The following is a 56,038-nucleotide window of genomic DNA, read 5'->3' as shown; positions in this document are numbered from 1 at the left end:
CCCCCGGGTGGAGTCGAAGGCAGAAGGTGCCATGGTGGAGGCTTCTCAGGCACACCGAAGAGCCCTCTAGTTGGCACTAGAGACCGAGGTGGAGCCGCAGCAACCTGCATCCAAGGTGAAACACGGGAACCTGAAGACTGAGGAGAAGCCAGTGAGAGTGAGGACGAAGGTGGAGCCAAGAGGAAGGCGGAGCCATTTAACTGAAGGTGCAGGCAGGATGATGTCTGGCCAAGACGGAGCCTGTGGGACGAGGGAGCTGTAAGTCATAAGGCTGAAGGTTGCCGGTGGAGCTGAGGGATGGAGGAGTCAATGCGGAGACAATGTGTCAAAAGGCCACAGTGGAGTGTTGGGTTCAGAGGCTAGAGGCTGGAGGCTGGAGGCTGGAGACAGAGCCAGGAGATCCTCTGGTCTAAGTTATGCTGGTGGCCTAAAACCACCAAATCCACACAGTTAGGTGCAGGAGATGAAGAGGTACTGAAGGGGGCCAGAGGAGGCAGGGCAGAGGATTTGTCTGTTAGCAGGAGAGGGAGAGGGAGGCTGGGAGGGACCACAGGAAATTAAGGAAATACAAGGGACTTATGTCTACAATAACATCCCATAATCCAAGAAATGTTTTAGAGGCCATAGCAATAACATCCCTCATACTCCACTACCTTTCCCTCGGCAGTACAAAATTTTGGAGGCTCACTCACTTGGTCAGACACACTTTGTAGCTCAAGCTTCTCTCTTCAAGCTCGTCTTGTCAGTCACAGCAGGCTGAAGTCCATGGTCTTGTGGGGGAAATTTTGAGTTTCTGTATAATTTCCATATGATTTTACTTATATGCTTATGGTTAAATGATTTAGTTTTTCTCAGAACTGCTTAAGTATGCCTGACAAATGGAAAAACACTGAAGTGGTAGGTAAGTTCCTGATATGGTAAAAGGACAGAGGCTTCAGCCTCGAAAGTTAGAGATATAATAGTAAGGGAAAGCTTTCGTTCTTTGTCTTACACTCTGTAGCTACTTGTTTCTGTTGACTGTTTGATCTTTCTTGCAAGAAAGGTCAAACTGGGGCTGGAGTCGTTGTTCACCAGCACTCCACAAATTTTCCCTGAAAAGGTCCACTGGAATGCATCCTGGGTAGTGCGTCTGGCACACAAGATGGAGGAAATCCTGTGTGTGTTCCAGGCAGAGAATTTGGAAGGCTGGTAGGTTCATATGGAAAACTAAGGGGAAAAACAGCACAAAAGATTCACTGTTTGGTCCGTTCTCCTGCTAAGGTTTGCGTGTATATAAAGTCAAGAAGATGAAGAAGAAACAAGATAAATGTCTTTATTGACAAACTCAGAGATCAGCGGGCTAAATCCAACATACACCATAAAACAACAGCGAGAACAGACAGGGAATGAGGGAGAACACAGTATAAATACACAGATAACTAACAAGATGATCAACAGACCAGATGAATGTGATGACTAATTAGGCTCTGAAACAACAGATCGAGCCACAAGATCTACAGTGCGAGGTGAATGCAGGATCCCTAAACGCAGGACATTATTTGGAAACTCTGCTTTTTCTTGTATGGCCACTCGTCAGTGGAATAATTATGTTGCCTGTAGAGCTAAAAAAAAAAAAAAAAACACAAATTCTTACACGTTCACACGCCAAGTAAAGAAATGGCTTTTATCAAATCAAATTTGTCTCCACATGTGACCAGATATATGTATGTGTGTGTGTAAGTGTGTGTTCTAAGGTCTAAGTATATGAAAGGTGTGAACATGAACTTTTGTACATTGTTTTTTTTGTAAATTTTATTACTCATGTATGCTTTATATATTGTAGCTTAACATCAGCCTGCCCAGGGACTACGGGTGAAAATTAGCTCTTGAGCTAAAACCCGGTACTATGCATCTCTCCCTTTGAGGTTAATGTTTATTGTACGCTGTCCCTGTTTCTTTAAATAAAGGAAGAAGAAGCAAAAAAAAAAAAAAAATTAGACAAACCTAAGTCAAATAACCAGCATAAGACAGAATCTATATACAATGAAAAAATGATCATAACAGAAAATAACTGTGACAATGTGCAAGAATGATGTTTTTATTAGACTGATCACAATTGAATCGTCTTTCTCTGGAGTGAATGCACAGATTGTTGAAATTGCTCCTTTTTCTAAACCTCTTGTCACACTGAGGAATGTGGCTATTTCTTTTCAGAATGAGTGTGCAAATGCCGTTTCAGGTCTGTGTAATATGTGAAACACTCTTTGCACTGAAGACACTCGTAAGGCTTCTCTCCAGTGTGAACTCTCATGTGAATCGTAAGGTTTCCTTTCGTCCTGCAGCTCTTTCCACACTGAGGGCAGGTGAAAGGCTTCTCTCCAGTGTGAACTCTTATGTGAATCTTAAGGTTTCCTTTAAGCGTGAAGCTCTTTCCACACTGAGGGCAGGTAAAAGGCTTCTCTCCAGTGTGGATTCTCATGTGATTGTCAAGGTGTGCTCTATGTCTGAAAATCTTTCCACACTGATGACATATTTGAGGCTTCTCATTAGTGTGAATTCTGTTGTGATTCTCAAGGTTTGCTCTATGTTTGAAACTATTTCCAGAGTGATGACGTATGTAATGCTTCTCTACAATTTGAATTTCTGCATTATTATTAAGATGATCTCTTAAATGAATCCTCATATGATCATTAAAGCTTTCTTTATATCTAAATCTCTTTCCACACTGATCACAAACTAACGGCTTCTCTCCAGTGTGAACTGTCATGTGAGTCTTAAAAGTCTCTTTTCGTGTGAAGCTCTTCCCACACAGTTTGCAGGTGTAAGGCTTCTCTCCAGAGTGAACTCTCAAGTGTACTGTAAGGGTATTTTTCTGTGTAAATCTCTTTCCACACTGAGAGCATATAAATGGCTTCTCTCCAGTGTGAACTCTCATGTGGACTTTAAGGCTTTCTTTTCGAGTGAAACTCTTTCCACACTGCTGACAGGTCAAAGGCTTCTCTTCAGTGTGAACTCTCAAGTGGCCATTAAGGTTTTTTCTCTGTCTAAATCTCTTTCCACACTGAGGGCATATAAATGGCTTCTCTCCACTGTGGATTGTCATGTGGACTTTAAGGCTTCCTTTTCGAGTGAAACTCTTTCCACACTGTTGGCAGGTGAATGGGCTCTCTCCAGTGTGAACTTGAGAACTTTCTGTTTTAAGAGTCTTAAGAGTTTTAGATTTCTCTCCAGTCATGAAATCATGGCATTTCTCATACTGATTTTTCTTTCTCATTCTGTTTTCATTCAGTTCTCGACTCTCCTGTTTCAGCTCCATCAGGTCTAGAATGATATATATATATGTATTTATATATTATATATATGCATACACACATACATAATTATAACAAATCATAATCAATTATATTTCTCTTTTGAGCTAATTTGCAACATTTGAACCAAATAGTATTGCTTCATTGTTATTATATATGTAAGTCGTTGATTATTTATGGATTATGTCATTAAGTAATTATGTATTATTATGTTTAAGATATTTAAAGGGTATTGTTTGCTTAGGTCAATTTTTATTACCAAAAAAATAAATTACAGAAGTTTCAGAAGTAGATATTGTTTTTTGGTTTGGCTATTTCTTGGCTATATATTTTTTTTTTTTTTGTAATTTAATTGGTGACGTCAATAATTGTGTCAAGAGCTGCTTGTAATAAATTCAATAGAGAGATCATGATGCAGAATTATTGAAGAAAGACTCTGAGAATGAAACCAACCTGTTTGTTCCTCAGTTTCTTCATGTTTGACTCTGAATGTTTCTTCAATCTTCACGTCTTCACTCTCCTCTTTAATAAACTCCATCTTTATAATAGTGTGTCACGTGGATCTCAGTCGCTTCACCAGGAGTTTCTCTGTGTGTTTGGACACTCTGTCATGATCAAGATGAGAATAATTAACAAAAAAGAAAAACACATCCAAACTAAATATCTGAGTGTGTCTCCATCAGATCTAGTTCAGTAGTTCAGTGCACTGGTGAGAGAGTCAGAGTGAGAGATAATGGACTTAAATGATTTGATTAGAATAAAACTCAGTATTCATCAGTGACCAAACAGAGTGTTTATGATGAACTGATTCAGAATATAGAGAATATGATTTAAACACTTTAAATGATTAAAAACACAAACCTTTCTTCAGCAGAATCACAGATGCAGGAGCATGGCGCAACCTTATGACATCATGTCGCCACACCAAAATAAAAGTCCCATCTGCACTCTAAAAAATTAAATTCACACACATAAAATACATTCAAATGATGATATAGGATTGATTCAAAGGATGATTGGCAGATTACCAAAACTATCAATACCACTGAGATTTTTTCACAAAAGTGTGAAGAGATGACAATTATAATATAAAGTCAAGTATCTTGAGATTCATATTACAAAGTATAGGAAAGAACATTTGAATATTTCAAACTCATTAAGAATTTGTAGTTAAAAATTAAGTTTCCAGTTGCAGAGAGATAGACTATTTAATTTATTAACTGAAACTGAATCCTTATCATGTTGAATACATTAATATTAATCCATCTCAGTTTCTCCACAGAATATCAGATCAATAAATACAATTAAATATCATCTTTGTTTTGTTAAAGTACATTATATAAAGTTCACTGATGATGGGATAATTTCATCAAAATGGTAATAAAATCTGGTTTACATTTCATTATCGTTAATAAAATTGGTGGTACATAATTTGTGCTGAAATGTGACTAAACATCTCTTAAGCTCTCAGATTCATAAGCAGGTACTTGTTTACTGGAAATTGATTTACAAACATAATTTACTATTCATAATAACCAATAAAAGAATAACAGATGCATAGTGAAAAATAACAAATCTGTCTTCTTTGATCTTACTAATTTCAGCTGTAGTGCTCTTTTATATGAGCTATTTTGCTTAAATTAAAAAGAAATATGCTGTTATGACCTAATCGTTCCAAGCCGTAACATAAAATAAGGATAAGACAACAAATTCAAATTCAAGTCAATTCAAATATTTGTTTATTAAATTAAACAAATTATACAAACAATAGTATTAAACAGAGGTCTAGGGATATAATGGAAACAAAGGAATAATAAACAAAACTAACTACAACAAAATATTAAAACTACATGTGTAAGGAAAAACACAAAAATAAGCCACCCCTGAGAAATAAAACATAACACTTTTCACATTCTAACTAATTACCAATTAGTATGTTGGAATCAGGAACTCCCACATTCTGTCCCAATAGAAGTAGGAGTAGACTCAGGGATGTCACACCTCCCACTCCAAATGGAGGTTCCCTATACAGCCGACTAAAGAGAAAAAAAACAACACGAAGCAAAATAATCTTATTTCAAACTGAATCAAAAGATCAATTTACTTACCCTATTGGCAGATTATTTTGCTTGTTTTTTTTCTTAAAACAAGACAATAATTTTTGTCTAGAAAATGTTTCTTGATTTAAGAATTTTTAGATATTTGGACTGAAAACAAGACAAAATTTTTTTTTTTTGTGGGGGAGCTGAGCACCATTTACTTGCATCAAACAACTGTTGGTATTATTATAATATGTAGGCTATTATTATAATTGTTACATTTAATTTATTGCTACACTTTAATATGTTAATTATATTATTGGAAAAATTAACATTTAGCTTTGCCAGGCTTTTAGATGTACTTAATGGATAACACAACAGAGCAGCGCTCATGTTTATGGCTGCTGTAAATTTGTCCTGCTACAAGATGGCACTGTTTTTGACAATCCTAATGCTTCGAACCCAGGTAAAAAAAAAAAAAAAAAAAGTACATTTCTATAATATACTTAAAGTGCTCTATTTTCGTGCACTAATTTTGTACTTAATATAATAAAAAATCCTCTTTAGTACTACTTAAGATCATCTTAAGAACATCTAAGTGTACTCAACTGTGCTATTTTGAGACAGCATGAAATATGAACTAAAATGTGCTTTTAATATACTATCTCTGTATTTAAAAATGTATTTAGATACTACTTATAGTACATTTGAACCCATAGTGTACTACAAGTGGTAAATAAATATATTTTTTAAATACAGAGATAGTATATTAAAAGCACATTTTAATTCATATTTCATGCTGTCTCAAAATAGCACAGTTGAGTACAGTTAGATGTTCTTAAGATGATCTTAAAGGTGCTCTAAGCGATGTCACGCGTTTTTAGGCCAAAACATTTTTTGTCACATACAGCAAACATCTCCTCACTATCCACTAGCTGCCTGTCCCCTGAACACACTGTAAAAAAAAAAGCGGTCTCTGTAGTCGCCACAAGCTGCGAAAACGGCAATAAAAACAAACTGGTGCAGCCTGGACCACAAAACATAATAAACACACTCCAGCCAACAACTGACAAGAATGATTTTAAATGCGCGTTCATGACTGTTTCAGGAAGCACGCAGGGGAGGGGGAGGAGGAGGTTCTGTTTTGTTTGACAACACTTTGAACATCAACAGGAAGTTACTCCACCCAGGATCGCTTAGAGCACCTTTAAGGAGTACTAAAGAGGATTTTTTAGTATATTAAGTACAAAATTAGTGCACAAAAATAGAGCACTTTAAGTATATTATAGAAATGTACTTCTTTTTTACCTAGGAACATTTTCCCTGAAACAATAAGAGAAATGCTTCAAAGATTCAAGAGGCTTCATTTCTCTATCCCTACTAACAACCAGCAGCAATGGCCTGCAGCATTACTCCCCATCAAGATGCCCCGCCACCTCCACTATGGTTACATCCTGGACCCATCTGTGTGTTTGTTTGTCCATTGAAAACACAGACTACAACTTATGAGGCAATAACTCTTTAACAAAGAACACAAACAAGGTCTCACATTTACATGATTTTTCATATTTAAGTGCAAGTGTGATGTTTTTATTGCATTAATCACAATTGAATTGAGTGAATGGGCAGATTATTGCTGAAATTGCTCCTTTATCCAAACATCATCATATGGAGGAAAACAGCGGTTTCTTTTCAGAATGAGTTTGCAAATGCCTTTTCAGGGTTGTGTGACATGTGAAACTCTTCTCACACTCTAGACACTTGTAAGGCTTCTCTCCAGTGTGAACTCTCACATGAATCTGAAGGTTTCCTTTATTATTGAAGCGCTTTCCACACTGAGGGCAGGTGAAAGGCTTCTCTCCAGTGTGAACTCTTGTGTGTTTCTCAAAGCTTGCTTTGTGTGTGAAACTCTTTCCACAGTGATGACATATAAAACAGTTCTCTCCCGAGTGAATCCTCATGTGAAGATTAAATTGTGCTTTATTTCTGAAGCTCTTTCCACACTGATCACAAACAAACTGCTTCTCTCCAGTGTGAATTGTCATGTGGACTTTAAGGTATCTTTTCAGTTTAAAACTGTTTCCACAGTGAGAGCATATGAATGGCTTCTCTCCAGTGTGAACTCTCATGTGAATTTTTAAATTTCCTTTTAGTGTGAAGCTCTTTCCACACTGTTGGCAGGAGAAAGGCTTCTCTCCAGTGTGAATTCTCAAGTGGCCATTAAGGTTTTTTTTCTGTGTAAATCTTTTTCCACACTGAGTGCATATGAACGGCTTCTCTCCAGTGTGAACTCTCATGTGAGTCTTCAGATTTCCTTTTACTGTAAAGTTCTTCTCACACAGTTTGCAGGTGTAAGGCTTCTCTCCAATGTGATGTCTCATGTGGGCATTAAGGTCTTTTTTCTGTTTAAAACTCTTTCCACACTGAGTGCATATAAACGGCTTCTCTCCTGTGTGAACTCTCATGTGATTCTTCAGATTTGCTTTTACTGTAAAGTTTTTCTCACACAGTTTGCAGGTGTAAGGCTTCTCTCCAGTGTGATTTCTCATGTGGGCATTAAGGTCTTTTTTCTGTCTAAAACTCTTTCCACACTGAGTGCATATGAACGGCTTCTCTCCTGTGTGAACTCTCATGTGGATATTAAGGTCCCTTTTCTGTCTAAACCTCTTTCCACACTGAGAGCATATGGACGTCTTCTCTCCAGTGTGAACTCTCGTGTGAACACTTAAATTTCCTTTTAGTGAGAAACTCTTTCCACACTGTTGGCAGGTGTGAGGCTTCTCTCCAGTGTGAACTCTCATCTGGAGGTTTGTAGTTTCTGTCTTATTAGTCTGTGAATAACTAGTAGATTTTTCCTCTGTCACTAAATTATGATAATTGTTATACTGATTTTTCTCTTCAATTTCATTCAGTTCTTGACTCTCCTCTTTCAGCACCATCAGGCCTAGGGTGAAAAGAAACAAAATTTAAGTTAACACAAGTTTAAAGGGTCAGTTCACCAAACAAAGACTTTTGTTCATCTTTGCAACACAAATGAGAGCTTGTTGTCCCTCCAATGACAGCTATGCAACTACCACTTTCAAGCCCCAGAAAGATAGTAAAGACATCATTAAATTAATCCATGTGACTCCAGTGGTTTAACTTCAATTTTATGAAGAAACATGAGTGCTTTGTTTGTGCACTTTCTTTACAACATATGAATTTTTTTTTTTTTTTTTTTTGGAAAATTCTATTTTGTAAGTGGTAAATCATGTTTTTTGCACAAACAAATCACTCACGTCAGTTTATAAATTTGAGGTTAAATCACTAGAGTCACATGGATTACTTTAATGATGTATTTACTACCTTTCTAGGGCTTGAAAGTGGTAGTTGTGTAAACTGTCAATGGAGGGACAGAAAGCTCTCAGATTTCATTAAAAGGATCTTCATTTGTGTTCTGAAGATGAACGAAAGCCTTACGGGTTTGGAATGATATGAGGGTAAGTAATAAATGGCAGATTTTTCATTTTTGGGTGAACTATCCCTTTAACGATACAAAGCAACAGACATAAAACATCAAATCCAAACAACATGTATGTTAGATCCTATACCCACTAAACAACTGAAAAAGGCAAAACCTGTAATCTCAGAACCTCATGTCAATATTGTTAATTCTTTGCTTTCTTTAGGACACGTCTCAAATACTTTTAAGCTGGCAGTTATCAAACCCCTTTAGAGTTATAAAACCCACATTAGAGCATTGGATTGGGATCTAGTGGGAACAGGTGGAAAAATATACCGCAGGTTCCTGGACTTGACAAGAAGAATGGATTCAATAAACATTCAGAAAAAAATAAAATGGGTTTTCCAATACAAAACCAAAACAAGGACAAATCAAAATTATTTATATACAATTGGGACAAATCTGGCACCTCTGGGTGTAGTTGCCTGGAGGGCATAGTTAATGTTAAAACAGATGCCTTCAGAAAGGGCTGGGGTGCTGTATGCAAGGGGCTCCTGGACAGGACCTTGACTGCAGAGGCATATTAACTGCCTCGAGTTGTTAGCAGTCCTATTTGCCCTGCACCAGTTTCGACCATTGATGCAGGAGAAGCACAAGACAATAGCTTATATCAAGTATCAAGGCAGTTTGCGCTCCAGTCGCATGTCGCAACTCACCCACCATCTCGTCCTCTGGAGTCAGTGGCGTTTCAGATTGGTGCGTGCCATTCACATTCCGGGTGAGCTCAATCATACTGCAGATTCGCTCTCATGACAGCGTGCGCTTCCGGGAAAATGGGATCTCCACCCTCAGGTGGGCAAGCTGATTTGGAGTCATTTTTGGGAAGCTCAGGTGGAGCTTACCAAGTGCATATCATCCCCAGTCACAAGGGGTTGTAGAATGATTTTAAACACTCAAAACAATGCTTTGAGCCTATTGTGTAGAACATGAGAATGACTTCCTCAGTACAGTGCAGGAGTCCATTGGTTTTAGCGCTTCTGAACTAGTCTTTGGACGTTCTGTTCATGGCCCACTGAAAGTTTTACAAGAACACCTTCTCTCCACAGGTCAGGCCCCAGTCCCTTGTAAGAATATGTTTGGAAAATGTGTGTACTTTGTCAACGTTTGCATGCTGTTTGGGAGTTTGCCAGATGGTTGCTAGTCTTATCTCAAGCCCAAATGAAAAATCAGTACGATCAGAAATCTGTAAGCCATTTCATGTGGGAGACCAGGTTTTTCTGTTGTAACCTTTACAACTTAATGAAATTAACTAAGGAAATGCAGAAGGTTGTTTAATGGCTAAATAATTCCTGTTTGACCTTAAAAGTTGAAAAGACTGTAACCATGTTCTTTACAAACAGGAGCAAACTCAGGGATTGTCCTGAAACCTTGGTAAATGGGCAAAAAAGTAAAAAAATGTGGATGAATTTAAATATTTAGGTGTTACCCTTGATAATACTCTTAGTTTTAAAAATCATGTTAAAAAGCTGAGTAACACACTGAAATTTAATCTTAAAACTGCAGACACATAAGGAACTCATTTACTGTTGAAGCATCATATACATATTTAAATGCAATGATTCTCCCACATTTTTTCTATTGCATGACAAGTTGGTCTCAGGCATGTAAAACAGCCCTAAAACCACTTGAATCATTATATAAAAATGCCCTTAAGATTCACGACAAAAAAACACGGCAGTATCATCACTGTCAGATACTCACCAAATATAGTATTTTAAATTTTGAAAATCTAATAATGCACACAAATGTATGCCTATTGCTTAAAATCATTCATAATGTTACTGCTCCTCCTTTGAAAAAAATGGTTACACTCTGCTCAGAAAAACAACAAGAGCTACCCGATCAGTTACCAGGGCAGAATGCTGTATTCCTAAACGCAGGACTTCTTTTGGTAAATCATCTTTTTCTTTTATTGCCATGAATCAATGGAACACACTTCCAACAGAGTTGATTACATGTACGGATTTTAAAACATTCTCATGTCGCACAAAATATTGGATGCTGTCACAGCAAACTTGTAGACATTTGCGAGTGTATGTGTAAGTGTGTGTAATGATGGGAGGCATACTTATTTATAAAAGGTGGTGGGAGGGGGGTAAATTGTTTTAATGATGTGGAAATGTGTGTATTCATAACTTTGTAATTGATATTTTGTATAACTGTGAATTTAGTAACTGTTCATTTAATTATGTTTCTACCTGCCCAGGGACTACGGGTGGAAAATAGCAAGTTGGTAAAACCTGGTGCAATGCATTTCTCCCTGTTTTATACAGGGTTAATGTTTTATTATGCATTGTCCCTGTTCAAATAAAAGAAATTAAAAAAACAAAACAAAAAAAACTTTGCCTGGTTTGGCACTTCATGCAAAGTTGTCAGGACCCTGTGTTACTGAGGAGAAATTGAGTGAGACGGACTATGTGATAAATACTCCTGAGAGGAAGAGAAAGTCTTGTGTCTGTAAACATAAATATGCTTAAACTATATGTATCTTGGTCTGAAATGACACATATAGTTGAAATGGATGGAGTCCACACAGGTAACACTTGGGTTCCATGTGCCCATTTGCCTAAGGGTAGGGACACACCAAACTGATGCCAAAGAACTAGTGCTGATGTAAGCATGCGCTGACAGAGCAGCCAATCAGACTTCTCTCTCTCCCCGGTGGCCCAAAGCTGATTCTACATGTTGAATCGGCCAAAAACATGAAAACAAAAACTATGGCATCCGACTAGAGCCAGTGAAACACTCCAAAAAAAATGTTGGCCGGTGCCACTCACAGAGCCTCACTGCAAACTAAGCCTATGTCTAAGACTCTTTTCTGTTGTGGCCTGGCCCTATATGGGCTGTAACAACTGGTTAAGGAGCACTTGATAATTACAGGCAGGTGTGTTGGAGCAGGATTGGCACTGAACTCTGCAGGAAGGTAAATCTCCAGGGACAGGATTGGAGGCTCCTGGTTTAACCCTAACATTTGTGAAAATTCTTCATTACCTCTACAAGCTGTAACAATGTTACTGGTGCAGACGGGAGTGCAAACACACACGGGCCATTCCTGGTATTCACTGCCTTTTGTGATGATTTACATCTCCCTATCAGATACACAAATGTATCTAATATGATAAGCAGCGCTGCTTTACCCCACGTGCACATGACCGGAAGAAGCGGAAGCAGCGACTGCGGCATAATAAAAGATCCGTAATAAATGTACATATTTTGGCTTTAACAGATCAAATATTCATATATCCCTGTGATCTCCCAGATGAAGGTTAGTTTTAAAGTAACCAACAGTATAATGTTTGCAAATGACTCATAATTGTATCCTAATTTAGTTACTTGGTGTTTGGTAATGAAGGGCCCACCAATCAGAGGCCACAATCTTTATGTCATCATGTAGACTTCTTACAAAGTATTTTACAGTATTTTAAAAATACAAAACACTAAAGTATTTTGATACAAAATACAAAGCCATTTTCATCAACCCTATCAAATACAAATTACAAAATACTATTTTGTATTTGAAATACGTATTTGAAATACATGTATCATAAATACTGCCCATCCCTGCATCATAAATACTGCCCATCCCTGCATGTAGTAAATAGTAATAAATGACGGAAGAAAGACTTAAATTAAATTAAACCAACCTGTTTGTTCCTCAGTTTCTTCATGTTTGACTCTGAATGTTTCTTCAATCTTCACGTCTTCACTTTCCTCTTTAATAGACTCCATCTTTATAATAGTGTGTCACGTGGATCTCAGTCGCTTCACCAGGAGTTTCTCTGTGTGTTTGGACACTGTCATGATTAAGATAAGATGAATTAACAGAAAGAAAATCACATCCAAACTAAATCTCTGAGTGTGTCTCAATCAGATCTAGTTCAGTAGTTCAGTGCGCTGGTGAGAGAGTCAGAGTGAGAGTTATTGGAACTGATTAGACAAGACAAAAAAGAAAAAAAAAACACTCAAAACTAGCACTACAAATTAATAAAAGAACACAGATTATACATACAATTAATATTTAGGCATGTGGTATGTATTGATTTGTAGATTATATTTATTGGATTACACTGTGATGAGAACAGTTGATTTGTAGAAGTAATCATTACACGTGTTTGTGTTGTTGTTCTTGTTGTATTTACACTGGTGAACTGCAGGAGTCATCAGCATGATTCAGTGATTCAAATGATTACAAACTCTGAATCAATTGATTCAACTGAATCTGGTTTAAAAAAAACTCTGTTTCTTATAACTTGTCAGAGACCAAACAGTGTTTATGATGAACTGATTCACAATATAGGGAGTGAAATGAGATGCACCTTTTCTCTTACTTGTGTGGATTTGCTTTACTTATAAAAAAAACTGTTAATTTATGTTATTAAATACATTATAAAGTTACATTTTAAAAAAAATTAAGTCATTTCAAAGTCCTCTAAAAAATGTCCAAAAGGATTGTATTGTATGAAATACTTTAAATGATTAAAAACACAAACCTTTCTTCAGCAGAATCACAGATGCAGGAGCAGGCGCAGCCTTATGACATCATGTCACAACACCAAAATAAAAGTCCCGTGTAATGCTCTAAAAAAACTAAAAACAACTACAGAGCATTTGTGATATTCTCAAAAAATGAACTATCATGTTACAAAGAATTGTAAAGAACTTTTGAGTATTTCAAACTCTTTAAGAATTTGTAGTTAAAAAATTAGGTTTATGGTTGCATCTACTATTCAATGTATTAACTAAAACTTATAATGAAATGTCTCAGTTTCCATCTCAAATAATTTCTTCTAAATGGAAATCTAAATCTGGTGTACTTTTCATAATCTTTCAAAAACTCAGTGGCATGGAATTTGTGCTGAAATGTGACTAAACATCTCTTAAGCTCTCAGATTCAAAACAGATACTTGTTTATTGGAAATTGATTTACAAACATATTTTTATTCCTTATAATAGCCCTCTGTGGAATAACAGATACATACTGAAAAATAATGAATCCATCTTATATAAGGAACATTTGGTCTGTCTTTGATCTTATTGATTTCAGAAGTAATGCTCTTTAATATGAGGAATTTTGTTAATAATAAAAATACAGGTAATTAATGAAAACCTTACATGTTCAGTTTCTTTAATTGGCATATGAGAACATATTCAATTGTTACTCCTCATCTAGCCTTATTAAGAGTGAAAGGTGTTCACTTTCTAGATACAAGATGCAATAACCAGTTTATTAGAAACACTGTAATTATCTTTTATGGTAACCAGGAGGATACATGTTTTTTCAAGTAATTATTCAAAAACGACAGATCATCTTTTCTTTTCCTATACAATCAAACCGTTTGTAAAGGTTTTAGAGTGGATTGAATTAAATCATGTGCCTTTGTTAGGAAATAAACATATATTATTTGGAATGATTAAGGAGAATACAAATAGTCATAGCAAACTTTTTGCAGAATACTTAATACATAAAGAAAAATTAATCAAGACTCAACCTCTTTTCAAAAACAACATTTCAGTAATGTACAATTCTAGGATAATACAAATCATTCAGTTAGCTAACATTGTGTATTTATTTAGGCTGAAAAATGAGCTTGTTGAAGGAAGGTTGTAATCATAATGATCAAAATATATAGGAAATTTGGCAGTTGTCTGTGTTGATTCAGAGTTTGGGTCATCTGAAATCCTTGAGAGTTTGGCATCATCTCTTCACAGGTGTTGGGTCATCTGAAATCTTAGTAAGAGGCTGGATACAAAAACTGTGGGATGTGCTGAACAAACAAGTCTGATCCATGGAGGATCCACCTCAAAACTTACAGGACTTGAAGGATCTGCTGCTAACAGCTTGGTGCCAGATACCACAGCACACCTTCAGGGTTTGGGTGGTTTGGTGCTCATGCCTAGAAGGAACAGTCTGTCTGATAAGAGATTTGAGAAGATTCTGTTAGTGCAAAACAACCACTGTTTCATTGGCAACATTTTATGTTTTGTAAAATATAACAATTTTTGCTGATCTAGTGCTGTTAAAGTCAGAAGACAACATTGCTTTACTTTTTTTTATATATATATATGATGGAGGAATATGCAGAAGCATTATATTAAAAGATTTACAAATTACAAAAAAATGTTTTTTACTTACAGGGCAAAAAAGTCAGGAGAGACTGGCTTTGTTTATTTTCTAAGTGGAATATTCAGAAAAGCAAGTACAATATTTGAAAGTTGGAGTTAAACATGAGAAGAGACTGGCTTAATTTTGTTCATGAGTAGGCTAAAGAGGTTATTTTGGTTTTTGTTTTTTCATGAGGGGTGGGATGGGGGGGGGGGCTAGTAACGTAACTAGTAATGTAACAAATTACTTTTGAAATGAAGTAATCAGAACAGTAACTTGATTACTTTTAAAAGGAGTAATCAGTAATCTAATTACATTTCGAGAGTACTTCCACTTGCACAACACCGTAAACTATATATCAATTCTTAAGGAATTGGAAATTCTTTAAACATAAAGCAAAGTGAATCCTGACCCAACTTTTTTTTTCAAAATATCATAACTGGAGGTAAATATTACTTTCTTACTAATGTTTTCAAATATGTATTTAATAATGTAGCAAATGAGCCAATAGGGGAAATATCAATATTAGGAATCGTTAAAGTGACTTTGATTTGCAAACAGTATATCAGAATCAAATACTTGTGTATTGTGCATAAGTTTTATTAACTAAATTACAAACACATAACTAGTCTAAACAAACACATACACACAAATCACACATACACATGTGGGTAAAATGGAAAGTAAAACTGAATGACGCTATGGAAAGAGTCAAGTTAACCATCTGAAAGAACCATCAGTTTTGTAATTCACCTTGTTAAAAGGGGTATGCAGCTTACATAAACCTTTGATTAGTTCACAAGTTCATGTGCCCATATAATCTTAGCGTAAGTGGTAAATAGATTTGGCTTGCTGTCTGCTATAGAGGGGCTCAGAGAGGATATTCTACTCGAGCTCCGACTGCCCCCCTGTATCAGGCAAAGTTGTACAAAAAGGAGGAGAAGCGAAGGGATGCCGAAAGAACTAACAAGAGGAAGAGGTATGGTGCTGGTTTTATGCCTTGGTATTAATTGGAAGATTAGATGGGCGTACTCCTCCCGAAATTACGTTTATTAACTTCACTTAGTTAAATGTACAATACTTGCAATGCTTTAACATTCAACGAGCGTCCAGAGATGCAGTCTCAGAAGAAAGTCTTGATAGTTCTGTTCAATGGTACCGAAGATGCAATAAATTTCTTCCACTTTGAATGAAGAAAAGTGTCTTTTGTATGGTCTGTTTCTTATGGCCATTGTTTTTGCATGTGGCCAACTTCCCCTGACTGGAATTATACAATCCTTTTGCAGTGTAAACTGTCTTATCTCTGTGATTTGACTAAAGTACACTTCAGCTGGCCATGTCTGTGCACCATCCGCATTACGTAATTTCATCATCAGGAGAGTTCATGGACGTCCGATGCATGTACAACAACGAATGCACAAGTAAATTGAGTGCTTGAAAACACAAGTCAAAGAAGGGACTCATGAACAAGAATCTCAGATATCAGTTGTGGGTCATCCAGGTAACCACAAGGTAGTAAATTTTCTATAGTATTGTGAATGTAACACCTTTATTGTACACATGCCATTATACCAATTCAAAAGGGTTTACAAACTTTGTCTTTCCACTGTATGTGTTGACACAAACAATACGAACATCCTCTCAGTCTGGTTTGATGTGGAAAGTACTCCTTTTATGGGGACAGTCCAGTTTTTTGGGCGTTTTGTCCCTGATTGGAGCCATCTCTGGAAATGTCCCTCTTTTACAGTACATTCAAAACACCCCACAAACACATTACAAAAAAAGCGGACCAACATGACATAGAGAAACACCTCTACAAACTCTGTGTCCAGCACCGGAAAGCTTTTCTAATATTAACAAGGGTCTTAAAGTTCTTGCCTGATCATAACCCTTCATTTTTCAGTGATATTCCTCTGAGCTTTTCTCTTTTTGTATTGTCTCTCCTCTCTCTTAATAGTTGTTCTTTAAATCTCCTCTTGTTCACCCTCTCTACTCCACTCAAGCCAATTGGGAACATGTTTGTTGTGGTGCTTTTAACAGCACTTCTAAAAAAAAATCGCTTACTGCACCTTTAATGTTTGAAACTATAGCAAGGAAGATGGTCAGGTGTGGCCACTGGAGTAAATATTCACCAGAAAAAAGCCTCAAGGTAAAGGATATGACTAAAAGATAACAGTAAAAGAAGTGGTCATGAAGGTGGACAATCAGATGAAGCCCACATTCAGCTGCGGTGAGAAAGTAGCCTTGATTTCACAGATACACATTTTCTATTAATACACTCTTTAACAAAGAACAGAAACAGGGTCTCACATTTACATGACGTTTCATGTATAGTTGTAAGTGTTCTGTTTTTATTGCATTGATCACAATTGAATTGTATTTCTCTAGAGTGAATGCGAAGATGATTGCTGGACTTGCTCCTTTTTCTAAACCTCTTGTCACACTGAGGAAAATGGCTATTTCTTCTCAGAATGAGATTTCAAATGTTGTTTCAGGCTTATGTGATATGTGAAACACTCTTCACACTGAGGACACTTGTAAGGCTTCTCTCCAGTGTGAACTCTCATGTGAATATTAAGGTTTCCTTTAATTGTAAAACTCTTTTCACACTGAAGACACTTGTAAGGCTTCTCTCCAGTGTGAACTCTCATATGCAGATTAAGGTTTCCTTTAACCGTGAAGCTCCTTCCACACTGAGGGCAGGTGAAAGGCTTCTCTCCAGTGTGAATTCTCATGTGATACTCAAGGTTTGCTCTGTATGTGAAACCTTTTCCACAGTGTTGGCACAAGAAAGGCTTCTCTCCAATGTGAATTTTTACATGATTCTCAAGTTGATTCCTGTCTGTGAAACTCTTTTCGCACTGATGACACTTGTAAGGCTTCTCTCCAGTGTGAACTCTCATGTGAATATTAAGGTCTCCTTTAAGCGTGAAGCTCTTTCCACACTGAGGGCAGGTGAAACGGGTTTCTCCAGTGTGAACTCTCATGTGATCTTCAAGGTTTGCTCTGTTTGTGAAACTCTTTCCACAGTGATGACACATGAAAGGCTTCTCTCCGATATGAATTTTTACATGATTCTCAAGGTGATTCCTATCTGAGAAACTCCTTTCGCACTGATGACACATAAAACATTTCTCTCCAGAATGAATCTTAATGTGATGATTAAGGTATTCTTTACATCTGAAACTCTTTCCACACTGATCACAAACAAACGGCTTCTCTCCCGTGTGAATTGTCATGTGAGTCTTAAAAGTTTCTTTTACTGAGAAGCTCTTCCCACAAAGTTTGCAGGTGTAAGGCTTCTCTCCAGTGTGAATTGTCATGTGGGCATTAAGGTCTCTTTTCTGTTTAAAACTATTTCCACACTGAGAGCATATGAATGGCCTCTCACCGGTGTGAACTCTCATGTGAACTTTAAGACTTCCATTTAGTGAGAAGCTCTTTCCACACAGTTTGCAGGTGTGAGGCTTCTCTCCAGTGTGAAGTCTCAAATGGGCTTTAAGGTTTTTTTTCTGTGTAAATATCTTTCCACACTGAAGGCATACAACCGACTTCTCTTCAACATGTATTTTCAAGTGGTCTTCAAGGCCTCGTTTTTCATTGAAACTCTTCCCACACTGTTTGCAGGTGAAAGGGCTCTCTCCAGTGTGAACTCTCAAGTGGATTGTAAGGGATTTTTTTTGTGTAAAACTCTTTCCACAATGAGTGCATATGAACGGCCTCTCTCTAGTGTGAACTATCATGTGAGTCTTAAGATTTCCTTTTAGTGAGAAACTCTTCCCACACAGATTACAGGTGAAAGGCTTCTCTCCGCTGTGGATTTTCAAGTGAACTTTAAGGCTGTCTTTTCGACCAAACTTCTTTCCACACTGTTGGCAGGTGTGAGGCTTCTCTCCAGTGTGAACTCTCATCTGGAGGTTTGTAGTTTCTGTTTTATGAGTCTGTGAGTAACTGACAGATTTTTCTCCAGTCATGAAATCATGACATTTCTCATACTGATATTTGTCTTCCATTTCATTCAGTTCTTGACTCTCCTCTTTCAGCGTCATCAGGTCTAGAGTGAAAAGAAACAAAAACAAGTTTAATGGCACAAAATAATAGACATAAAAAAAAACATTTAGGCATGTAAAACATAAAATCCAACAACATGTATTCTAGGATCCTAAACCCACAGTAGAGCACTGCACTTGCACACATTTGTGTTGGGATCCTGCGGGTGTTCAAAAATATACCACAGGTCCCTGGATTTAACAAGAAGAATGGAATCAATAAATGTTCAGAAAAAAGTGGGTTTTTACTATACAAAATTGTGGTGTTCAGACAAATTTCCTAGTTGTTCCTGAATTGGCCTTTGTATGTTAAAACAAATACACATTTATATACAATGGGCACACAGAAATCTGGGACCTCTGGGTTGAGGCGACATCTCTGATCCATTCTCACTGCATTGCAGACATACATTGCAATGCAGTGAGAATGGATCAGAGATGTCGCCTCAACCCAGTGGTCCCAGATTTGTGTGTGCCCATTGTATATAAAAGCAGACACACTATGTCAATTTAAATCTAGTCTAAAAACACATCTGTTTAAACGTGCATACACATAACACATTATCTACTTCTATAATTCAAATCATGTCAATTGTTAGGCTGCATAAATTAGGTCAGCCGGAACACCTGAAGTGTCAACTAATCTACCCCCTGCTAAGGACTCCTTCCATTTAATTTCCCTATGGAAACAACTATCAATTCTGTATTATGTGGGCCAGACAGGTAATTTGGCAATGGCACTTTGTAAAGAAAGACTAAACACGTAAATGAACAACAAGAACCACTGGCGTAGCCACGGGTGTACTAATGCAGTGGCAGCTGGGCACACCTAAAAATAGGTCAGGGTGAAATTGCAAGCACAATAAACCTCACAAGATTTGAAAATGGGCTACTTTCACATAGACTAGAGTCTCTTAAGCTGTGGCGATCATTCTTGGCGCTCTTTGCCACAGATAGCTGTAACGCTTCAGTTAAAGAAGAGCGCACGTGAACCAATCGTCTCTTCTGCTTTACTAGTTACAATATGAAATGAACATGAATGAACATCCTCAGGTATGTTGAAAGATATGAATTTTCCATGTACTGTACCTGATAAGCCCCAAATTAATCAATAACAAATCAAAGGTAATCAAATCGAAATCAAATTCTGAATCAAAATCAAATCCAATGGTGAAATTTGTCAACACCCAGCCCTATAGTGTCAATATATGTTTTTTTTGTTTGTTTGTTTGTTTTTTACTTGAAGCAAATGTTCCATTTATTTTATTTTCAGAGTGCACCAGAATGCTTCATTTACATGTTAAAATCACAAAAATCTTATCCTGGGGAGGATGCCCCCAGACCCCCCTTACAACTACTTGACTAGATAAAACTTATTCTTATTTAATGTGTGACATGTCATTCATTTTGTCACAAGACAAATAATAGAGCTAAGGAGATCATGACACAGAATGACTGAAGAAAGACTGAGAATGAAACCAACCTGTTTTTTCCTCAGTATCTTCATGTTTGACTCTGAGTGTTTCTTCAATCTTCACGTCTTCACTCTCCTCTTTAATAAACTCCATCTTTATAATAGTGTGTCACGTGGATCTCAGTCGCTTCACCAGGAGTTTTTCTGTGTGTTTGGACACTCTGTCATGATTAAGATGAGAAAAATTAACAGAAAGAAAAACACACCCAAACTAAATCTCTGAGTGTGTCTCAATCAGATCTAGTTCAGTAGTTCAGTACAGTGGTGAGAGAGTCAGAGTTTGAGTTAATGGACTTAAATGATCTGATTAGACAAACAAACAAACAAAAAAAAAAAACACTCAAAACTAGCTCTTCAAATTAATAAAAGAATATGACTTATACAGACAATTAATATTTAGGCATTTATGTATTGATTTGTAGATTATATTTAATGGATTACACTGTGATGAAAACAGAATATTTGTAGAAGTCATCATTACACATGTTTGTGTTCTTGTTGTATTTACACTGGTGAACTGCAGGAGTCATCAGTGTGATTCAGTGATTCAAACGATTACAAACTCTGAATCTGAATTCACAATTCAATTGAATCTGAATTGGTTTAGAAAAGCTCAGTTTTTCTCTGGCATTACTTGCCAGAGACCAAACAACATGTTTATTATGAACTGATTTACAATATAGGGAGTGAAATAAGACACTTCTTTTCTGCTACTTGTGTGGATTTGCTTTACTCATAAAAAACTGCTCATTGATGTTATTTAATACAATATAATGTCACATTAAAAAAATAATTAAGTCATTTCAAAGTTCTCTAAAAAAAATAGCAAAAGGATTGTATTGTATTAAACACTTTAAATGATTAAAAAGACAAACCTCTCTTCAGCAGAATCACAGATGCAGGAGCGGGCGCAGCCTTATGACATCATGTCACAACACCAAAATAAAAGTCCTCTCAGATTCACAAGCAGGTACTCATTTACTGGAAATTGATTTACAAACATAATTATATTCCTCATAATATCCCTCTATGGAATAACAGATATATACTGAAAAGTAACAAATCTGTCTTCTATAAGGAACATATGAGCTGTCTTGTCTTTCAGTTGTAATGCTTTCAATGTTTTTGAGCACTTTTCTTCCGCAGGATCCAGAGATCAAACTGTCACGCTGCAGTCATGAAGTCTGACTAAAGCAGTGAAACTGTGAGCAGTTCTAGGAAGAGTTTCATCAGCAGAACTACAGCACTCATGATCACAGAGATCAGGGAGAGTCACACCTTCAGCCGCTGCATTCACACTTAACTCAGGTATTGATCCGCATCAGCAATCAGCACCAATTACAGTGTGATGTGACAGGAGCATCACAGACAAAAGATGAGGACAGCCTCACCATGATTTTACATTTGAGTTCACACATACCTCAAGCAAAAGAGATTCATTTTAAGATTGTAAGTGATGTTTATCCTCTTGCTGACATCCTGAGCCTAAGATTTAACATTGACCAAAATAATTGTGTCTTTTATGGTGACCCGGAGGGTACATGTTCGGTTCAGTTACTTTTGTCATAGCCTTTTTTATGAAATAAATGTATATTATTTGGAATGATTAAGGAGAATACAAATAGTCATTCAATAGGTGGTAATCATAATGATCAAAATATATAGGAAATTTGGCAGTTGTCTGTGTTGATTCAGACTTTGCATCATCTGAAATCCTTGCTGAGGTTGCTGTCGTCTCTTCACAGGTGTTGGGTAATCTGAACTCTAAGAAAGAGGCTGGAAACAAATTCTGTGACTTGAGGTCAGGAGGATATGAGCTTGAGACACTGAACCAGTTCTCAAACATCAAGAACATTTTCTTGAAATATAACACTCTGACTCCATCTAACAAACATGTAGAGCGGCTTTTTAGTTTGGGTGGTTTAGTGCTCATGCCTAGAAGGAACAGAATGTCTGACGAGAGATATAAGAAGATTCTCTTAATGCAAAACAACCACTGTTTCTTTGGCAACATTTTATGTTTTGTAAAACATAACAATCTTTGCTGATCTAGTGCTGTTAAAGTCAGAAGAGAACATTGCTTTACTTTTTATATTTTTGATATGATGGAAGAATATGCAGAGGCATTAGTTAAAAGACTTACAAATTACAAAAAGCTCAGGAGATAAATATGTTTTTAATTAAAGGGCTAAAAAGTCAGGAGAGAGACTGGCTTTGTTTATTTTATAAGTGGAATATTCAGAAAAGCAAGTAAAATATTTGAAAGTTTGATTTAAATGTCAGAAGAGACTGGCTTAATTTTGTTGTGAGAATGCATGTCCCAATAAAGTTAATTCATGAGCAGGCTAAACAGTTTGTTTTGTTGTTTTTTATTAGTTTTTTTTTCATGAGAGGGTGGGATGGGGGGCTAGTAATGTAACGGATTACTTTTGAAATAAAGTAATCAGAACAGCAGCTTGATTAGGAGTGATCAGTAATTTAATTACATTTCCAGAGTACTTCCACAACACTGTAAACTATATATCAATTCTTGAGGAACTGGAATTCTTTAAACATAAAGCAAAATTAATCCTGACCCAACCTCTATTTTTCTCAAAACTTTATAACTGGAGGTAAATATTACTTCCTTACTATTTATGATAAATGAGTTATTGAGATTATTTAAAATTGTGAATGAACTAATGTTTTCAAATATTTATTTAGTATAAATGAGCCAAAAGGGGAAATATTAATATCTTGTTATAATTAATTATAAATATTTGTATCAGTTGAAAGGGTTATGCAGCAGAATTAATATTACAATCAATTAACCTGTCCGCCCAGCGAACCTTAAGTATTAATTGTTTATCAATTCTCAGAAAGGTTATTTTCGAGGCAACTGAGTAATTGAGTACTAATAGAGTTTGTAGCAAGATCAGAAATCATTAAAGTGACTTTGATTTGCAAACAGTATATCAAGAATCAAATACTCGTGTATTGTGCATAAGTTTTATTAACTACAAACCCGATTCCAAAAAAGTTGGGACACTGTACAAATTGTGAATAAAAAAGGAATGCAATAATTTACAAATCTCATAAACTTATATTTTATTCACAATAGAATATAGATAACATATCAAATGATGAAAGTGAGACATTTTGAAATGTCATGCCAAATATTTGCTTGTTTTGGACTTTATGAGAGCTACACATTCAAAAAAGGTGGGACAGGTAGCAATAAGAGGCCGGAAAAGTTAAATGTACATATAAGGAACAGCTGAAGGACCAATTTGCAACTTATTAGGTCAATTGGCAACATGATTGGGTATAAAAAGAGCCTCTCAGAGTGGCAGTGTCTCTCAGAAATCAAGATGGGCAGAGGATCACCAATTCCCCCTATGCTGCGGTGAAAAATAGTGAAGCAATATCAGAAAGGAGTTTCTCTGAGAACAACTGCAAAGAGTTTGAAGTTATCTTCATCTACAGTGCATAATATCATCCAAAGATTCAGAGAATCTGGAATAATCTCTGTGCGTAAGGGTCAAGGCCGGAAAACCATACTGGATGCCCATGATCTTCAGGCCCTTAGACGGCACTGCATCACATACAGGAATGCTACTGTAATGGAAATCACAACATGGGCTCAGAAATACTTCCAGAAAACATTGTCGATCCACCGTGCCATTCGCCGTTGCCGGCTAAAACTCTATAGGTCAAAAAAGAAGCCATATCTAAACATGATCCAGAAGCGCAGGCGTTTTCTCTGGGCCAAGGCTCATTTAAAATGGACTGTGGCAAAGTGGAAAACTGTTCTGTGGTCAGACGAATCAAAATTTGAAGTTCTTTTTGGAAAACTGGGACGCCATGTCATCCGGACTAAAGAGGACAAGGACAACCCAAGTTGTTATCAGTTCAGAAGCCTGCATCTCTGATGGTATGGGGTTGCATGAGTGCGTGTGGCACGGGCAGCTTACACATCTGGAAAGGCACCATCAATGCTGAAAGGTATATCCAAGTTCTAGAACAACATATGCTCCCATCCAGACGTCGTCTCTTTCAGGGAAGACCTTGCATTTTCCAACATGACAATGCCAGACCACATACTGCATCAATTACAACATCATGGCTGCGTAGAAGGAGGATCCGGGTACTGAAATGGCCAGCCTGCAGTCCAGATCTTTAACTCATAGAAAACATTTGGTGCATCATAAAGAGGAAGATGCGACAAAGAAGACCTAAGACAGTTGAGCAACTAGAAGCCTGTATTAGACAAGAATGGGACAACATTCCTATTCCTAAACTTGAGCAACTTGTCTTCCCAGTCCCCAGATGTTTGCAGACTGTTATAAAAAGAAGAGGGGATGCCACACAGTGGTAAACATGGCCTTGTCCCAACTTTTTTGAGATGTGTTGATGCCATGAAATTTAAAATCAACTTATTTTTCCCTTAAAATGATACATTTTCTCAGTTCAAACATTTAATATGTCATCTATGTTGTATTCTGAATAAAATATTGAAATTTGAAACTTCCACATCATTGCATTCTGTTTTAATTCACAATTTGTACAGTGTCCCAACTTTTTTGGAATCGGGTTTGTAAATCATAAACGCATAACTAGTCTAAACAAACACATACACACAAATCACACATACACACATGGATAAAATGGAAAGTAAAAGTGAATTAAACCAATAAAGAAACATGAATGAAGCTATGAGTCAAGAGTCAAGTTAACCATCTGAAAGAACCATCAGTTTTGTAATTCACCTTGTTTAAAGGGATATATAGCTTACACTAACCTTTTTTTAGTTAGTAAAATCTACTATACTTGCAGTGATTTAGCCATTGAACAAGTGTCTGGAGATGCAGTCTGAGAAGAAAGTCTTGATAATTCAGTTCAATGGTACTTAAGCTGCAATCAATTTCTTCCACGTTGAATGAAGAAAAGTCAGTTTTTATGGGCTTTAAGTGTTTTTTGTATGGTTTGTTTCTTATGGCCTGTATATTTGTATGTGGCCAACTTCCCTTGACTGGAATGATACATTCCTTTCGCATTGTAAACTGTTTTATCTCTGAGATGTGACCAAAGTATACTTCGGCTGGCCGTCTCTGTGCATTACATAATTTTCATCATCAGGAGAGTTCACGGACATCCGATACATGTACAACAATGCATGCACAAGTAAATTGAGTGCTTGTCCACTAGATAATGCGCCTGTGCCAAACGCTTCTCTCCACACTTACAGCCAAGGAGTATACTTTAAAAGGCTCGTGTGCACATCTGTGCGCAAGACAGAGTGGAAGGTGGGGAGACCAGGGGTCTGTCCTTTTGGGGGTTGATGTAGACACCTTTGTTAAATAACAAATAATTTTATTTGATCTGTTCAGTTGCTACAATAATTTAAACTTTCTGAACAGGATGTTTTTTCTTTTATCCTATTCAAAAACTTTACATCATGATGTTTTTAAAGCATTGTGTTTCCTTCTTGAGCATCAGTGAATGTTTTCACCCTTTGTAATAGTTATGTGTGAGTCCATTAGTTGTCTTCAGTGTAAAAAAGATAGATCTCAAAACCAAACTGTCAATGTTATATAGGATTCAACCATGCAGAAGGTGCTGGAAAACCAAAGAATGGGCAGGACCTGGAGGATTTTTCTGAAGAACAGTCACAGTGGATGGTTTAACTGCTCAGGACAAAGAAAGGACTCATGAACAACTCATGAAACTCAGGAACAAGTTGTGGGTCATTCAGCTAAAAAGGTAGTAACGTTTTCCATAGTATTGTGAATGAATGTCTTTATTATATACATGCCATTGAAAGGGTTCACAAAATGTCTCTTTCCACTGTATGTGTTTACACAAACAATACCAACATCCTCTCAGTCTGGTTTGGTGTGGAAAGTACCCTTTTTATTGGGACAGTCCAGTTTTTTTGGCGTTTTGTCCCCGACTGGAGCCGTCCCCAAAAATGTCTCTCTTTTACAGCACATTCAAAACACCTCACAAATACATTACAAAAAACAAAACAAAAAAAACAGACCAATATGACATATAGAAATACCTCTACATAGTCTAAATTAAAGGGCTTCTACCTCACCTGCTTAAGGTGCAGTATGCGATCTCCCATAATTGTTGTTGAACACTGTTGATATTTGAAATCAACCCAGATAAACACACTTCTCATTGCTCTGCCTCTAAAATTCATGAACACCCCTTCGGTCCTAACTGCCCTCTTGAAATCAGGGGAGTGAGGTTTACCTGCACAGCTCTCACTAGCTGGCCTCCGGTATGCAAGAGTGGATGTCAATTTATCATAGCAGATGCAAAGCAAAATAATGAGTGAAGTGAAGATGAACTAACGACAAGGAAGCACAAAAAATGAATACAGTACACACAAGTATATACAAGTAAGAGTTTGTTGTTGGTTGCCAGCAGTACAGCAGCCCCAGACAAACACTGATACTCAAAACTGTCCTTTTACTATAGCTAACATTACAATAACAGCATTTCTTGAATCTGTTAAACGGCAAAACTAGTGTTACCCGCGTGTGGAGCAGAATCAATGCAAACTCTGTGTCCAGCCCTGGAAAGCTTTTCTAATATTAACAAGGGTCTTAAAGTTCTTGCCTGATCATAACCCTTCATTTTCCAGTGATATTTCTTCAAGCTTTTCTCTTTTGTACTGTCTCTCCTCTCTCTTACTAGTCTTTCTTCAAATCTCCTCTTGTTCACTCTCTCTACTCCACTCAAGCCAATTGGCAACACATTTGTTGTGGTGCTCAGTCCGAGCAACTTTCAACAACATTTCTAAAAAAATCACTTACTGCACCTTTAATGTTTGAAACTATAGCAAGGAAGATGGTCAGGTGTGGCCACAAATATTCACACAAAGAAAGCCTCAAGGTAAAGGATATAACTAAAAGATAACAGTACAAATAAAATAAGTGGCCATGAAGGTGGACAATCAGATGAAGCCCACATTCAGCTGCGGTGTGAAAGTAGCCTTGATTTCACAGATACACATTTTCTATTGATGCACTCTTTAACAAAGAACACAAACAGGGTCTCACATTTGACTTTTCATATATATGTGTTTTTATTGCATTGATCACAATTGAATTGTCTTTCTCCAGAGTGAATGCACAGATGATTGCTGGACTTGCTCCTTTTTCTAAACCTCTTGTCACACTGAGGAAAATGGCTATTTCTTTCTAGAATGACTTTTCAAATGTTGTTTCAGGCTTATGTGATATGTGAAACACTCTTCACACTGAGGACACTTGTAAGGCTTCTCTCCAGTGTGAACTCTCATGTGAATATTAAGGTTTCCTTTAATTGTAAAACTCTTTTCACACTGAAGACACTTGTAAGGCTTCTCTCCAGTGTGAACTCTCATATGCAGCTTAAGGTTTCCTTTAACCGTGAAGCTCCTTCCACACTGAGGGCAGGTGAAAGGCTTCTCTCCAGTGTGAATTCTCATGTGATACTCAAGGTTTGCTCTGTATGTGAAACCTTTTCCACAGTGTTGGCACAAGAAAGGCTTCTCTCCAATGTGAATTTTTACATGATTCTCAAGTTGATTCCTGTCTGTGAAACTCTTTTCGCACTGATGACACTTGTAAGGCTTCTCTCCAGTGTGAACTCTCATGTGAATATTAAGGTCTCCTTTAAGCCTGAAGCTCTTTCCACACTGAGGGCAGGTGAAACGCGCTTCTCCAGTGTGAACTCTCATGTGATCTTCAAGGTTTGCTCTGTTTGTGAAACTCTTTCCACAGTGATGACACATGAAAGGCTTCTCTCCGATATGAATTTTTACATGATTCTCAAGGTGATTCCTATCTGAGAAACTCCTTTCGCACTGATGACACATAAAACATTTCTCTCCAGAATGAATCTTCATGTGATGATTAAGGTATTCTTTACATCTGAAACTCTTTCCACACTGATCACAAACAAACGGCTTCTCTCCCGTGTGAATTGTCATGTGAGTCTTAAAAGTTTCTTTTACTGAGAAGCTCTTCCCACAAAGTTTGCAGGTGTAAGGCTTCTCTCCAGTGTGAATTGTCATGTGGGCATTAAGGTCTCTTTTCTGTTTAAAACTATTTCCACACTGAGAGCATATGAATGGCCTCTCACCGGTGTGAACTCTCATGTGAACTTTAAGACTTCCATTAAGTGAGAAGCTCTTTCCACACAGTTTGCAGGTGTGAGGCTTCTCTCCAGTGTGAAGTCTCAAATGGGCTTTAAGGTTTCTTTTCTGTGTAAATATCTTTCCACACTGAAGGCATATGACCGATTTCTCTTCAGCATTTATTTTATAGTGGTCTTCAAGGCCTTGTGTTTGCAGATGGCCTTGTGTCCAGAAAGGGCTCTGTCCAGTGTGAACTCTCAAGTGGATGGTAAGGTCTCTTTTCTGTCTAAAACTCTTTCCACACTGAGTGCATATGAACGGCTTCTCTCCAGTGTGAATTCTCATGTGAGTCTTAAGATTTCCTTTTAGTGAGAAACTCTTCCCACACAGTTTGCAGGTGAAAGGCTTCTCTCCAGTGTGGATTTTCATGTGGACTTTAAGGCTGTCTTTTCGACTGAAATTCTTTCCACACTGTTGGCAGGTCAGAGGTCTCTTTCCAGTGTGAACTCTCAACTGGAGGTTTCTAGTTTCTGTCTTATGAGTCTGTGAGTAACTACAAGATTTTTCCCCATTCATGAAATCATGACATTTCTCATACTGATCTTTGTCTTCCATTTCATTTAGTTCTTGACTCTCCTCTTTCAGCACCATCAGGTCTAGGGTCAAAATAAACAAAAACAAGTTAACACCGGTTTAATGGCACAAAATGTCAGACATAAAAACATTTAGACATGTAAAGCATCAAATCCAACAACATGTATTCTAGATCCTATACCCACTAAACAACTGACAAAAAGTTGTAACCTGTAATCTCAGAACCTTTTATTAATACTGTTAATTCTTAACTTTCATTAGGACACGTCCCAAATACTGCCCATTATAAAAAGAACCTGCAGTAGAGCACTGCATTGCACACATTTGTGTTGGGATCCTGCGGGTGTTCAAGAAATATACCGTAGGTAACTGGATTTAACAAGAACAATGAAATCTGGGACCGCTGGGTTGAGGTGACACCTCTGAGCCGTTCTAATTGCATTGCATCTGAGGACTAATTCATTTTGTTTAATTTTGTTTTATTTGATGTTTGATCCATCAAAATCTATTGATTTAACACAGTGGTGTGATATATTTTTCCTTATTTTTTTATTTTTTTGCATGTTTGTCACACCTTAATGTTTCAGATCATCAAACAAATTTAAATTTGAATCAAAGATAACAAGAAAACATACCATGCCGTTTTTAAATGAAGGTTTTTATTATGAATAAAAAACAAAATCCAAACCCACATGGCCCTGTGTGAAAAAGTGCTTGCCCCTAAACCTATTAACAGGTTGGGCCACCCTTAGCAGCAACAACTGCAATCAAGCGTTTGTAATAACTTGCAATGAGTCTGTTACAGCGCTGTGGGGGAATTTTGGCCCACTAATCTTTGCAGAATTGTTGTAATTCAGCCACATTGGAGGGTTTGAGCGTGAACTGCCTTTTTAAGGTCATGCCACAGCATCTCAATAGGATTGAGGTCTGGACACTAGGCCATTCCAAAGTCTTCATTTTGTTTTTCTTCAGTCATTCAGAGGTGGACTTGCTGGTGTGTTTTGGATCATTGTCCTGCTGCAGAACCCAAGTTCACTTCAGCTTGAGGTAACGAAAAGATGCCTGGACATTGTCCTTCAGGATTTTTTGGTAGACAGCAGAATTCATGGTTCCATTTATCACAGCAAGTCTTCCAGGTCCTGAAGCAGCAAACAGTCCCAGACCATCACACTACCACCACCAAATTTTACTGTTGGTATGATGCTCTTTTTCTGAAATGCTGTGTTAGTTTTACACCAGGTGTAATGGGACACACACCTTCCAAATGTTCAAGTTTTGTCCCGTCAGTCCACAGAGTATTCTCCCAAAAGTCTTGAGGATCATCAAGATGTTTTCTGGCATAACTAATATGAGCCTTTAAGTTCTTTTTGCTCAGCAGCGGTTTTCATCTTGGAACTCTGGGCAAAAATGGCCTGCATGGCAGTCTCTTAAGGTGGATTCATGAACACTGACCTTAACAAGTGAGGCCTGCAGTTCTTTGGATGTTGTCGTGGGGTCTATTGTGTCCTCTTGGATGAGTCGTCGCTGCTCTCTTGGGGTAATTTTGGTCGGCCGGACACTCCTGGGAAGGTTCACCACTGTTCCATGTTTTCGCCATTTGTGGATAATGGCTCTCGCTGTGGTTCGCTGGAGTCCCAAAGCTTTAGAAATGGCTTTATAACCTTTTCCAGACTGATAGATCTCAATTACTTTCTTTCTCATTTGTTCCTGAATTTCTCTAGATCTCAACATGATGTGTAGCTTTTGAGGATCCTTTGGTCTACTTCACTTTGTCAGGCAGGTCCTATTTAAGTGATTTCTTGATTGTGAACAGGTGTGGCAGTAATTAGGCCTGGGTGTGGCTAGAGAAGCTGAACTAAGGTGTGATAAACCACAGTTAAGTTATGTTTTAACAGCGGGGGACAAGCACTTTTTCACACAGGGCCATGTGGGTATGGATTTTGTTTTCCCTTCATAATAAAAACCTTCATTTAAAAACTGCATGTTGTGTTTACTTGTGTTATCTTTGATTAATGTTTCAGATCATCAAACAAATTTAAATATGAAAGTGTGACAAACATGCTAATTTTTTTTTTTTAAAAATCAGGAAGGGGGCAAGCACTTTTTCACACCACTGTAATTTATACATGTATGTATGTATATATATATTAGAAATTAAAGTTATACACTGTGTATCTCGTTTCATTTTTTAGATAACAATTGTTAATTGTATGGCAGCTATTAAAAAAAAAAATTTAAAAAGTATTTGAAGCTGCTGATGTCACAGGAGCTGGCAGTTGTGTGTAAAGTTACAATTCAGCGACCCCAAACCATGAAATTAAATTAAAATTATTTTATTTCAGAAGTCACTATCCTTCTTTTACACAAAATTATTTTTATTTTTTATTATATTTTTATTATTTTGCCTAATTTAATTCTTGACTTGTCATTTATTTTGGCACGGGTTTAGTATATCAATAAATGCATGATGCAGAATTACTGAAGTCTTTTAAAAAATGAAACCAACCTGTTTGTTCCTCAGTATCTTCATGTTTGACTCTGAATGTTTCTTCAATCTTCATGTCTTCATTCTCCTCTTTAATAAACGTCATCTTTGTTTGTTCCTCAGTATCTTCGTGTTTGACTCTGAATGTTTCTTCAATCGTCACGTCTTCACTCTCCTCTTTAATAAACTCCATCTTTATAATAGTGTGTCACGTGGATCTCAGTTGCTTCACCAGGAGATTTTCTGTGTGTTTGGACACTCTGTCATGATTAAGATGAGATGAATTAACAGAAAGAAAAACACATCCAAACTAAATGTCTGAGTGTGTCTCAATCAGATGTAGTTCAGTACACTGGTAAGAGAGTCAGAGTGAGAGTTAAAGTTAGTGAGAGTTAGCTGCTCCGATGCATCTCGAAGCCTCCCATCAACAATGGCAAACTATTGATGCTCATGGCTTTGCGATCCTAGATCGGCATCCAAACATGGCTTGTCGTAATTTGTATACAGACGGAGATTACAATCGAGCTGCTATTAGCTCGATTAGCTGACAGCCACCATTTAAATGTTTATATTTCAAAAAACAAATTGGATTAGAAATCATTTATAAAGTTGGTTGGCCTATTATAAATTTCTTAAGTGTAAAGTTTGTATACAAATCAATTCATTGTAACCTTCAATATTACTGGGTCACCAGCTGATTCCCATGTAGATTTTACAGCATTACTTGAGATTTTTTTCTTGAGAAAATTTGATATGTACTGTACCTGATATACAGTATATCCAAAATAACTTATATTGAATCAAATTGCAAGCTTGTGAATCGCAATGCGTAACTATGATGACAGACTGGCAGGAAATGGTGCAAAACAAAATACAATGTCCAAACAGGGTGATTGTGACATAGGCCTACTGATAAGCCTCATCTTTCCATTATTGTTAATAATAGTTGTCACTTGCACTCTTAAATGTGGACTGAAAATTGCCAGCTGATAAAACCTGTGCTCCAGGGACATTATTCATATAACATCTAAGACTAAATGTAGCTCTTAACTGGCTGAGTTAGATGGTGATTGACACTAAACAGTAGAAAATCAGTCCATTCTCTCCAGCTGTAAATATCATTGGCTGTTAAAGTCTTGTGTTGCTGATAATAAATTGGCATGTTGATAACACACACATAAGTAGTCTTTCAGAATGCTTTCAAATGCATGTTTACAAGATCAGATGCATAATATATGCATTAGTGAGTGAATTGGCAGATCTAGCAGTTTTTAAGGCCTTTTTATATGCAATAGTGCTATCTTTCCACAACATGTGAAACACCTCTAGTTTTGCTTTCTTTCAGCTGCACTCCATTTTGCTGGCTGCTCTTTTAAGGGCCCAAGTGTGCTCGTTGTACCACGGTGAACAGGAAGGGGGGCAGAGCAAATTACATCATCTGACATCGTACCTGCAAGTTCACACTCCTCTTTAATGTTAATTTTAGTACTCTCCGACTGGAATCTTCTGAAATCTTGTCCATCAGCCAGACTATCTCCCCACATTTATCACATTACGGCTTACCACAGTTGTTTGATGGACTCATAAAAGATGGCAGGATAACAGGCTAACGAAATGTTAGAGTGTTGTGCTAGCGACAGCGATTTTGATTTTAAAAACATATTTACGGAGCTACAAACGCAATCCACTCAAGCAGACAGGAAAACCTATATGCTCCAGGGACCATTTTCTAGGGCTGGACGATTATTTGAAAAGTAATCGAAACCAAAATTCAGGGACTTACTCAAAACTTATAGCATATATTTTTCTACTTTTGAAGGAACTATTTACAACCCACAGCTTCACAATTAATAGAGAGATGGTATGACTAATTCACACACACTCTCATTACGTACTGGTACTGTGCTAATTTATCTGTATCCGATTTACAACAAGCAGAAATCTTAAAGAAATGTTACGAACCATAGATAACTGCTGAAAGTGAGCTGTTATGTCAGATCAATCTTTCAATAGGAAAAAAATATCTCACCTTTAATAGTCAATCACATTTACAGTACAAACCTTGTCAGGGAACTATGAGAGCAAAAAAACAAAAACAAAATAATTGTTCATTAATCATAATCGAGGTAAAATGTTAATTAATCAAGGTTTTGATTTTAGGCCATAATCGTCCAGCCCTACCATTTTAGTATAACATCTAAGGCTAAATGTAGCTCTTAACTAGCTGAGTTAGATGGTGATTGACACTAAACAGTAGAAAATCAATCCAGTCTCTCCAGCTGTAAATGTCATTGGCTGTTAAAGTCTTGTGTTGCTTATAATAAATTGACATGTTGATCACACATAAGCAATCTTTCAGAATGCTCTCAATTACATGTAGATGCATAATGCATTAGTGAGTGTGGTGGTGATTATAGGGTGTTGATCTGGGACGGGTGAGTATGAGGTTGGGAGAGGAAAAAAAAAAAAACAGTATACTCACTACAGAAATTTTTATATTTAAATATTACATTTAAAAGTGTTTTAAGTTAAATGCAAGTGATGCACCGGCACCTGTATGTCATGCAGTAAATGTTTTTTTCATTTTTCTAGGACTAAGCTAACATTGAGCAGACTTGTAAAGTTGCTACTACTTACATGTTTGTAGTGATAAGCCATATTTGAGGTCGATGTTTGGATTTCCTGACGTTAACGATCGCTCCCTCTTCTAGTCGACTATCTTTAAAATTTAAATTTAAAACTTTAAAAAATTTATATAAATGCCACGTAATATTCAGTTTTGTTAAATGCCTATAGTTCCGTGTCTATAATTCAGAGTTACACAATTCAAATTCAAATCTTTTTGTCATATTTATTTTACATTATTTTTGGTATACACCTTCATTTATGTAAAAAAAAACCAAAATAAACAACACCAAAAGCCATCCAGCACTAGTAAGCATTGAACATATCATTGTGCCATGGGCGTTTCCTCCGAGTAGGCAAGGGGGGCAGTGCCTCCTCAAAAAAATAGGATGAGAAAATAATCCATATTACATATAAAACAACACAAATATTACAAATTATGACATTAAAAAGAGCGCAAGTCATGCGTATTTCTTAAGGAACACTGCCCAACAGCGACACCCGCAGGTAAAGTTACACAGAGGAGTCATGCTTTACAGTCTATGGAGTCATGCCTCCCTTTCCTCTCATAGGAAACCATATAAAATCATCAGACCCCCGGTGTGCGGTGGGTTTTGTGGGGGGTAATTGAGAATGAATGGGGGAAAGTCACATGATAGGAGGCAATGTCTCCATCGCGCTATGATTGGATGTAATTGGTTGTGATTGGATATGATTGGTTTGTGCGATAAATCCCGCCTCTCGTTGACGTGCGCGTTCCGCGTGTGGGTTTGACTGAACATGATGGCGTCAATGGGAAGACTAATTGAAAAGTAAGTAAACAGATCACAGTTAGATATCACCGCTTTATGTCACGTCAAAATCAAAATTGAAATGGACTGAAAGCATGATGACTGCGGGGTTTTTTTTTTTTTAGTGCAATCAGTTACAAAATACAATTTGTGTCTGTGACAGACGGTGTTTACGGAGCATGACTGTGATCCCATATATCCTAGGTTGACAATTAAAAAGAAAAACCGCAATACACAAATAAAATATATTGTTTAAATTATTATTGCCTTTAGTTATTATGGAATGAATGTAGAAATGCTTAAAACACTAACTTGATGAGATTGACTTGGTTCTGAGAACATTACATTGTTAATATAAAATTACAAAATAGAATTGTATTTTGTTTCTTTTGTTCTTTTTTGATGTACTATAAAGTAATGCACATGAATTTACATTGATTCATAAAAAAAAAAAAATGTGCCTCATTTCAGAACACCACTGCATTGTGCACTGACTAAACTCGCATTGAATCTAAACTTGTGTATGTGCGTGCGACCAATCACGAGCGAGAATCGGGAGTCGACTCGGTCGCGAACGACACATCACTACTGTGATTCGAGCGCTTACAACCTAAATCCGAATTGGTTTAGAAAAGCAGTTTCTCTATCATTACTTGCCCGTGACCAAACTGCGTGTTTATTATGAACTGATTCACAATATATGGAATAAAATGAGACGCACCTTTCTGTAGATGAGCTTAACTCACAAACAATGTGTTCATAATGTTATTAGAAACATTATAATGTTACATCCAAAAATAATTAATTCACTTCAAAGTTTCTATATGATTGTCTTAACGGGTTGTATTGATTTAAACACTATAAATGATTAAAAACACAAACCTTTCTTCAGCAGAATCACAGACGCAGGAGCGCGGCGCTGCCTTATGACGTCATGCCACAACACCAAAATAAAGGTCCTGTTCACACGAAATAGAAATTCACATACAGAAAACATTCAAATGATATAATAAAGGATTCCAAGGATTAATCGCAGAAAAAAGCTTTCAATACCACTGATACTTTTTCAAAAGCTACTGGCTTATATCTAATTTCAAACAAGTTTGAAGAGATCGCAATTATAATAATAAATACTGATATTCTCAAAGTATCTTGATCTTCAAATTACAAAGGATTGGAAACAACTTTCAAGAATTTCAAACTCATTAAAAATTTGAGGATGAAATTAAGTTCTGTATTAGCAGAGAGATCTACTGTTTATTTTTATTTTAAAGTAAAATTGAATCCAAATATATACATCTTATTCCATCTCAGTTTCTCCACAGAATATAAGGGCAATAAATAAATCAAATTTCAACTTGTGTATTATATTAAAATGGCCGATACTGTAAAGGATTACACTGATGATAAAACAATTGATAAAACACAGCTTGTGCAGTCGCTGATTGCTTTGAACCCAGAGAGCGATCAGTTTTAGGAGGGATTTGTAATGATATCCATTGATTGTTACTCAAGAAATCCACTAGATGGCACTGTGTTTCTAGATACAAGATGCAATAACCAGTTACACACAGAAACATCTCTAGAGGTATCTCCATCACATATGCAACCAAGAAAGCCTTTTCTAGCCTTGGTCCAAAATGTCTGGAGAAAGCCATAGCCTTGGAGCTGATGGTGCTGCAGTTAATCTGGGCCACAAAGGTGGAGTGACATCCCTCCTCCAAGCAGAGGTGGGGTCCTTTGTTATCCGACTCCACTGCAGTTTAACATCTGCCTGTATATTTATTCTTTTTTACAAAATCTAAATAAATTATTATTATACCTGACCATTTTATATTATGCTGCACAAAAAGACCGGAGCTGGGATTGTTGAGAGTGTAAAAGACTGTCTCTAAGCACATGACCTGCTCCACCTCATCTGGAAAACATTCAACTCAGACCCAAATCAATAAGGGAGACTAAATTATATATTAGCTTGAGACATCACTTCTGTTGTCAGAGCGCGATCAGACCTCACTAAGCGAGTGCTGAACGCAGGTGGACATAGTGGTGTATTAGAGGTAAAAATGATATAAATACTATTCGGTTTCTCGCACAAACCGATCTTTTCGTGTCTTAGGACATCAATGTGTCGTCACGAGCCGCAGGGTTTAATTTGGATTTGTCTATTCAAGTTTTTTTTACTCTTATAGTAGAAGTTTCCATTGACAAAACTTTCTTTTCGTGTGAAGCTCTTCAACACAGTTTAAGGCTTCTTTTTCGACTGAAACTTTTTTCACACTGTTGGCAATTCAAATGGCTCTCTCCAGTGTGAACTCTCTGTGGCGACCAGGGCGGGCGAGAGCCGTGAGGGAACGGCGCGAGGCCGGTGGCGCGAGTGTTAATGATCTTCACCTGGGAGGCGCACCGGCCTTGAGTCCCTCACGGAGGAGCTCCGGGAGCATAAAAGGAGGAGCGACTACAGTGAAGGACGAGAGAGGACCAGGCCTGGACTTTATTTTATGTTTTATTATGTTTGTGTGGCCGGCAGACGTCCGCGAGGGTCTGCCGGCATTACTTTCGTTTTGTTCTTTGTTTATTTTGAGATTAAAGTTTTGTTCAATGTTCGCCGGTTCCCGCCTCCTTCTTCCCATATCTACTAACCTCGTTACACTCTCATCTCTAGGTTTCTAATTTCTGTTTCATGACTCTGTGAGCAACTAAACACACACATTGCAGGAGCGGCACTTCAGAACACCAAATTGGCTATTCAAGTTATGCCAGAGACCAGTCTTGAGAGACTGGATCCCTAAACAGATTTTTGGCTTGGTTTCCCTTAGTAGATTTTTTATATCTGTTATATATAACACAAGCAGATAGTAGCAACCTGAGCCACTCATATACAAAAGGACTAGGGGTTGGGGTGGCACTCTTAGCTGAACTCTTCTTGGGGTAATCAAATCTGAGGTGCGTCAATATCTCAAAGAAGGCTTTGGTGAAGAGGTCCTGACAAAATTGTGTCAGACCTCTGAGGGCAGACCCCTCCAGAGAGAAATGGATTACACCTCATTCACGGTGCCCATCTCCCTTCAGTGCCCTCAGAGGGCCGATCTGCCAACCCCACCACCTTGTGTGCTTCGAGGCGCAGTGGTCTCCAGCGAGCCCTTATCTCAGTGTTCCAGAGCAGTCAATCTGGTTGGTCGCTCAATTAACACCAGATATCAGTCTTGAGACTGGTTCCCTTAGTAGACTATTTAGCAGTGTGGAAGCTTCTACCAAATACACTGCCCGGCCAAAAATAAAAAAGGTCACTGTTTTGGATTTAAATAGGCAAATACTTAAGACTCTATGACTGGATCATTATTGCAGTGATTATTATGTTTCTAACAAGTTTTATGTGTGTAGCTTTTCATTTCTGAAGCAAACATGTAGGAAGATGCATCATGGCCATATTCCAGGATGACAACGCCATGATTCATCAGGCTCAGATTGTGAAAGAGTGGTTGTAAAGGAGCATGAAGAATCATTTTCACACATGAATTTGCAGACCTTAAATTCATTGAAAGTCTATGGAATGTTCTGGAGGAGACTTTACATAGTGCTCGACTTATGTATTGTCAATACAAGCTCTTGACCAAAAATTGATGCATCTCTTGGTGGAAATATCATCACAACATTTACCTGCGCTAGGGAGTCCTGTCACAATCAGATCTGAGACACAATCAGATCTGAGATCTGGTTTGTCATGATAGATCTAAAGACATACTTCCATGTTCCATCCTTCTTCAACTCAGGATGTTCCTCAGGTTTGCTTTCAGGGGTGAAGCATACCAGTATCAGGTTCAAGGAAGCCTAGTCTTGTAACCCTGTAATTTTACAATATATGTGGATGCAGCTCTGGCACCTTGCTACTCCAGTGCATTCATATATAACATTGATTTTAGGTCATTTTTGACACTGAGCTTCTCACAGACAGCCCATTTCAAGGATACATTTTCTGATAAAGAGCCACTTCTAGCTCCTCTACAGACATTGTTATAAGATGTATATGAGTTGTAGGTTTGCAAAGGCAAGTATCAGTGCATAAGTCAGTTTGTCAAAGTCCTGGATGCACTTTCACAATGGGAACTGTCAGATTCACAGGAGTGTTTTGTTTCTTTCTTGTGTAGACCTTACCCCTTTTTCCTTGGAGGACTATATCCTACAGCTAGACAGTTTAGTGGCTTGGCTATTTTCGGAGTCACCTTTGACAAAACGAAGATACTACAAAGCAAAGCCTAGAAACCATTTTAGCTTGTCTAGTTGAAGGACAAGGTCCTGAAATCTTTTATGGGTCCTTGTGAACTCCATCGGCATCCACATGCCCCAGATACTTCACAGACTTGAACAAATGTAATTTTTTCTGGAAACAATTTCAACCTGTACTATTTCAGACGATTTGAACAATTTCATTAGCCAGGTCTTGTTCCTCAAGTGTTTTGAAAAAGACAATGATGTCATCCAGAAACACAAGTACTTCACTTAAATGTAAGTCTCCAACTCACTTCTCTATGAGCCTCTGAAAAGTACTAGGTGTATTGGTTACACCTTGAGATATATGGTTAAACTCAAAGAATCCAAGTAGACAAACAAAAGCACACTCTTTTGTGCTTTTCCTTTTTGACTACTTTGACTTGTTTGTGTCCAGATTTAAGATCCATGACAGAGAAGCATCTCACCCCACTAAGTGCTGAGAATGTCTTCTCAATTATTGGGAAGGATGTATACATCTTTATTGTGTGCATAAGTCAACACAAAGCCTGATTTTCCCGTTCTTTTTGTAGAGCAGTACAGTTGTTGATGCAATAGTGCTTTCAGAATCTGAAAGTTTAATCAAAATGTGTTATAGACTTTTCATGAAGACCCTAAAGAATCATACTAACTTGTGGAAAATTGGTATCCAATTGGTAATGTCCCCTTTAAAGGCCGTCTATCTCAACTGCTTAATATTGAAACTATAGCAAAGAAGATGTTCACTTGTGGCCACTGGAGTATGCATGCAAATAATCCTCAAAAGAAGATAAAAAGAGGTGAAGACCATACATAAAAAATAATAATACAAATAAAAGAAGTGGTCATGAAAGTTGACCAACAGATGAAGCCCACGTTCAAAAGTAGCCTTGATTTCAAACAGATACAACATTTACTATTGCCGTACTCTTTAACAAAGAACACAAACAGGGTCTCACATTTACAGTTTTAATATGTATTTGTAAGTGTGACATTTTTAACTTTCTCCAGTGTGAATGCGCAGATGATTGTTGAAATTGCTCCTTATTTCTAAACCTCTTATCACACTGAGGAAAATTGCTATTTCTTTTCAGAATGAGTTTGCAAATGTCTTTTTAGGTCTGCAAGATATGTAAAAGTCTTCTCACACTCTAGACACTTGTAAGGCTTCTCTCCAGTGTGAACTCTTATGTGAATCTTCAGGTTTCCTTTAAGTGAGAAGCTCTTTCCACACTGAGGGCAGGTGAAAGGCTTCTCTCCAGTGTGGATTCTCATGTGATTCTTAAGGTTTGCTCTGTTTGCGAAAACCTTTCCGCAGTGATGACACATGAAAGGCTTCTCTCCAATGTGAAGTTTTACATGATTCTTAAGGTGATTACTTGTCTATGAAACTCCTATTGCACTGATGACACATAAAACACTTCTCTCTTAAGTGAATGCTCATATGATGATTAAAGCTATCTTTATATCTAAAACTCTTTCCACACTCATCACAAACAAATGGCTTCTCTCCAGTGTGAACTGTCATGTGAGTCTTAAGATTTCCTTTTATCGAGAAGCTCTTTCCACACTGATGGCAGGTGTGAGGCTTCTCTCCAGTGTGAACTCTCAAGTGGGCTTTAAGGATTTTTTTCTGTGTAAATCTCTTCCCACACTGAGTGCATATGAACGGTTTTTCTCCAGTGTGAACTCTCATGTGGGCTTCAAAGCTATCTTTTCGATTGAAACTCTTTCCACACTGTTGGCAGGTCAAATGGCTCTCTCCAGTGTGAACTCTCATCTGGAGGTTTCTAGTTTCTGTTATATGAGTCTGTGAGTAAATAATAAATGTTTCCTCAGTCATGAAATCATGACATTTCTCATATTGATCTTTCGCTTCCATTTCATTCAGTTCTTGACTTTCCTCTTTCAGCATCATCAGATCTAGGGTGAAAAGAAATGAAAACAAGTTAACACCAATTTAATGTCACAAAGCAAGACATGACAACATTTAGACATGTAAAACATCAAATCCAATAACATATAAGCTAGATCCTATACCCACTAAACAACTGAAAAATGTGTAACCTGTAATCTCAGAACCTCTTGTCAATGTTGGTCATTCTTTGCTTTCTTTAGGACACGTCCCAATTACTTTCAAGCTCACAGTTATCAAAGCTATTATAAAAACTCACAGTAGAGGATTTAACAAAGAGTAATGGAGTCAACAAATGTTGAGAAAAGATTGAAGTATTTTTTCAATATACAATATACAATATACTGATTTTTAGACAAATTTCTCAGTTGTTACTGAAATGAAAACTGGAAAGAACTGGACTTTGTAAGTGGTAACAAATATAAAATTATTGATATACAATGGGCACAAATCTGTGCCGACACCTCTGGGTTGAGGCAACATCTCTGATTCTTTCTCCCGGGTCAAAGTGAGCTTTCCTATGGGGTATTTCACATCATGCTAAAGAGCTGAGCAAATGCTGCATTCCAAGCTCCTATATTTTTCTTCTTATTTATTTCTTAAAACAATGCTGAATGAGCTTACGCTCAACATTTTCAACTACCCAATGCTTGCTTTCACTGTTGGGTAAAGGTTTGTCTCTCTAAACCTAAGATAGGTCTTCTAAAAACCACCAAATTCATTAGGGGTGATGCAGCAAAAAATGCAGACATGGACAAAGATATCCAAACAAGCTATCTGATTGGTAAGCTTGTGGTTCTCCTCAAAGAAATTGAGTATAACTTAGACTCTAAAGCAGCAGATTTACAAAGCTCTATCCTAAACTTGCACTCCACTATGATTGGCCTTCTAGGCTGAGTGAACGAGGCCGAACAGCTGAATCCTGATAAACCCGAGGTCCTGGTTCTACTGCTCCATCACCAAGACCCACAGGCGCCGATTTATGTTTCTGCCAGTGGGTGCCCAGTACCCCACATCAATTACATCCATATTATAGATAAATCCGCATTTGTTTTTCGTATTCCCTAATGGTCTCGTGGTAGTATTTTTGTAAATGGAGTCAGAGGTTCAGCAGTCTTCTAATTATCTGTGGTTCGAATCTGCCCTCATATGGCAAGGCAAGGCAATTTTATTTGTATAGCACATTTCATACACAATGGTAATTCAAAGTGCTTTACATAAAGAATAATAATAAAAATAGAACATAAGGAATAGAAATAACAGTAAAAACAGAGAATTTTACCGCAATATTTAAAATGCATTAAAAGTCAGAATCAAGATGATACATAAAAAATATAAAATAAAACAGGAAAAGGAATTTAAAGAATAAAAAGATAATACGTATAAAATAAAGTGCAAACAGTTTGGACATAGCACAGTGCTCAATCAGCAAATGCATAGATAAAAAGATGTGTTTTGAGTCTGGATTTGAATGTGGCTACTGTAGGAGCACACCTGATCTCTTCTGGAAGCTGGTTCCAGCTGCGGCTGGCGTAACAGCTAAAAGCAGACTCTCCCTGCTTTGAGTGAACTTGGTATTTTTAAGTGTGTTGATCCTGATGATCTGAGTGATCTGTTAGGTTTATATTCTATGAGCATATCTGCAATGTATTGTGGTCCTAGGCCATTGAGTGATTTATAAACGAGTAACAGTGCTTTAAAATCCAGTGGAAGCCACCCTGAGGACTGGTGTGATGTGTTCATGTTTTCTGGTTCTGCTCAGTATCCTGGCAGCAGCATTCTGTACGAGCTGCAGTTGTCTTATGGTCTTTTTGGGAAGGCCAGTGAGGAGCCCATTACAGTAATCCACCCTGCTGGTGATGAATGCATGAACAAGTTTCTCTAAGTCTTGACTGGAGACAAAGCATCTAATTCTTCAATATTTTTGAGATGATAATATGCTGATTTAGTTATTGTCTTTACATGGCTACTGAAACTCAGGTCTGACTCCAGAATCACACCAAGATTCCTGACTTGATTTTTAGTTGTTTGACCCCTAGAGTGAAGGTACGTGTTCACTTTGAGAACTTCGTCTTTGTTTCCAAACGCAATGACTTCAGTGTTGTCTTTGTTTAACTGGAAGTGCCCAGTTTACCCCACATCCAATTACATTCATATTTCATAAATCCGCATTTGGTTTTTCAGGGATTCCCTAATGGTCTGTAGTCGTATTTTTGTAAGATGGAGTCAGAGGTAAATCAGGGTGTCTTCTGCATTATCTGTGGATATCGAATTCTGCCCTCATATTTTTTTTTTCTCATTAAGTTCAAATAAGTTCATTAATGTTTGTATATCAAGGGCAGGGACATGTTTGTGTGCATTTTGTTAGTGATTTCCCTGGAAAGTAGATTCAAAGATAGACTGACACGCATGTCTGAAGACTCAACACAGCGTTCCTCAGCATGATTTCAAAAACAACACGTTTCAGCGCTAGGTTGCTTAACTCAAATTAACGTCAACTGGATGTTTCATTTGCATTATATCCGTGCATTGTCGCGACTCGCGAGTCATGCTCTCGCTGATATCTGATGCAAGGAGAGTTTGAGTTTGAGCCATAGACTGTAAAAAAATGGTTTGAGCGCACGCATCTAAACGAGAGCAAGGCCATTTGTGCTCGCGCATCACTTGGATGCTCTCTTGAAGTTTGCCATTAAAATATCGCCATAGAAACGGCCTTAAATAAACTATAAAAAAAGGGTTAAGACCGTGTCTGAAAGCTCCAATCGAATTTTTATTGGTTAAAATCAATGGAGAATATCTCGTATTTTTCCGTGGGTGCTCGGGGGTTGGAGCACCCCGAGCGGCGCCTATGCCAAGACCGGAAAAACATCCTATAACTTGCTAAACAGAGTAAAAAAGATGGCGGCAGGCAGGTGTGGAGTGTTAATATCGCTGTTCAGTTTTTCACTGTTGCATACTTTTTTACATTTTAATCGTTTGAAAGAAGTGGATGAAGTTTAGTTTATTGGGAGAGAAGAAAAACAAATACAACTTGGATGTAAACATCTCGGTTTTGGGAAGAATGTTGTTTTTTCGATGATTTACCGTCCGTGGATTAATTGTTCAAGGAAACAACGACGCTGCAGAAAAATGAAAAGGCATTTAAGTGACTGTCAGGAGATATTCATCAGTGGCCTGGGCCTGTATCGAGGAATTTTAAAGGCATTATTTCGGGCAATTCAGATATGAGACCCAGAGTTTCGACTGTTGAGCAATGTTGGCATTCAGAAATTGCCGGGGAATGGAGCGCTATAGCGGATTGTTGGAGAGATTTGCTTCCTTGTTTTGAAACAAGAGATGTAATTCGAATGGAGGATGGTGTGGGGAATGTGTTTTTTACATCTGAGGAAGGTGGCAGGACTTCGAGGACACAGAGGCTCAGAACTGGGTCTGTTGAGGAAGATATACAGCTTTCACAGGAACAAATGAGTTCGGAGATCAACAAAATGAGGGACATCGGTACCTTAAAGGGATTGCACATGGTTCATCTCAACATTAGGAGTCTGCTTCCAAAGATAAGTGAATTGCGGCATTTATGTCAGGAATCCAAAGTGACTCTGTTTGGTTGCAGTGAAACATGGTTGGATGTCTCAATATTGGACGCAGAGACACATATAGCAAATTGATTGTTTGGTAAGAAGCAATAGGAACCGTAAAGGTGGTGGAGTATGTGCATTTATTAGATCAGATGTTGTGTTTAAGGAGAGAACAGATTTGGACAGTGCCGCTATTGTAGCTGTTTGGCTGGACATTTTTTTTACCCAAGAGTAAACTGATTTTAGTGGGTATTTGCTATCGCCCACCTGATCAAAATTGACTTTTATGAGAGACTTGATGACGTTTTAGCTCACTCAAAAATTTGTAATCGAATAAAATTTAGCTAGCTTTGTTGCTAGGAATAAATTACCAAGGTGTGTCCAAGAGATAGGGAGGAAGTAAAAAAAATGGTTGTTTTATCATTGATCTTTGCACTTTGAAGTTTGTGTTTACCGAGTTTCTGAACGTGATGTGAATGGCACTCCATTAATGATTTGTTCGTCCATTTTTTTAAGATACCGAGGACCACAATGGAAATAATCCTAAGGCTTTTTTGTGTATTTTATCCTCAACAATTTTGAAATGTGTATGAACTAGTCTGTTTTTGGACTTTTTGTATTATGTTTTAAATTTTGTTAAATAAAACAAACAAACAAACAAAAGGGAGAAATAGATGTGGATGGGAAAAGAGTCAGAGTCTTTCCTGACATGAGTCTGGATCTTGCAAAAAGCTGTAAACAAATGGTTTCACCCCTGAAAGCGTTGAAAGAGCTGTTAATCACATGTTACCTAATCCACTCTGATTGCCTAAAGATTCAAAATAGAAAAGTCTGTATTCTTTACACACCCGGAGAGGCACTCCATTCACTGACGAACAGGATAAAGCTTGAAACTCTTCTCAAACTATAGATGTGTAGATTAATACATGAACAGTCATTTTGTAAAATTTATAAAATAAATAAGTAAATAAAAAGCTTGTAAAATTTAATGTAAATGGCCTACATAGCCAAATTAACTCTATGGGGTTGGCGGTCGTGCCAGCGATACCACCTCGCTTTTTTTTCTTATCAGTGCGAAAGAGGTACATCTATATTGAGATATAAAATTACTTGCGCAAATCCAAACTTTGCATATTTAGTACTAAACAGAGTTTAGCTCCAACCCTAATCAAACGCACACGAACAAGCTAATCAAGGGCTTCAGGGCCACTAGAAAGCTACAGGCAGGTGAGTTTGTATCAGAGTTGGAGCTAAAAGAGATAGTTTGTATCAGTTTAGCTCCAACTCTGATACAAACTATCTCTTTCCAAAGAGGATGAGTTCCTAATTCAGTTGAAGAAACAAGAATAGTTTTTGAAAAAATCAGGCTCTGAAATTTTTAACTACTTCTCCTAAGGGGTTTATATGATTCACACCAAACTTTATCAAGATGATGACAATACACTGGAGATGCTAAATTGTGAACAGATATTGCATATCATGAATGGTGTTGCCATTACGTAAGGTAAACTAGGCAGATGGTGCTATATGGTTAAAAGAAAGAAAAACAAAAGTAATACATAGTATAATCACTAGATGGCAGCACAGGTCTATTTTTTATACAGGGCAGATCGAATTCTTGTTGCTGCAAACAGTTCCAGAAATAATGACTTCACTTTATCAGGTATTGAATTTGGATATACGTATATTGAGACATGATCAAAAACTACTTTGTCACAGTTTAGATCTCACTGCCTCTCTCTGTCTGTATCAATAACACTCTTGATGGTTTAGAGTTTAACCCTTTCATTGCCGTGTTTTTGCTAGCAAAAACTAGCTCCTTTATAGTGCACTGACAACATAGTTTTATATAACCAGTTTAATAAAAAAGGTTAATACAAACATAAAAAGACTTTAAGATACTTCTGGACTTACAAATTTTGATCTGCAAATGACAACTTCAAGTTGATCCATCTTGCTGAGAACAGTGTTTTCAGACATGAAGACTTGCTTTTATTAGGTATTGCATTTGGATATATATATTAGATATTATCAAAAACTACTTTCTGTCACAGTTTAGATCTCACTGCCTCTCTCTGTCTGTATCAATAACACTCTTGATGGTTTAGAGCAGTGGTTCTCAAACTTTTTTCCCAGTGGGCCGCACAATGGTCCAAGTGAAAGTCTCACGGTCCGCATATAATTTACATATGACGTCACCAATGCAAACCAATCAGATTTAATATTATCGTATTAGCAAATACTATTATACCTAGATGTTGCACACAATAAATAACAAATAAAAACTAACTTAATGACATTAGCTTTACAATAATTATCAGTAATGCTCAATGAACACACAAACTGTACACTCACTTTAAGTTGCTATTTAATTCTGTATGACTGTATGACTCTCTTCAACAGCATCGCAATAGTCACCAAACAATCACATAAACGCCTTAATAGGCAAATGTTACTCAGCTCTTTTTACAAACAACATTGAGCGCATTGTAATTACAATCTCTGACGATATCAAGCATTCTGTCACGTCGCAATCCCTCGCGCAGCATCGGATCCGCGAGCGCGCGCAGAGTTGGACTCATTCCAGCCGCGGGTGCGATGATGCGGTTATTTTTACTGATTTAAAACACATCAAACAAACACATCGAATTCACAGTTTAGTCTTTTGAAATTGTAGGTTTTGCTTGTCAAGTAGCCTAGTTTACTACAGAGCAAACAGGAAGGCCGTCCATCTCGCTCAACTGATTCTTCCATTCTTCTTACCTTCGATGCTGCGACTCTTCTTGCACGTGTTCCTTCATTGTATGTTCCTCATTTTGTTTTTCTCCTCTAATAACAAATTTGACCATTTTTGACCAGGCTTAAATTTACAAAATTAATGGCTACTGTTTGAATTCTTCCTAAGCGCGCACTTGTGTTTGTTTCGTTAACTGAGTGATTGCGTCATTAGCCTATATTGCCTGATGTCTGAAAATAATAAATGCTCACCAAAATTATTTTATATGACAAATAAAGCATTATAGCTCATTCGTGACGGGCCGCAGGTTGAGAACCACTACTCCACATTTTTTTTACAGTCTATGCTCCACACCCATTCAAATGCTTGCTGCAGTGAAGTGTCGCCTCGCGCCCAATTACACTCACTGGATGTCATGGCAACTGAATCATCGAGGAAAACTTTAAATATCTCGCCTTCGCTTTAACACTCTGAGGTCTAAAAACGCGCCGGCGCGTTTTGCAGGTTTTTTTTCACATTGCAGCAAAACAGACTTAAAATACTCTGTCATTTTTTGTCATAGAGACATAAGTAATACATCAATTGAAACTATAGAATATCTCCTTTTATTTGTATACACTCAGAGTAAAAACAAAATGTTGTGCTTTTTGTAAAATAAAGAAAACTAACATGATGCGTGATCTCTCATCTCCCTCTGAACGAAGTCCAATCTGATAGTTCTCAGAAAATGAAGTGTAACTTAGTGAATACTAATCACAAAAAATTCATACTTATGTCTAACAAAACGTTGAAATGTCAGGTTTTAAATCGTGCAAGTCAAATCGAAAACAAACATTCTGTGTTTATGTAATCTGTATGAAAAGAGAGCCATGTCAGAAGTCCGTGATTCAGCTCATTACCCACTAATGCGGCCACGCCCACGGAGGGAGCGCTATTCAGACGCAAATTCAGAGACAACACATGCATTCATCATCTCAATCGTGTATTTATTGCCTTGAAAATTGTTTATCTGGATGAAAAAGCCATGGTTAGCGATCTCTGGAAGACATTCAGTAAATTCCTGTTTGTTTTCTTCTATTGATAAGTTTTAAGTGAGTTTTTGTTTCTTTAGCGCCCTCCGGCTGTAGTATGAATTGGTAAACACCATTCATGGAATATCGTCTTCTTCTTAGGTGAATTTGTGGACTAAAATGCACAGAGCGCCCTCCGGCTGCAGTATGAATTGCAAACACCAGCGCTCATAGAGATAACAATGAATATTAAATAAAAAATAACTCCTCTGTATAGAAAATTGACATAAACATATGAGAATCCTATATTTCTCCAAATGTGCATGCTTTTAAACTAAAAGCCTATATTCAGACTCTTTGCATCACAGAAATACATTATATTTTAAAGTATAATATAAAACCATTATTTTATATTGTAATAAAATTTTTCTGTATGTTTCATATACCATAATGAGCTTGAGACATCACAGAAGTTTTTTTTCACAGCCTACCTGACTGAAATGCCTCATTAATATGCAAGTCTTTTCAGGTCATTACTATTCAATTCTTTTGTCTTCACAGGTGAGAATGAGCCATTATTCATGGAGATTCACGCCTCCTCGCATACCGTGTTTCTTGGCAAAAAGTGTCTTACAAAAACTAAATCAGTATATTGTTATAAATGAAAGAGTAGTCAGCATAATTTTTACATAATTTTGAAGCAAAAACTCTAGTCTACAACCTTCAATACCCAAAAGTCTTGTGAACACAGATTTAATATACTTTTATTGGCCTTATATCAGTGACTTAAGTTTTTTGTTTTTTCAGTAACCACGCATAAACGTTATTCCTTCAAAAACACAAACATGTACACACATGTTCCTCACATATTATGGTAGCCTAGTTTGTGCTGAATACAGTGTAATGACACTTGTGTCATTAATATGTTTATGAACAACTGAAAAAAGCACAAATGTCAGGGCATGTCAAAACTTCTCCAGGCCCCAAATCAGCCTCAGACTCCAGAGGGTTAATTTCTGACCATCTCCAAAAAGACACTAAACAAATGATTCTGGCATGCGTTTATCAAAGTAGGAAATCCAGACTTTTAATCCCTTAACACAATTACTGCTGTTGAAATACGAAATTGAGGCGGGTCCGGATTGAATTCCCTCCGGGTCCGGATCCGGACCGGAGTCCGGACTTTGAGAAGTGCTGGTTTAGAGTTTAACCCTTTCATTGCCGTGTTTTTGCCTGCATTAAAGGATAGGAAATCTTTTAGGCCTTCTCTTTTTCTATCAATATGAATAACAAAATAAAGGCACAGAACTAGCTCCTTTATAGCACACTGACAACATAGTTTTATATAATAAGTTTAATAAAAAGGTTAATACAAACATAACAAGACTTTAAGATACTTCTGGACTTACAAATTTTGATCTGCAAATGACAACTTCAAGTTGATCCATCTTGCTGAGAACAGTGTTTTCAGACATGAAAACTTGCTTTTATTAGGTATTGCATTTGGACATATATATTAGATATTATCAAAATCTACTTTCTGGCACAGTTTAGATTTGATTTTTTTGTTCAAAATGTTGTATCTTCTGACTAGGGATGCCAATGATAAACTGACGATTGATTAATTGTTGATAATAATGTAATCAATAAAAACTTGTGTATTATGGATTAAGCGAAGTCAAGCGCATATGTGCTCCTCAACCACAAAACACGTACAGCAGACGTGTGAAGAAATGAAGCGAGCACGCCAGAGTTATGTTTGGGACCATTTTTCCCAAAGTTACACCATCATGACTAAGTTTGCATGTGCATTCACAGCAAGTTGTAATATTGCTGATTTTGTGCATTCTGATTTATCTCATATAGGATGCTTCTGGTTAAGAATTAACAGGACTTAAAGTGCTGAATAGACAACAAATGCCAAGTTTATCACTCACATTTCACAGTTTGCTTTTTTGCTAAATAAATGTAGTTGTTAGAGATTGTTGCATAATTTAGCAATAGAAATTAATGACTTTCAATCAAAATTTTTGAAATCAGAAATAAATATTGGTTTGATGTTACAAAAAATAGTTGTTTTGTTTTGGCTATTTCATTATTGTTTATCCTCATATAATGTGTCGTCTTTCATTATGTCATGAGTTTCGTGTAATAAATTCAGTACAGAGATCATGACACAGAATGACTGAAGAAAGACTCTGAGAATGAAACCAACCTGTTTGTTCCTCAGTATCTTCATGTTTGACTCTGAATGTTTCTTCAATCTTCACGTCTTCACTCTCCTCTTTAATAAACTCCATCTTTATAATAGTGTGTCACGTGGATCTCAGTCGCTTCACCAGGAGTTTCTCTGTGTGTTTGGACACTCTGTCATGATCAAGATGAGAATAATTAACAGAAAGAAAAACACATCACAAATAATCATAATAATAATAGGACTGCCAACATTTGAGTTTAGCTCGGAGTGAGAATTATGTCAGGAAGGGGCACAAAACACAAAAACAAAAAGTGTGATTATCAAAACATTTGGTAACTAAACAGAATTTCAATTAACATTAGTGACAACTTGTTACAATGTTTACATGGTACAATAACCGGTTCTGTTTTTATTAGTGCTTGACAAAAATTTCATGATTTCAACTCATAAGCTTATGATTTGATTCGGATCTTGATTCAATATTGGTTCATTTGGATAAATTTACCATGCACAGCAGCTACATGTTCATTATTCTCTGTGAACATTCAGGGGGCTCTATTATTCTTAAAGTTTAAAATTAAAGGGAAAGTTTCCCCAAAAATGAAAATCCTGACATCATTGACTGTTCCAAACCTGTTGAACACAAAAGGAGATATTTTGAAGAATGTCAGTAACCAAACAGTTGATGGACCCCACTGACTTACATAGTATGAAAAAAAGAAATAGTATGGACGTCAATGAAGATCAGTTCGGTTACTGGCATTCTTCAAAATATCTTCTATTGCGTTCAACGGAAGAAAGTACGAATTTTCATTTTTGAGTGAACAATTAAAAGCAACTACTAATCATTAGAATAAGCCATTTTTGAGTTCCGGTGCCGTCACAGAGACGGCAAACACTTGAAAGTTAAGCTCCATCAGATTGTTGCATGATTTACAATACCAATTCAGGTGTAATCAGAGTTTTTCAGAATGAGTATGACAACGAGACACAAGAAAACTTCCAAAAATGAACATTTGAGAGAAAGAGATGATCACCTAGCCCTGTTAGACATGCTCAAACATCATCATCTAAGATACATCGCTTTTAATGTAAACAGAATTCATTACATTTTATTATCCGTATCGGAAACTGCAAACAAGTAGAAACTGTATCTATAGAATCAGTATCTATAGAAATCACCAAATGATCCGTTGATTAATCATTAAGATCAGTTGGATTAAACAATAGACAAATGTATTAAACTGAAGGAGAAGAGATGCAAATCAAGAGTTTGATAGTAATATTATTATGAAAGGCAGTTACTGTGCATGAAACACTCATTTTGTGTTGTGAAAGGATACTTTGTGATTTTGTGTATTGTATCGTGAACACTACTGAAAATATGCTGAAATGTCTGAAAAAAGTACACTTTTGATGATCTGTTGAGTTTATAACACTTGTTTGTGAAAGAAATTGTGAATTAGGAGTTAAATACTGTAATAGAGGATGAAATGTGGATAAATACATGCGAGTCTAAGTATTTTCTCCACCTGTTAGACCTAACACCTAACTAGACTAAGATTCATCTGCAGCTATATTACATGTTCATCATATCAGTTCAGATCGTCACCTTCCCCAGAACCCAAAAACATGCAGGTAAACTCTGTGAGATATTATAATTTAAATCAGCTGTTTTCTATGTGAATATACAGTAAAGTGTGATTTATTCCTGTGATCATTTTCAGCATCATTACTCCAGTCTTCAGTGTCACATGATCCTTCAGAAATCATTCTGATATGATGATTTGATGCTCAAGAAACATTTATGATTATTATCAGTGTTGAAAACAGGCGATTCCTTTTATTTTTCTGAATTCTTTTATGAACAAAGTTCAATTGAACAGCATTTATTTGCAGTTACCAAATATATTTAAATGTATTACATTCATTAAAGCATTTGTTAAATAGAAATCTTTTTGTAACATTTTCACTCACTTTTCATCACTTTAATGCGTTATGAATAAAAACATGTTATTAGATATATACGACTATTACATTAATAATTAACTTATTTCACAGTTCTCCATATAATTGTCTGAAAGGGTTGTATAGATTTAAACACTTTAAATGATTAAAAACACAAACCTTTCTTCAGCAGAATCACAGAGGCAGGAGCGCGCGCAGCCTTATGACATCATGTCGCCACACCAAAATAAAAGTCCTGTTCACACGAAATAGAAATTCACACACAGAATACCACTGACTGAGATTTTTTCAAAAGCTTCTGGCTTATGTCTAAATATGAAATCACAATTATAGTATGAAATATTGAGCATTTGTGAAATACTCAGTATTTCACAAAAGTATTTCAAACTCATCATGAATTTACGTTTTCAGATTTAGGCTACTATATTTATTGTTTCATTTAATCTACTATTTAACTAAAACTGAATCCTTGATGAATATATCCATCTTATTCCGTCTCAGTGTTTGCACAGAATATCAGATCAATAAATAAAATTAAATGTCATCTTTGTTATGTTAAAGTGTATTATAATAAAATGACCGTGACTGTAAAGGATTACACTGATGATGGATTTAAAACAATTGATTTTGACTGTCTGAGTGGAAAACTTTATATACACTTTATAAACTTTATAACTTTATAGATTAAAATGGTTAAAGTCATTTCTTCTAAATGAAATCTGGTTTACACTTCCCTGAATTATCTTTAATAAAAATGTGACAATTTACAAACATAATTTTACTCCTCATAATAGATCTTATTGATTTCAGTGGTGATGCTTTTATACGGAAGAAGATTAGGGCCAAGCAATAATAAACAAATAATATAACCATCTCAAGTTTAAAATCATTAGGTTTTGAGAACAAAGTTGTGTTTCGGGATCAAACTTTAGAGAAAAAAAAGTCTAAATAAAATGTCAGCAAAAAGTCAAAATGCCGAGAAACGCATCAGTGTCATATTCATTGCATACTGACCCAAGAGGACATGACAGTCCAGCTAGGCCTATATTTCAGGCTCGTCAATGTCTATTTTATTTATATGGCACTAGTAAAACAACACATTGTTTCAAATGAGGCTCCCGCACTGCCTCCTGTGCACCACCAGAGGGAGCCATCACCCGAATATTGACTGTTCCTCATTTGAACTTCATTTCCCATAGGCCCTCATTCCTGGGACTGATTGCACTCTCACCTACATTACATACACACACACACACACACACACACTCACAGACAGCGAGGGAAAGATGTTTTTACCAGGAACGGCAGCAAAGTTAAGAGGAGTGATTTCAAATGTGTCGGATGCAGAATCACTACATATTACATTGCTGTCCCATCTAGTTTGTTCGATCCATCTAATGCTATTAATATAGCATATAACTCGACTGTGTACACACTTAAACTATCAGATGTTCTTTTGTTTACTCCCACATGATGTCTAAGGATATACACAGCAGTTCCCGTTGCCTCTGTTTGTAAATCATTTGATCCATCTGTAAAAATGTGAATACTATCTTTGTGCATATTGCCCATATATCTATAATATTCACTGACTATATGTGTATTCCCACTGCTGCCTTTTATTACAGTATTTCACAACTGCTAAAACACATTTCTTGAAACCATCACTCATTTTCTCAAAACATTAAACACAAATCCAATCTTACTAAACTAATTTCACAAAACTTCTGACTCTTATGGCAAAAATCAAACAAAGCTTTCAGATCATACACACATTAAACAATATATAAACACTACAGATCATTCATTAGACACTACATTAAAAAATGGAAAACACAACATCCAGAACATGAGGTTACAGAAAAAAAAGTATATTGTAACACAGTAAACACATTTTGCCATTACATAAAATGTATAGAAATCAAAAGTAATGTGAATTTAAAGTATACTGTATGTACTGCAAGTACAGTATTATATTATATTATATATTCAATATTATATAGTATTGAATGTCTGTATATACAGTACTTACTGCAAACATACAGCAGTCTAAATGCAAATGACTGAAAGGTCAAAGAAAACTCTAAATGAAAAGCATGATACAGTACACACACACACACACACACACACACACACACACACACACACACAAAAAAGCAAATTTCAGAGTCAGTGAGAGATTCATTCTGCTTCAGCTTCACGTCTTCATGTTGGGTCCGGCCTAAATCAAGTCAAGTCACCTTTATTTCAATTGCAATTTATACTACACAGATACTAGTATAGTCTAGTCTAGTATAGTCTAGTATAGTATAGTATAGTATAGTCTAGTCTAGTCTAGTCTAGTATAGTCTAGTCTAGTCTAGTATAGTATAGTCTAGTATAGTCTAGTCTAGTCTAGTCTAGTATAGTATAGTCTAGTCTAGTATAGTCTAGTCTAGTCTAGTCTAGTATAGTCTAGTCTAGTATAGTCTAGTCTAGTCTAGTGTAGTGTAGTGTAGTGTAGTATAGTCTAGTCTAGTATAGTCTAGTATAGTATAGTATAGTCTAGTCTAGTATAGTATAGTATAGTCTAGTCTAGTCTAGTATAGTATAGTCTAGTCTAGTCTAGTATAGTCTAGTCTAGTCTAGTCTAGTATAGTCTAGTGTAGTGTAGTATAGTACAGTCTAGTATAGTATAGTCTAGTCTAGTATAGTCTAGTCTAGTCTAGTGTAGTGTAGTGTAGTGTAGTATAGTCTAGTCTAGTATAGTCTAGTATAGTATAGTATAGTCTAGTCTAGTCTAGTATAGTATAGTATAGTCTAGTCTAGTATAGTATAGTCTAGTCTAGTCTAGTATAGTCTAGTCTAGTCTAGTCTAGTCTAGTATAGTCTAGTGTAGTGTAGTATAGTACAGTCTAGTATAGTCTAGTCTAGTCTAGTCTAGTGTAGTGTAGTGTAGTGTAGTATAGTATAGTATAGTATAGTATAGTCTAGTCTAGTCTAGTATAGTCTAGTCTAGTCTAGTCTAGTCTAGTCTAGTGTAGTGTAGTATAGTACAGTCTAGTATAGTCTAGTATAGTCTAGTCTAGTCTAGTCTAGTATAGTCTAGTCTAGTCTAGTGTAGTGTAGTATAGTATAGTATAGTATAGTATAGTCTACAGTAGTATAGTATAGTATAGTATAGTATAGTCTACAGTAGTATAGTATAGTATAGTATAGTATAGTCTAGTCAAAGCAGCTCTACAGTGATAACAGGTACATGATGATCAGTAATGCAAAGAGGGTTCATTTTGGCTGTTCAGCTCTAAAAGAAAATAGTGTCATTGTTCAGCTGAAGTCAGTTC

General features: G+C 36.8%; 3 protein-coding genes and 1 pseudogene across 3 annotated transcripts; all 4 read right to left on the bottom strand.

Moving 5' to 3' along the window:
- Positions 1–1,224: 1,224 nt before the first annotated feature.
- Positions 1,225–4,209, bottom strand: LOC125244864 (gastrula zinc finger protein XlCGF26.1-like). Its single transcript, XM_048155220.1, has 3 exons — positions 4,152–4,209; positions 3,744–3,895; positions 1,225–3,300 (listed from the first exon to the last, which is right to left on the bottom strand). Exons 2-3 carry the CDS (start codon positions 3,826–3,828, stop codon positions 2,180–2,182), a joined length of 1,206 nt encoding a protein of 401 aa, XP_048011177.1. The 5' UTR covers positions 3,829–3,895; positions 4,152–4,209; the 3' UTR covers positions 1,225–2,179.
- Positions 4,210–6,832: 2,623 nt separating this feature from the next.
- LOC125244863 (gastrula zinc finger protein XlCGF57.1-like) lies at positions 6,833–13,377 on the bottom strand. Its single transcript, XM_048155219.1, has 3 exons — positions 13,322–13,377; positions 12,476–12,625; positions 6,833–8,273 (listed from the first exon to the last, which is right to left on the bottom strand). Exons 2-3 carry the CDS (start codon positions 12,558–12,560, stop codon positions 6,994–6,996), a joined length of 1,365 nt encoding a protein of 454 aa, XP_048011176.1. The 5' UTR covers positions 12,561–12,625; positions 13,322–13,377; the 3' UTR covers positions 6,833–6,993.
- A 2,141-nt stretch (positions 13,378–15,518) lies between these two features.
- Positions 15,519–34,390, bottom strand: LOC125244365 (zinc finger protein 585A-like). The gene is made up of 5 exons (XM_048154455.1): positions 34,287–34,390; positions 31,671–31,909; positions 27,642–29,226; positions 19,342–19,376; positions 15,519–18,988 (listed from the first exon to the last, which is right to left on the bottom strand). The coding sequence occupies exons 2-5, from the start codon at positions 31,840–31,842 to the stop codon at positions 17,391–17,393; spliced, it is 3,390 nt and encodes a 1,129-aa protein (XP_048010412.1). The 5' UTR covers positions 31,843–31,909; positions 34,287–34,390; the 3' UTR covers positions 15,519–17,390.
- Positions 34,391–40,268: 5,878 nt separating this feature from the next.
- Positions 40,269–52,950, bottom strand: LOC125244302 (annotated as a pseudogene).
- Between the last annotated feature and the right edge of the window lie 3,088 nt (positions 52,951–56,038).

Source organism: Megalobrama amblycephala, linkage group LG14 (genome assembly GCF_018812025.1).
Source record: "Megalobrama amblycephala isolate DHTTF-2021 linkage group LG14, ASM1881202v1, whole genome shotgun sequence".
Lineage (NCBI taxonomy): Eukaryota > Metazoa > Chordata > Actinopteri > Cypriniformes > Xenocyprididae > Megalobrama > Megalobrama amblycephala.
The sequence above is the reverse complement of the archived record's forward strand: the minus strand, read 5'-3'. Positions and strand labels throughout refer to the sequence as shown.

What these genes read in the sequence shown, in the direction of transcription:
- LOC125244864 (XM_048155220.1), bottom strand. Translation starts at nt 3,828, where the DNA reads ATGGAGTTTATTAAAGAGGAGAGTGAAGACGTGAAGATTGAAGAAACA. An exon ending in AGAAACTGAGGAACAAACAG is followed by an intron (nt 3,301 to 3,743) that starts GTTGGTTTCATT and finishes ATATCATTCTAG; the next exon opens with ACCTGATGGAGCTGAAACAG.
- LOC125244863 (XM_048155219.1), bottom strand. Translation starts at nt 12,560, where the DNA reads ATGGAGTCTATTAAAGAGGAAAGTGAAGACGTGAAGATTGAAGAAACA. An exon ending in AGAAACTGAGGAACAAACAG is followed by an intron (nt 8,274 to 12,475) that starts GTTGGTTTAATT and finishes TTTTCACCCTAG; the next exon opens with GCCTGATGGTGCTGAAAGAG.
- LOC125244365 (XM_048154455.1), bottom strand. Translation starts at nt 31,842, where the DNA reads ATGGAGTTTATTAAAGAGGAGAGTGAAGACGTGACGATTGAAGAAACA. An exon ending in AGATACTGAGGAACAAACAG is followed by an intron (nt 29,227 to 31,670) that starts GTTGGTTTCATT and finishes TTTTGACCCTAG; the next exon opens with ACCTGATGGTGCTGAAAGAG. An exon ending in AGTCATTCTAGAAAGAAATA is followed by an intron (nt 19,377 to 27,641) that starts GCCATTTTCCTC and finishes TCTGCAATGCAG; the next exon opens with TGAGAATGGATCAGAGATGT.